At 38.9% G+C, this 66,236-nt stretch overlaps 3 protein-coding genes and 1 long non-coding RNA gene across 11 annotated transcripts; 3 read left to right on the plus strand and 1 right to left on the minus strand.

The window, feature by feature from the left end:
* Positions 1 to 15,728: 15,728 nt before the first annotated feature.
* Positions 15,729 to 20,768, plus strand: LOC133717906 (cyclic nucleotide-gated ion channel 1-like). 4 transcript variants are annotated; one of them, XR_009850027.1, is made up of 8 exons: positions 15,729 to 15,768; positions 17,341 to 17,484; positions 17,633 to 18,137; positions 18,360 to 18,823; positions 19,013 to 19,371; positions 19,511 to 19,625; positions 19,714 to 19,965; positions 20,189 to 20,768. XR_009850027.1 is itself a non-coding variant. In XM_062144659.1 (8 exons), the coding sequence occupies exons 3-7, from the start codon at positions 17,964 to 17,966 to the stop codon at positions 19,852 to 19,854; spliced, it is 984 nt and encodes a 327-aa protein (XP_062000643.1). In that variant the 5' UTR covers positions 15,729 to 15,768; positions 17,341 to 17,484; positions 17,633 to 17,963; the 3' UTR covers positions 19,855 to 19,965; positions 20,189 to 20,768. The 4 variants fall into 4 exon arrangements, 3 of the variants coding, with proteins under 3 accessions (XP_062000643.1, XP_062000644.1, XP_062000645.1); XM_062144659.1 differs by having other exon boundaries at positions 18,629 to 18,823; XM_062144660.1 differs by having other exon boundaries at positions 17,714 to 18,137; positions 18,629 to 18,823.
* A 1,857-nt stretch (positions 20,769 to 22,625) lies between these two features.
* On the plus strand, positions 22,626 to 25,818 carry LOC133718502 (uncharacterized). The gene is made up of 3 exons (XM_062145351.1): positions 22,626 to 22,752; positions 22,835 to 22,925; positions 23,309 to 25,818. Exon 3 carries the CDS (start codon positions 24,127 to 24,129, stop codon positions 25,600 to 25,602), a length of 1,476 nt encoding a protein of 491 aa, XP_062001335.1. The 5' UTR covers positions 22,626 to 22,752; positions 22,835 to 22,925; positions 23,309 to 24,126; the 3' UTR covers positions 25,603 to 25,818.
* Positions 25,819 to 42,766: 16,948 nt separating this feature from the next.
* Positions 42,767 to 45,684, minus strand: LOC133717583 (uncharacterized). Of its 5 annotated transcripts, XR_009849766.1 has the most exons (4): positions 45,261 to 45,684; positions 44,528 to 44,579; positions 43,783 to 44,251; positions 42,767 to 43,411 (listed from the first exon to the last, which is right to left on the minus strand). It is a non-coding gene; the product is annotated as an uncharacterized LOC133717583 (long non-coding RNA). The 5 variants fall into 5 exon arrangements; XR_009849762.1 differs by lacking the exons at positions 43,783 to 44,251; positions 44,528 to 44,579 and having other exon boundaries at positions 42,767 to 43,176; positions 43,274 to 43,411; XR_009849765.1 differs by lacking the exon at positions 44,528 to 44,579.
* Positions 45,685 to 49,270: 3,586 nt separating this feature from the next.
* LOC133717374 (cytochrome P450 736A117-like) lies at positions 49,271 to 53,754 on the plus strand. The gene is made up of 2 exons (XM_062144078.1): positions 49,271 to 50,315; positions 52,971 to 53,754. The coding sequence occupies exons 1-2, from the start codon at positions 49,314 to 49,316 to the stop codon at positions 53,604 to 53,606; spliced, it is 1,638 nt and encodes a 545-aa protein (XP_062000062.1). The 5' UTR covers positions 49,271 to 49,313; the 3' UTR covers positions 53,607 to 53,754.
* The last annotated feature ends 12,482 nt before the right edge of the window (positions 53,755 to 66,236 follow it).

Below are 66,236 nucleotides of genomic sequence, written 5' to 3' on the forward strand. Positions count from 1 at the left end.
CAGCAGCGACTGGGATGGTGGGCTTTGACGGTGGGCTCGAGGTCGACGAAGATTGAGCCTGGGATGTGCTTGCCGGCGCTGGTCTCGGAGAAGAAGGTCTTGTCGATCGGCATCAGGTCTTGTCGACTGGAGAGAGAGAGAGAGAGAGAGAGAGAGTATGAGGGCAATACTGTCAAACACTGTTGGATTGGGTAAATTGGGTTAAAAAATTCATAGTGGAGTAAGTGGGCAATTTTTAGGCTAAAATTGGGTAAGTGGTCACGACCCCTTATTTATTTTTACTAGTGTTTTATGGACTATCACAATTGTGGAACAGTTTTATTTTTATTTTTAGAAAAAAAAAATAGTTATATCTGTAAAATATGAGATTTTTTTTAAGGAGAATTGGGTGTCAGTCCATTAATATCAAAATATAAATAATATTGCAAATAAAATAATTCACCTAAAAGTAGGACTACGACAAGATTGAATCATCAGTAAAGAGCCCTATGCCTAAAACCAAATGAAACAAGATAACTAGGGCAATCTAACATGCAACATTATCCTAAAATTAAGACCAAAGTAACCAGTAACCTGACACTACTAGGGAAAGTTCTGAAACAACTAAAGAGCTAACCCTAATTTATTCATGAAACCCTATAGCCACCCTATGTAGAGGGTTCGTCCCCAGGGCACTTGAATGACCTAGTGGCCCAAGATAAAGCATAACATACCCAGAAAAACTTTGGGCCCCTTCTAGCCAGCCAGCACCGGCCCAATACCAACAACAACCCTAGCAGCACATGTGTCCAAGAATTGGACCCCAAGCCCAGACCCGAAATAGGGTCTAGACCATTTTCGGTCGAAAAGCCACGACCTGAGCGCACCACCACCTCTGTCGTTGATAGTCTCACCTTCCGCAAAACCAGAGGCGCTGGTTACCTACATTCCAACGACAAACATAGAGGTCAACCTACCATTCTCGATCTGTAGCCTTAGCTGAGCCGAAGCAGCACATCCACAGCTGGACCACCATGGAAACAGAAGCACCAAACTTTGCCACGCAAGTCCACTATGCCAGAACCCCAGCCACAAAGCCTCCACACAGCCACCAGATTGCCAGAAAGAAGACCATTCCACCGAGCATCCATTAATGAAGTTGTACATATATAGTATTGCCAAGCACAATCAGTTAGGAATTGAGGCTGCCTCTATATGTCCAAAACATAACAAAGATGTAACCTCTAGGAACACCAGCAGATGGGTTATCGCTTGAGCTCAGGCTCAGGCCGAAAGCAACCATGATGCGCCCTCACGCTCCACATCAAGACAACCTCCCAGAGAGGCCAAAAGGTACAGAGTTGATGGGCATCAGTCCTATATCGGATACCAAATGGAGCTCACTCCCTACTTCACCTATAAAAGGTCTTTCCCTCTCTCTTCATTCATTACGCATTTATTACCTACTTAACGTTACTTTGTTAATATATATACATTGATTGACTTAGGCATCAACAGGTGACGCTGGCACATCCCCTCACTATATCAATCGAGACTTCAGACCCTTGTCCGAGTTAACAAGAGCAGGTTACCTCCCTGTATCTTGAGTATTAACATTGGTACTGTCTGTGGGAACCCTTGATCTGAAGGTTACTCACTCATCACTACCATGACTAATGGAAACGAGGAAGGTGTCGTCGACTAATCAAAGCAGCCTGCCAACCCTCAGCCAGTAAATCCCAAAGCGCCCACAGCGCGCATACTAGAATTCAATATTCCACTTAACCCTGACGGTCAGCGTCAAGTTGTCACCCCCGACAACCCTCTGCTACTCTCCGTGGTGGAGAACAACCCTAGCGGTAGCCGGCAGTAAATCCGAAGCTGGGATCTTGAGGCCAAATTGGAGTTGGCACTGGCAGAACTACATCATGCCAATAGAGAACATGAATAAGAGCGAAAGGAAAAGGTTGTAAGACCTCGGAAATTTGTTATTAATTCCTAAATGTTTCTTGAGATTAATAAAAGTGTTCTTTTGTTCGATTTCGTGGTTCGAGGGTGGAGTGGAATTATTTTCGGGCGAATAATTATTCGAAGTGCACGTTTTAGGGGGTTACGAAGTTTGACTTTTTATATGTTTAGATTCTGTGAGAGCTTCCTCCACGGAAATCGTAGAGCGCGTCGATACGAGTTCGTGGACATGCGGAACGCGGAAATCGGAGTTCGTATGAAGAAGTTATGACCGTCGGAAAAACTTTCCATTTTGGTATATATGGGATTTTTCCGGAAAATATCAGAAAAATCTGACTTTCCATTTTGGGAAAGTTTTATCTTTTCTCTCTCCCCGAGCCCGCGTCGCACCTTCCACTTCGCGGCTTCGTTCTTCCTCCTCCGGCCACCATAGGACTCGATCCAAGGTGGGTTATGTTAGCCTTGCTGCCCTCTACACATCTGTGGAAGCAATCGAAGGTGGGTCGAGCTGTAGCTCGTGCTACGACGTGGAGAAAAGTCCGAGAAGAGGTCAGAATCGCCTCAATTCGCCGACTTCCATTCTCCCAGCTCCGGCCACCTTTGGCCGTGGTTCCAAAAGAGATTTTGCACTCCAAGGGACGTAGATCATTTTCCCCAAGGTGGGTTGCATCGACTTCATCTGTGGAGATCGAATTGGAGCGAATTCAAAACTAGGGTTCATCGGATCCGTCGGCTTCTAAGGTAAAATTCGACCGATTGGTTTATAATTGGACTTTGGTGTAGTTATGAAAGTTTCAATTGGAGTTGAGATGAAGAACTTTGATGTTGGAAGTTTTGTCAAATTTTGACTTTGGTTTGGTGGCGGTGGGTTCCGGCGGCTTCCGGCAACCTCTGGGGCAGTTTCTGCTCCTCAGTGCGATCTACTCGTCGATAGGATTCGGCCATTCGATCTACTTGTAGTTTTGATTTATTGATCATTGAAGTGTTCCGTAGACGTTGGATGGTCTCGGATGAGGATCCGACTGTTGGATCGTCGTATAATTGTGTTTTGTGAATTGTGTGCTTTGTGTTGTATTGAGTGTGGCCTTGATGTGATTAGGTGATTGAAGGAATTGTGTGAGCAGAGTATGGATGATTTTGTGCTTGTCTTGGTTTGTGTGAAGACGCAGCAGGATTTGGAGGTGAGTAAATCTCACGGTGTTTCGGTTGATAAATTAGTTATGTTTAATTTAGTAGATTTAATTGTTAGCATGAAAAATCATTTTCGAAACAAATTATTTGTTTTAAAATATATGAACTTGATCGACAATGGTTCATGGGTAGGTTAAAACAATGTTTTGATATAAAATGATTTTCGAGAGGAATAATTCATAAAATTATAGTTGGAATTAGTGGTCATTCCTGTGTGAATGACTACATATATATATATTTACGTGGAATATATATATGGATGGTGTGGCGTTGTGATATGTATATGTTTGATGGTTATATTGTTGAAAGAGTGAATTGAAAGTGTGATGTGACATTGTGAGTCGTGTGAGATTTCCTTAAAAGGTTTTGTTCTGAGGGCCTAGTGGTCCGAAGTCCGAAGGTTACAAGTGGTAACCTGGGTTTTGTTCTGAGGGCCGAAAGGTCTGAAGTCCGAAGGTTACAGTGGTAAACCTGGGTGTAATGATATCGGATGATGTCTGCAGTTGTACTTCTTGGGGGATAACTTGTGTTATGGCACTCAAGGGTACATCCTGTCTGCAGTTGTACTTCTTGGGGGATAACTTGTGTTATGGCACTCAAGGGTACATGCTGTCTGCAATTGTACTTCTTGGGGGATAACTTTGTGTTATGGCACTCAAGGGTACATGTTTTTAAAAGTGAGTTCGGGTGGATTCTTTCCTTTATTGTCCATTGAGGGACTTGAGTTCTTTCTAGAGTGTGGAGTTGATTTCGATTTTATTTGAATTGTTTGTTTTTATTGAATCTCCTGAACTAAGTTATATGCAGGGATTACTGTCTTTTGAATTGTTTGTTTTATTGTAATCTCCTGAACTAAGTTATACGCAGGGATTACTGCATTTTGTATTGTTTGCTTTATTATAATCTCCTGAACTAAGTTATATGCAGGGATTACTGCTTTATGTATTGTTTTTTGTAATGTAAATTCCTGAACTAAACTCTATGCAGGGATTTATATGATTTCTTTTGTTTGTTTTCATGTGATCTCCTGAACTAAGTTTCTATGCAGGGATTATTGATTTTGCTAAATTCTTATTGTAGGTACAGTTGTGGGTTGTGATCTGTAGTGATTGATAAATGAGTTGGGATGACATGATTTTGGCAACCGCATTATGTTGAGGGAAATGAATATGATTTCCTAGTTGTGCCGTTGAGGCAAAGGAATAGTGATCTAATAGATTGTGGAAAATAAGATAAAATGAATTGAGAGACAGAGCATGTGGGTTTTTAGTTGGGTTGAAATTGTTGAGCATGTTATTGTTTAATTTGAACTTGATGTTCTTGTTGCTTTAATTCTTCTCACGAGTTGAGAAATTATAAGCATGCGTGACGTGAATCACTTTATTTGAGTTTACTCGTACGGGCTTAAAAAGCTTGCCGGGTTTGTTTTGTTCAATCCCGGTGCACTATTCTATGGTGTAGGGTTTATTGTACAGGTTAGAATATCAGGTGATCGTTATCGAAGTTGAGGTGGACTTTCCGTCACGTGGGTGTAGAAGGGCGCTCATACTTGTAGTCTTCCACTCTGTAGTGAGTTGGTGAGAGTGGTTACATGTTGAATTGATATTCAGTTTGATTTGTAAACACTTGGTGATGTGATATTTGACTCTAGAGAACGAGTCGGTGTTGACATAGTGAGTTCAGTTTGTTTGTTGCTTAGTTTTAATGAAAAATTTTCTATGTGTGTTTTCTTGTGTTTGTTCTCGCATTTCGGATTTGAATTTTCTTTATTCAAAATTCGGGGCGTGACAAAGGTAGCAGCTCAAAATCAAGTGGCAGAGTTGTTAGCAAAATTCGATGAGCTAAACAAGGCGTTAGGAAGCAGCAGCCACCCCATAGAAAGAGCTCACTCATAGAGTGCAGGACCTGATGCTGGTATTAGGGTCACGGTGGTACAGTGCCACGAGTCGACGTGATACCAACAAACTAAGTATTGCAAATGGGCATTCTATTCAACTTTTTGGAGCTGGAGGGATTTGGCATGGCTCCGCGCCCAAGACTAGCCAATGAATAAGTAGTAGACTCACACCCGGCCAGCCGACAACTTCTTCAGCGCTGGACAACCTGGGGAGGTGGTTAATCAAGGGTACTGTGCCAACAACAAGCCCTTGTCAACAACTAGGCCCACCCCAAGCTCATCGTTGACGTAACCACCTTGATCCTTGACAAGGTGCGAGAGTTGAAGGAGAGGCTACTATGAAAGGAAGCAGGCACCCCAACGACAACGGCCAATCTGCTATTTGCTGCACACCATGGCCTATTCACTCACAAAATTCTATAGACAATAAGGCCAGCCTACGCCAAGACGCCAAAAATTGCCCAAAATAGTGGGCTGACAGACTTTTTAGTGCACATGGACACCTTCAAGAAGGTCACCAACAACAAAGATTTTGATGACATAACCCTGTGTCACTTGTTTAGTGAAATGCTAGATAGCGAGGCCATGAACTGGTTCTTTGAGTGCCCGCAAAGCTCCATAGACTCGTTTGCTACCTTGTCGAACCCTTTCTTGTCTCATTTCATTCTCATGACAGAAAGGCACCACAACTCCAGTCAATTGTTCAGAATTAAGCAAGGCCTTTAATGAGTCGTTACACACATTTATTACAAGATGAAGAACGGTAACATCAAGGTGTAGAGACTTCGATAAGCTCATAGAGCTGGCTGCTTTCAAGCAATGACTCCTGAAAAGCCACTTCCTCTACCATCTTAACTACAACTGCCCAAACGCAACCTATGACCACATTATGAATGAGGAAATCTTACATGCGCAGGCAGAGTACAACACCTATGGCACCACACTACCACCACCACTACAAACTCCCAATAAAAGTACCTAGCCATACTTTTCCCATCAAACTACCATTAGCAATCAGCCAAACATGATAGGAGCATTTTAATGCGACATTTTAAATGTTATTTCCTCATATTTACTTAGTTATTTCCTTAAATAAATCATTCTTGTTTAGGAAAGTTTCTATTTTTAGTAAGTTTAATAAAAGTTTCTTTTTTTAGGTCCATGGAGCAAACGAAGCTGGAATGAGCTCAAAAAGAGAAAGAAAAGCTAGAGGACGTGATGTTGAGAGAAGAGTCCTGGAGGTACTAGGAGACCACATGGCTTGAAGATGACACATGGAAGCCCAAGATCCTTCTAGATTAAATGTGGATTTCGGCAAAATGGGAAAAAGCCCAATTGATTTAGGGTTTTTGGACGTAAAAGAGATATTTTTGGGGAGAATATATATTTTTCCTTGAAAAATGGATGGAAATCATGGAGTTAATGTCAAAAATCAAGAGAGGATCAAGGATAATGACACCATGGAGAGATTTAAGGGAGAAAATGTCCAAAACAAGTCCAGATTCATTCCTATTTTCACTCAAGAGCAATTTGGCCGAAAATTAAGAGAAAAATCAGATAAAATCTTGGGAAAATCAGCAATAATATATTTGGAAAGATTATGGAGTTATTTTGGAGTTTCCTGATTGGTTGAGTGACATGGCAGAGCTGACGTGGCATTAATTCATTGGTTGGAGCTGTGTGGTGCAACCAGAAAATTCCTTGGAAATTAAATTCATGAAGCCTTGCCTTCCCCTATATAAACCCCCCTATGCTACCCACCAAAAGAACACAATTCACCACAACACACCACCACCCCTCTCCCTCAGAAAATAAACATTAGAAAAATTCTCTCCATTCTCTAGTCTTCAGAAGCTTTGCGTCTCAAGCAAGGAGGAAAAGAAGTCATGCAATACATCAAAATCCTAGCCGCCATCCACCCTTGTGTCGTCCCTAGAAGATTGCTTGCTTTCAAGGATCTTCAAGTTCTTCGTCTCAAGGCTTGTCATCCATCTTTCATGGTGTATTTCAAACTTTCTTTTCTTTTCCTTTGTTTGATCCGTAGAGTTATGAATTCTAGTTAACATGACGTTAAGGGCAAGTTTAAAGCTCGTTTATATGTTTTGAAATAAAGTTGTGATTTTTATATGTTGATTTATATGTTGCTTATGTGAGATTGCTTGATTGATTTTGGATTACAGAAAACTTTTGCATGTTTATGTTCTTTGGTGGCCAACTTAGGATATATGCATGTAATTGGAGCTAGATTTAAGTAGTGAAGGCTTAATTTGGACAAAAGTCGAAATCAATTAAGGAGGATTGCAAATAGATGAGTATTGTCATACTAGGTTGTGCACTTTGGTTGACATCCTTTCTTTGTTCTTTATGCATTGAATGTGTTCTTGAGTAGCTAGCTTTCTAGACTATGATTGCATGTTCAATATGATTGATTTAGGTGCTTTCACTTAGATTAATTATTGAAGGAAAGTACAAAATGGGAAATCGTTTGCTTTCTAACGTTTCACATGGTCAACTTTTTTCTCATGACATAGAAAATCAACTATAGGAATTGTAATTGGATTTCATTCATATGATTGTGGTTTTGATCTTTGTTCCTTGCGTTCCACCCTTGTATATGTGTTTTAGTATTTTCTTTATTTTATTTATTTTAATTTTCAAAACTCTAATTCTAAAACCCCCTTATTTGTGTTTACTTGTATATATTTTTATTCTTTGTTTTATTTTTGTAAATAATACTTTTTACTTTTATTAACTCTTTGTTTGTTTTTGCAATTACAAGTGTACCCTCAATCCCCGGTTAGAACGATCCCTACTTATTCTATACTAACGATGACATTTTACAGGGTTAAATTGCGCGCTTGCTTTTAGTGCTGTCAAAACACAACCCCACTATTTATGTCACATGCGTACAGAGGTGCAAACACCGGAAATACACGGCTCAGTGGCCACTCAAAGAGGCTTAAGTCCTAATTCCACAAGGTAGGCCCATGGCCCAACACATATGCTAGACTCACATTCCCAATGTTGGTAGCCCACATCTGGACCCACATGGCAAGAAAGGGTGACAAGCCTTAACCTATACACTGTAAATACATGCACCTCTTCTCATTCAAGGTAAGCCACGACTCTTCACTTACTCCTACTTTGTTTACATCCTTACATGTATCTGACTTAGGCATTGAAAAGTCAAAGACTGGCAACCCTGGTCTTCCTTCTGACCTATGTTCATGGTTGACAGGTATGGATCGTGAAGATGGTAGCTCTCACAGCCGTGACCAAATCCCACATCAACACCCACAGCCAAATGACAAAAAGAGTGATTGGCCGCAAGGCAATTACCAAGACAAGCGCCAAAGAGACCAACAATATCACGACGTTAAAGGCAACTGTTCCTTTCACAACGATCGTCGCGATAATCGCAACAACAGGCCAGTTGCACCTTAGGCGTGTTATGAGGTCTTCACAGTCCTGACGGCCTCATATGAGTAAATTTACGACGAGTGTAAAGACCAAATTCCTCCACCACTGCCAATAAAGTATCCAAGAGTAGGGGAACCCAGAAACACGGGCAAATGATACAAGTATCATGAAGATAATAGCCACAATACAAATGACTACAATGCGTTAAAAACTGCGATTGAATCACTCTATAGAGAGGGCAAACTACAACAATACAAGGTACACCAACCAGCACCAGTGATAGCTAATATTGAGTCCATTCATCGTATAAACACAATTGACTGTGACGCTCCCATCACCAACATGTCAAATAGAGCGAGAAAGCGCTATGACATTACCAATCACCCAAAAGAAGTCTTTAATATTCGTTGCGAAAGGTCCGCCAAGCTGAGCAAAAATGATTGGGAGCCCATCACATTCTTCGAGGAGGAGGAGCGTGGTGTCCACCTACCTCATGATGACCTATTTCTGATTGACGCAATACTCAACACGTGGTCAGTTGGTCGAGTGCTTGTGGATTGTGGCTCTGCCGTCAATGTCATTTTTAACGGTTGCTACAAACAGTTAGGGGCGCAATAGAAAACTGTTACAAGATCAGGCACCCTTGCTCAACTTCTTCGATGATGTAATTCGGCCCTTGGGTTCCGATTACAAGCACTTATCAATTGGATCTAGCCCCTACACTACAGAGATCCATACTGAGTTCATAGTGGTGGATTGTTGTAGGTACAAGTTTTGATCAACTTGGTGTGTTGGCATTCCCATACAAAACGGGAAAGTATCTTTGCATTTTAATGGGTTTAATATCTTTTATTCATTTAAAGATATTTTTATGTGTGCCAAAGTGTATTATTGATTTCCTAAGTATTTTAGGATTTGGTGTCCTTAATTGTTTATAGGGCTAAATACTAGTTAGTACCATGTGGTTTAGGTCCAAAATCAATTCAGTCCCTGGACTTCTAATTTCATCAAAAACACCCCTGCACTTTCAATTTTGATCTAATAGGTCCAATTCGTTAATATTCTTTCAAATAGTTGGATTATTTGTTGAAAAACTATTTATTTTTAATAGTAAGACTCACTCCTAAATTGACAATGCAGACCACCTTGACGCCACATCATAAAACATAGGCCATATATGATCCACATTAACAAGTTAAATAACTCAATTGTCGGAAAACTAACAAATTGGACCTATTAGATCAAAATTGAAAGTGCAGGGGTGTTTTTGATGAAATTAGAAGTTCAAGGACTGAATTGATTTTGGACCTAAACCACAGGGTAGTAATTTGTATTTAGCCCTTGTTTATATTTCTTTTAACACAAAAAGATTTGTTTTTCCTTGTAGAAGGTGGATTAGGGTAAAAAACTGTTAGATTGTTTTTGTTTTGGCACGGCAACTATTCTTGGAGGGTGGAAAAACAGACGGCCATAAAGAGGACCTGCAACGCAAGAATGTTTGGGAATTCTTGCTTGCTTGCTTAAGTTTGAGTCTTCACAATAGTCAAAACACTTGGTTCATGTATAAGTGTTCTTGATCATCTTTCATATGCATATATTCTCTTGAGGTCAATAGAGAGGCTGTGAAGAAAGTAGAGCAATATTTGGCGATCGTTCAAGTGAAGAAGGAGTTCAAGACGGAAGACAAACTTCGTATTAATTTTGTCTAATCATTGTAGCCGAGCTAGTGCTATTCAAGTTTGTAAAGAACATATCCTTCATCATAAATTAATTCTTATTTTGGGTTCTCAAGAGTAAGAGCCCCGTAGTGTTTTTAATCTCATATTTGAGGTTTTCACTGCATAACCAAAATCTGGTGTTCTGTTTGTTAATTTTGGTTTCTGCTGCCCAGTAAGGATTGATCTGTGCATTGCAATCTCCGTTTTCCAGAAAACACATTCTGTCCTTGTATTTCGCTCGACATCAGAGCAGGTTCTAAAACTTTTTAGTTGATCCGTGATCAAGGATGGAACGTGAATATAACAGAGCCTCCAGTTTGATAAATTGCCCCCCTTTGTTTGATGGTGAAGATTACTCACAATGGAAGATCATGATGAGGGCATTCCTCTACTCTCAGAATTAAAATATGTGGAATATAGTTGAGACTGGATGAGAACACCCCACCAAGGCTGAAGACTCAAAGAAAGTAGAAGGGACATCTGCAAGAGTTCTTAAGCCTAGGAAGGAATGGACAAAAGAGGAGGTTCGGAATAGAAGTTGTGATTTCAAGGCACGAAATTCCTTATAGACAGCTTTATCCAAGAAGGAGAGGGTGAGAATCAGCCATTGTGATACGGCTAAACAAGCATGGGATCTTCTTCAGGTCACTTATGAAGGAAATAAAAAGGTTAGAGGTCAGAAGCTTCAGAGTCTTGTTTTGGAGTTTGAGAACATGCAAATGGGGGAGGATGAATCAATAGATGATTTTCATGCTCGTCTTATGAATGTGACAAGTCAGTGTCACAGTCTTGGTGATCCTTTTGAAGAGCCTCGGATTGTCAAAAAAATACTTAGGTCTCTTTCATCAAAGTTTCAATCCAAACAGACAGCTATAGAGGAGACTCAATACCTAGACACCTATTCTCTTGACAAACTTATAGGTAATGTAATACCCTGAAAATTTGTTATTAATTTCTCAGAATTTCCTGGAATTAATAATATGTTCGTTAGTACGATTTTGTGGTTCGAGGATAAAGCGAAATTGTTTCGGACGATTAATTATTCGAAATACACGTTTTAGAGGGGTTATGAAGTTTGACTTTTTATACGTTATGATTTTGTGAAAACTTCCTTCACAGAAATCGTAGAGAGCGTCGATACGAGTTCGTGCATATGTGGAACGCAAAAATCGGAGTTCGTATGAAGAAGTTATGGCCATTGGAAAACATTTCCATTTTGAGATATATAGGAAAAAACCGAAAAAAATATCAGAAAATCAGAATTTCCAAATCTGGAAACTCCTTCTATCTCTTCCGGATTTCGGATTTGAGCGATTTTGGGTGATTTCGGCCTCTTTCTTTTTGAGGTAAATTTCGGCCTCTAGACTTGAAATTTGACTTTGGTGTAGTTATGAAAGTTGTAATTGGAGTTGAGATGAAGAACTTTTGTGTTGGAAGTTTTGTCAAATTTTGACTTTGGGGCGGTGGCGGCGCCGCTACTGTGGTGGTGGTTTCCAACCACTTCCGACCACCCCTGGAACAGTTTTTGTTCCTCTTTTTATTCTACACATCGATACGATCATTTCGATATATAGTTTGTAATTTTTGGAAATCGTATGAGCAAGTTATGAATTTTCAAAGTTTTAGGGTTTTCGGTTAGATCGGTTTTCGATCCGTTAGGAGTCGGCCGTCCGATTGACTTATAGTTTTGATATGTTGATCGTATAAGTATTTCGAAGACCTCGAGTGGTCTCGGATGAAGTTTCGCCTCAATCGGCATTACTTTTGGAATTTTAGGGCAAATGGGAGTTCGAAATTTAATCGTTTTTGATTCGTGGACTAAGTTAAGATCGTATTGTACTTAGGTGATTGACGGTGCATATTTGATCCCTTATATGCAGTGAGAAGACGCAGCAGGAGTTAGAGGTGAGTAAATCTCACGTGGTTCATTTAGGAACCGAGTTATTTAATTGTCGGAATTGATTGATAATTGTAAATCGTTTTCAAAAATAAAGATTTGTTTGAAATAATATGAACTCGATCGACTACGGTTCATAGGGCTACGGCTCACAGGTAAAAAAATGAATTTATTGGTTTTAATACGTATGAACTATAGTGGATGACTACGTGTGTATATATATATATAGAACCTTGCTCAGGTGCGGATATCCGCACCTAAGCAAAAACGTACGGATTTTGTGTTTTTCCCCACTTTTCGATCACACATTCACATCTTAACCGTTCAGTTTTTAGGTCCTAATGTATAGATCATCTCTGCAAAATTTCAGCCAATTTGGTGATCGTTAAGTCATCCAAAACTGCAGTTTACACGAACGAACCGAATCTGTCGAACCGGAACCGTTCGTATATATTGTTGTAATTTGCAGTTTTGAATGTCTTAATGATCACCAAATGGGCTGAAATTTTGCAGAGGTGATCTATACATTAGGACCTAAAAACTGAACGGATAAGATATGAAAATGTGATCGGAAAGTGGGTACAAACCGGAAATCCGCACCTAAGCAAAAAGTGCGGACGTCCGCAGCCAAGAAGGGCTATATATATATATATATACGTGAAATATATATATCTGGATGATGTGGCATTGTGATATGTAGACTTTTTAATGATTTATATTGTTGAAAGAGTGATTTGGAGTTGTGGTGTGACATTTGTGAGTCATGTGGGATTTTGTTCAAATGTTTTCTGATCTACGGATCTGGTGTCATAGTGGTGACAGTTTCTGATCTATGGATTTAGTGTCACAGTAGTGACAGAGACAATTATTATCGTAAGGCTGAACCTTGGTCGAGATGACAAGTTATGATTCAGTTAGAGGTCTGGTCTGTCTGCAAGGGTACTATCATGGTGGTAACTGTGTGTTATTGCACCATGAGTACGTAAATTTGAAAGAGAGTTTCGGGTGGTTGCTTTCTTTTGTTGTCCAAGAGGGACATGAGTTTCATATTATGTTGTGAGTTGGATTAATATGATTTTATCACTTCGTGATTTATTGGGAGTTGATGGGTGATCATCTACTTTAGTTGAAGCTGATGGGTGATCCTCGACTATCGACTTTAGTTTGGAGTTGATGGGTAATCATTGACTTTAGTGTGAGTTGTTTGACTTCTTCATTGATTGTCATTTTCATTCTAATTGTGTAATCTCCTGAACTAAACTATACGCAGGGATTACTATGGTTTTGGTTGTATACTTTTGGTGATTTCCTGAACTAAAATTCTATGCAGGGGTTGCCAGTTTTCACTTAGTATGATTTGATTTGTCACGGGTGTGATGTGTGTTCCTTAAAAAGAAAAAGAAAAGGATTTGTTGTTAGAATTAATCATTGTGTTGATTTATTGTTCTTGAGTTGACAAGACGTTTTGTGGTTATTTAAGTTTACTCACACGAGCTTGCAAAAGCTTACCAGGTTTGTCGTTTCAACCCGGTGCACTATTCCACGGTGTAGGGTTATTGTGCAGGTCGGAGTAACAGTCATCGAAGCTGAGGGTTGGTTGCTGTTGTAGCTTGGACGTTGAAGTGTACGTTAGTTTTATTCTTCCGTTGTGTAGTGAGTGTGTTTACTTATTGAATTGTCGATCAGTTTATTTGTAAACTCTTTGTATATTAATATGTGGCTCTAAAGAACGAGTCTGTATTTGATGTTGGTGAGCTCGGTTTGTTTTATTGCTTAATTTAAATGAAGAATTTTCTATGTGTTTTCTTGTGCTTGTTAAGTTTCGCGTTTCGGATTCGAAATTTCTTTATTCGAAATTCGGGGCGTGACAGCTAATCTCAACTCCTAGTGTAGAATGAATCGGTTAACTCCTATCCCTAGAATCCAAAGGTAAATGAGAATAGTCTTCCTCCTTATTACTTCCCCCTTGATGTAGATCCCGATGTTCACTAGATGACGGAATAGGCGGTGAACCATTAGAACTCAAATCCGAAAATGTAGTCCGACTAGTAGAGTGATCCCTAGAGGTGTTTTCGGATGAAGAATTAGAAGCTTGAGACTTTGAAGATGTAGAATGAGATAAAGAGGTTTTCCTTCCTTGTGCATCTCCGGGAAGTACATTTTCTTCCTCCCCGGCTTCCTTATCCACCCCTTTATTTCTTCCTTTTGTATACAAAGTCACATCACCCACTCCAATTTTCGGGGGTACATTTTCTTCCCCCTGGTTCCCATCCTCCTTTGAAATAAAAGTATGATGCATATGCACATTATCATTAGCAACATGGCCAAGAGGTACATTTTCTCCCCCCCTGGCCCCATATGAATGCAACACATTATCATCAGCACTAGCAATGTAATCCTCTACTAACACATGATCATCATCATTAGAATATGAAAGTGAAGAATGGAGATCATGTATAGGGGTGGAAACATGTGTATCGTAAGAATGTGATGTGGGGTCAGTGAGAGCATACATGTCATCATGCACATTCAAAGGGGAGTATGAAGATTTAGGCATGCGTACCGTATTGTCATAAACCCTCCCACTTCGAAGTGTAGTAATAGCCTTAACTTGTTCATGTCTCGGATTTTGATCCGGTTGTGTAGGTAATGCACAATGTGGACGTGCTCCAAGCTCTTTAGCTAATTGTCCCATTAGGACTTCTAATTTTCCCACACATTGAGCAAGTGAACTTTGACCTTGAGCAAGAATATTAAGAGTTTGATCGGTCTTCGCTTGGCTTTGTGTAAGAGAAGTATGACTTTGGGCTAGGGCAGCCAATATATCATCCATATGAGACTTCTTTGGTTCCGGTTGTGGTGCTTGCCTAGTTTGAAATCCGGGAGGAGCATTTTGTGTAGGATTAACACCCCCAAATGAATGAGAACTTTGACAAAACCCTTGAGTATCATGTGGGGCTCCTCCATAAGCATGTGTAGCACCAAAAGATGGCTCTTGGCCTTGAGAATTGTAACGAGATGCTTGCTGCCCATAATGATTTTGTCCACCAAATTGTGTGTTTCCATGACCGTGGGGACCAAAAGATGAAGAATTAAGGCCTTGATTCCCTCCATATGAATGAGAACCACCTTGGTGTGCATTAGAGGACCCTCCACTATCTTTCCATGAGAAATTTGGGTGGTTACGCCAACCCGGATCATATGTAGTAGAATAAGGATCATTTCTTGGTGGCCTTTGATAAGAATTAATAGCTCTAACTTGCTTCTTAACAAATTCCAGAAATTGTGAAGCCAAGTGACAATCATGAGTAGAATGATGTGGAGAGAGTGAGAGACCAAGAACGGCCCCCCTCAATGCACACTGGAAATAATATGTGAATGTAGGGTATCTAATGGCCTATATACAGAGAGTTCAGTGTGTGTAGTGTAATGCACTCACACAGAGTGATTCAATTAGTGTGCAATGAGTTATTTTTTAAGGAGAATTCCTGATCGTCAATAATTAAGTGGATGAGATTTTCTACTTTTTGAAAAGCAACAAACTCCAGCCACATAGAGTAAAGGCAAAGCGACATGGTGCCACAAAACCCATTGTGATACAGGCATTCAAAGTTGTATATATGTGTCAGTGTGTGCCTGTGTGTACATAAATTATGCATGCAGCTCTTAAGTTATCCACATATCCCTTATTTCTCTCTGTGAGCTAATTCCCATTTTGTAGTCTTGTGATCATAAATCATCATCATCATCATCATATATATATATATAGAGCCGTTCGAGAGCGGACGTCCGCAAACCCAGAAAAAGTGCGGACGTCGCTCCTCCGGCCTCGATCAAGCTTCGACGGCGCGGCGCGGCTTGCCGGAGGGGGGCTAGGGGTCTGAGAAGCCGGTATGCAGTCGGGTGGAGTCGCCGGCGACGAGGTTGCGGCGTTGCCCAGAAGCTTGCAGTTGCAGGTCCGGCCGCTGCCCAGAACGTGCAACCTCGATCTCCTCCGACCTCGATCGCTGCCCAGAACGGTCCGGGATGCCTCCGACCTCCCTCCTGCAAGCCACGCGCCGCTGTCGCCGCCTGAAAGCTGCTGCTGCGTCGACGTCCGCACTTTAGTGACAGTGCGGACCTCCGCCTGTGATCGGGCCTCTATATATATATAGCGCTTCTCCGGTGCGGACGTCCGCACTTTTTGCTTAGGTGCGGATTTCCGGTTTTGACCCACTTTCCGATCACATTTTCACATCTTAGCCGTTCAGTTTTTAGGTCATAATGTAGATCACCTCTACAAAATTTCAGCCAATTTGGTGATCGTTAAGGCATCCAAAACTACAATTTAGCATTATAAATACGAACGGTTCCGGTTCGACAGATTCGGTCCGTTTGTATAAATTGCAATTTTGGATACCTTAACGATCATCAAATTGGCTGAAATTTTGCAGAGATGATCTATACATTAAGATCTAAAAACTGAACGGCTAAGATGTAAAAATGTGATCGGAAAGTGGGTCAAAACTGGAAATCCGCACCTTTTTCTTCGGTGCGGATATCCGCATCTGAGCAAACTTATATATATATATATATATATATATATATATATATATATATATATATATATATACAGTCCGGCTACACTAAGGATGTCCTTAGTTTTTCTTAGATACGAATTTCCGGTTTTCACCCACTTTTTGATCAAATTTTCACATCTTAACCGTTCAGTTTTTAGGTCCTAATGTATAGATCACCTCTACAAAATTTCAGCCAAATTGGTGATCATTAAGGCATCCAAAACTGCAAATTACAACAATGTAAACGAACGGTTCCGGTTCGACAGATTCGGTTCGTGCGTGTAAATTGCAGTTTTGGACGCGTTAACGATCACCAAATTGGCTGAAATTTTGCAGAGGTGATCCATACATTAGGACCTAAAAACTGAACGGTTAAGATGTGAAAATGTGATCGGAAAGTGGGTGAAAACAGTAAATCCGTTTCATAAGAAAAACTAAGGACATCATTACCTGAGAAAAATCCTATATCAGTCCGGCTACACTAAGGATGTCCTTAGTTTTTCTTTAGTACGAATTTCCGGTTTTCACCCATTTTCCGATCAAATTTTCACATCTTAACCGTTCAGTTTTTAGGTCCTAATGTATAGATCACCTCTGCAAAATTTCAGCCAAATTGGTGATCATTAAGGCATCCAAAACTGCAAATTACAACAATGTATATATATGTCTCTAATAATCAGTCCTCTCCTGACTCTCCGTATTAATTTACAGGAATCGGACATCGATCTTTTGTGGTCTTAATTTGGCTGGGTGTACGTTTATAGTCAGACTCTCTAGAGCTCTATATTTGTCTCATAAAAACCTTGAGATCAATATGAATCCCCAGCAGCCCTCTGATGTATCGATTGAGTTAAGGTTTGATTCTTGACTTTTAGTTTCTAGATAAACGTTATATATCAGATAACAGAAAAGATCAATCTCTTCCAATATTAAACACCAACTGTGAAGTTATATCTTTGATTAACTAATGTAGTGACATGTTATTTGTTTACTTTACGTGCAGAATGTGTGAGCATCTAATTGTATATCTTGTTTACGTGCGGAATGTGTGAGGATCTAATTGTATATCTTGTTTATTAATTAGTAGCCCACATCGAAACTTAAGGGGGCGTTCTGACAATGAAGATGGAGCTGGACATAGACCGAGTATAATGTGACAAATATTATTACAGAGAATACTTGGTCCAAGTGATGATGAACCAACTAGTTATTTTCCGATATGGGAAGACATATTTAGAATATCTTGTGCACTTGCTGTCCTTCTTGATCCACTGTTCTGTTACATTCCTATCATTGATGAGGAACATGTGTGCTACTATTGGCACCAGAAATTGATGTGGACATTTGTTGGTTTACAATCCGTCATACAACTGTTTTATGCAATGGACATTTTTGTTTTCTGGAAACGAGTTCATCGCAGACGTAATGCTAATAGGACAGTACAAGCGTGCATATTTAAGTGGTTACCTATTATACCTCGCATATATATTTCTCTTCCCATTGCACAGGTATATATGTATGTACTAGCTCAATTCAATTTTTGTGTGTCTGTACGAAATGCTTATTTTATTTTTTTATTTAATGTGCACACACAGTACTCTTTAGATCATATCTTCTTGATAATTAGCCCTATTTTTGTAAAAATTCTACTATGGACCAAAGTCCCGGTAGACCATTGGCAAAATGGGGTATTTGGGTGCAAAAAATACTGATTTTTTGCCTTGGTGCAGGTGGACCAAGGTCCACACAAGACTTTTGCTATTTTTGGGGTCGAACAATCGGGGCTCGAGAGGACCGCCTTACTTGGCTCCCATCGCTTAGGTCCCAGACTCCCAGATAGCTCTGAATCAAATCTTGTCGGTGTGGGGCATGTGACAACACCATCCGACATGAGATAGTAGTAGTTGCAAAATATTTTGATCGTTATTATTTTAATTCATGTGTGTTAAAAAAATTTCTTATTTAGCTGAGGTAAAATTGTTGTGTAATGTGACTACAGGCAACAGTACTCATAGGAAGATATGCATATAATTGGGATAACTATATTTTTCTAGTTTTTTTCTATCCGGTGCAATATACACTACGGACTTATGGCACCTTTGGACTGATCAAGCAACCTCCTAATATGGAAACTGGAATAGGAAGATGGCTTCAAGCTATACTGGATTTTCTTCCATTCATCATTGCTTCACATGTAAGTTGAATCTTATCTCCTATATAAGGGGAAAAAAATTCTCATGGTGACTCAAACCTAAGACCTTGATCATAGATAGTGAATACTCTAATCACTGAGCTAATACCACTTCGTCGATATTATTTGTTTTTATACTTCACGTAAAAACTTTTATATGAAATTCATTGTGAATTCTTTGTTGTTCCTCAGTTATTTGGGGCCTTGTGGTACCATTTTGCCGCTGAAAGACATGTAGGTTGTTGGGACAAAGCCTTGAGGGAGATTGAATTTGAAGGATGTGAAGCTCACCATAATTTCTACTGCGGTGGTCCCCCGCTGACTAACATTGAAAACTGCAGCATGAGGACTGATAAACAACGACAGTATCATCCTTATTCCTTCAAGGAAATGGCAACATATCTCAATGCATCATGCCCTATAAATCCAGAAAATACAACAAAGTTCGATTTTGGTATATATCAATATGCTCTTCGATCTGGCTTTACAAGATCACCATATCTTCCACGAAAGTTCCTGCAATCTTTTTGGTGGGGCTTGCGGAATTTGAGGTTTGCACAATATAAGTCCGCTTTAGATTTCATCCTGAGAGGGAAAAAAAAAAAAATTTACACAGCAATTGTGTTCCCTTATCTAATTTGTTAATTAATTCCTTTATTACGTTCTTTATTTTTATTTTTTCGCACGCAGTTCTTTTGGCTCAAACCTCCAGACCAGTTTCTATACGTTGGAAATTAGCTTCTCAATTTTGATATCTATAACGGGGCTAGCTCTGTTTTTAGTATATCTCAATGCAAGAGTGCAGGTTGGTGTTGATTAGTAGTATTCAAATAAATTCATCATACATGAAATGAAGCTGAACTCCGATTCACTTAACTTATGAACATATGCAGGTGTCACAAAAAAGATCTGATCGGATAAAATTACGACGAAAGATGCAAATGATGAATCTAGACATAGATTTGTGGTTAAGTAGAAATTACCTTTCTGGACACAATAAGGAGTTGAAGAAATTGATCATGAAAAACGTATAACAAAAGCTTGAAGAAAACAAAGATGTTGATGTGCAAAATTTCTTCTCTCTTCTTCCTATAGTACAGAAAAGACAGATCATGAGTCTTCCGCGCTTGACCTCTCTAAAGAAAGTAAGTGTAATTGATTAATTATCTATTAAATCCGCAGGAATATATAGATCCAAACCTTGATTACTATTAATTGTTAAAAAATAAATAATAAAAACCTGCAGTCTTGTTGGGATATCTGTCCATAAGAAGATCCTCATTATCGATAGATGTTTCTTATTGGTTTATTTCTGCATTTTAATTTCTTGATGAGTACTAATTGTACATATGCAATCAATTTTTGTAGGTACCGATGTTCAAAAATATGAATATACGAGTGTTGGAAGCAATTGTTAAACATCTTGAGCCAGTGACTATTACTAAAAACTGCTATATTATTCGAGAGGGGGAACCAGTTTGGAACATGCACTTCATCACGAATGGCACCGCAGTGAGCTACAAAACTGGTAATCATACCAATGTTGGTGGATGTATGAATGATTCCTCAATCATTAAGTGCCTTGGGACGAACTTTTAGATTGGGCATTTGTATTTGCCACTATATCTGATTTGCCCTTCTCCACCAAAACTGTCATGTCGCAGACAAGAGTTGAAGCATTATCTATCAGCGCTCCGTTGTCTCAAAATTTCGGTTGCATTTTAGTTTGAACCCGCCTGACCTAGAACATTCTCCATTGGAGCATAAGGCAGCTTCGTCCTTGCGAGCAACGTGGCGCGCAACAGCAAACCGCGGCAGTGGGTGGAGCAGATTGAGGGAATTATTACATGAAGTATGATCGATCTTGGACTTATTATATATGAAGTCAATTTACCAAACACTCAGCTGCTTTGCTTTTCAGCCACTTATTTTCAGAAATAAGCAGAAGCCAGTTTTTCTAAAAAACACAGTCATACCAAACATAGCCATAGTGTTGGTGTGGTGGTCGTCGACCTCCTTTTTTCTTGTCAAAATAATTGCTTGATTACATCTCTTCCTTTAATAAAGGTGATGAATGATAAAACAGCTAGTTGTTTCACCAGATTGAGTGTCTTCCATAAAGCGATTGAACTTTATTATTTTTCTGAAGATAACTCATTGAAAGAGAGAGACGAGCAAGCAGCAAGCATTAACTTGTCAAACTTGTCCGACTTGCCCGGCAATATCTAGATTTGTAAATTGACCGGATTTGGATCGGATCGACCTAAATCCAAATCCGTTTACTTAAAAAAAAATTTGATCCAAACCCGCTCCGTTAACCCGGTGGATCATTGATAGCTCGATCCAAATTCGTATCCGCCGGATTAACGGATACCCGATCCGCTAATCCGACCCGTTTATAATTTCAAATATTTTAAAATTTTAAATAGTAATATTAAATTTATATCATGATACCTCATAAGATATTAATCTATACTATTATTAAGAGAAGAGGTTTTGTTAGCCAAAATCAAAATTTTTGACAGAAATGACCCTAAAATATTAAAATACTTTGAGAATTAATTAAATCACAAGGGCCATATGACAATTGCAAATTATATTTTTATTAACAAAAATAAACAAAATAAATCCCACAAATTCCACTTTTCTCTCTCACTAACCTCTCTCTGCAATAACTGTTTTCATCCATTATTTTTTTTTCTTTTTTTTTTTTTGAAAAGAAAAATACTTACTCACGCAGAGCATGTGTAGAGAAATGCTAGTAAAATAATAAAATAACATGAAAAGCAAGGACTAAAAAATCGAAATTTTCGGCGATATTTCGCCTAAATTTTCGTTTTTTTGACCGGTCAAAATTTTCGTGACCTTCCATGTAGATTTTGACTGATATTTTGGAGGTTTCCAGAAATTTTCGAAAATATCAGAATTTTGGCGATATTTTGGGTTTTTTTACGGAACCTTCCGACTCTTCCACCCTTTCTCCACATGCAAAGTCAACACCACTCTTCCATCATTTCTCACATGTGAGAAGGCTCGAACCTTGGTCACTCTATTGCTCTTTGAGAGCCTTGACCAACTCTGTTGCACATACACTTCTGTTATTTTTGCAACATTCTAATATATATTCATTTAGCTTACGAATCTGAAAACTTAGGTACATGTCCAATCAATAACTAACATAGAACAATCTATTACATTTTGAATTTAATTTACCAAATGTTCAAAAAATTTACAATAACATTTCAATTTTGAACTTCTATAAATAGGGTTTAGGGTTCCACTCATTCCTTGCACCGAGCAATGCATGATCCCTACTATAACTACCAGTACCAAAACCCGCAGCCAATCCCCCCAGACCCATATGGTTGGCATGTAAGTCAATACATGCAAAACTACAGAGGGGAGGTATCATTTAATGACTATTCCTCACAATACACTCAAGACTCTACATATAGAGATGTTGAAGATAGTGAAGATTTTGTACCTCATAGGTCTTCTACGTGGTTCTAAGTTACTCATGTAATTCAAGGTGTAATGTATGATATGCAGGGGCGTAACCAGTCACAAGGCTGGTTGGGCTATAGCCCAAGGGAGAATCAAGGAGAAAAAGCCCCAAGTATAGGTATTGCAGCCCACTTAAAAAAAAAAATATATATATTTATATATGTAAACACATCATATTAAATTATTAATCCTGACTTCCTTTAGTTCCTTTATTCCTTACCAGAGAGTAGCCGATAGCTCCTCTTATTGAATCTTGACTTCCTCAGTTCCTCTTCCTCAGACCTCAGTTCCTTTCCTCTTCCTCAGACCTCAGTTCCTCTCAGTTCCTCTTCCTCCGACCGAGTTCATTAGTTCGTCAGTTCGTAAGTTCCTCTTCCTCAGTTCCTCCAAGGCTCCAACCCGATTAGCTCCAGATCACCCACATAAAGGTAGTTCTAAGTTCTAATTTCATCTCTCCCAAGCCCCATTGATGGGTTTTGCTTGCAATTGACTGTGAGCTTTGAATTTCAGAGGCTTCAATTGAAGTAATCGGAAGACCAGAACTTCGTAAGAGATCATTGAATGGCAAAAGTCTGAAATCTTTCCAAATCGTGTCATTCCTGTGAGTTCTCTCTTTCTAATTCTCTGCTTAATTAATTGCTTGGAGGTCATGAGGTGGATCAGTGGATGTTTGAAATATGTGATAGGGATGGCGGATGGGCTATTGATAAATGATAATCGGTATATTAGTTGCTTTGCGGTGGATTAATTGGTTTGCGGAATTGCGGTGGCTATTGGATAATTGGAAGCTTGCAATATTAAATATGGATGTTTGAAATATGCAATATTATATGTGGTTGCTTTCAGTTGCTTCAGTTGCTTAGTTTTTGTTTTTTGTTGTTTTTGTTTTGGTTATAAGTTATAACCTGGTGCTTGAATCTTGATGTTGGTTTTTGGTTTTTGTATATATATATAATTTTAATAATGATACATATATTATTATAGGTATAGAATTGAGACAGAAGTGAGTTTTGATGTTACTTCTCTTGAACGTGGTCCTGGAATACGACGTCCAATATGCAAGTATCCTTTGAATGAGCGTGACAATATTCGAAGAGCTTATGTGGTCTTAGGACCATATCAACCCCAATTAAGTAGTTATCCATCTTCTTGGGATGGAGGTCAAGGTCGAAAATTTTGTCATAAATGGTTCAAAGATTGGCATTGGCCTGAGTATTCCATAGAGTTGGATAAAGCATATTGCTTCCCTTGTTTTTTATTTGATAGTTATCCATCCCATCATCCAGCATTCACTGAATATGGGCTTCAAGGTTGGAAGAATGTTATGTCCAAACAATCTGGCATTTTGGGTCATGTGGGAGGCGTTAATTCCCCACATAATACTTGCATGCATAAGTGGGATACACTAAGAAACCCATCTAAGCATATTGAAAGAGTGATTAGCACACAATCATCACAAGAAGTAGCAAATAACCGACTTCGGCTTAATTCTACTATAGAGAGTGTAAGGTTGTTAGCAAACCAATTAAGGATGTGCTTTTAGAGGTCATGATGAATCGGCTAATTCATCCAATGGTGGCAATTTCAATGCGGTTTTGCAAGCCTTTGGAAGAGTTAATTCAGAAGTCCACAAAGTCTTACATAATGCTCCTGGGAATGCCAAGTATATTTCTCCAATTATTCAAAGACAAATCCTAAATATTCTTGGTAACAAAGTTAGAACCAAGATTCGTGAGGAAGTGGGAGATGCTAAATTTTGTATCCTTGTTGATGAAGCGGTTGATGTGTCTAATAGAGAACAAATGGCTATCATTCTTCGATTTGTTGATTGTGATGGGTTTATTAGAGAACGATTTTTCAAAGTTATTAGTGTTGCAGACACTTGTTCTCAAACTCTTAAAAATGAGATATCCAAAGTCCTTGCCCAATATGATCTTCAAGTAGAAAATATGCGTGGCCAAGGTTATGATGGTGCTAGCAACATGCGGGGTGAATTTAATGGTTTACAAGCTTTGTTTCGTGAAGAGTGTCCATATGCATATTATGTGCATTGCTTTGCTCATCGCTTACAATTGACTTTAAATGCCGCAACTAAAGGAGTGCATGATATTTGGCAATTCTTTTCAACTCTAAATGTGATTGTTAATTTTGTTGATTCTTCTGCAAAACGGCATTCAGCATTAAGAGTCATCAGAGAAGAAGAAATTGCAGATTTAGTGGCTGCAGGTACCCTTGAGACAGGTACAGGGGCTAATCAAACTTGCACTTTGCAACGAGCAGGAGCTACTTGTTGGGGCTCACATCTTCGCTCTATTTCAAGTTTGATCAAGTTATTTGGAGCTACTCAAAAAACTCTTGCAGATTTGGTTGCAAATGGACCAAATAAATTACAAGGAGAAGCAAGGAGTGTAGGTAGGGCTAAGAAGCGTTTTGATTTTGTGTTTTGCTTGCTTTTGATGCATGATGTCATGAAGATTACTGACTTTCTTTGTCAGTCATTGCAAAAAAAAGCCATAGACATCTTGAATGCTCTAAATTTTCTTTCAATAACAAAATCAAAACTTCAAGATATGAGAGAAGATGGTTGGGATGATTTGATTATGAGGGTTGAATCATTTTGTTGTGAGCATGATATTGTTATGCCAGATATGTCTGCTCCTTACAAGAAAGGTACAGAGCGGGCTTGTGAACAAAATATTACAAATGAGCATTTTTATCGGGTCAATATACTTCATGCTGTAATTCAATTTCAGTTGGCAGCGCTGGATAGTAGATTTACCGATAAGTTATTGGAGCTTCTTGTTCTTAGTGCTACATTTGATCCACGTGATAATTTTCAGTCATTCAGATATGAAGATGTTTGCAATCTTGCTTTGAAGTTTTATCCTACGGATTTTTCATCATCTGATATGCTTGCTCTAGATATGGAGTGTGGATATTTTCTAACAGATATTCAGAGGGATCCAAGATTTGCCAAGACAACTTCTGTGTCTGATTTGTGTCGGCGGTTAGTTGAATCAAGAAAGTCAGCATTCTTTCCTATGATTTATAGATTGATTTGTCTTGTGTTGACTCTGCCAGTTTCTACAGCAACAACAGAGAGAGCATTTTCGGCTATGAACATCATCAAAAATAAACTTAGAAATAAGATGGAAGATGACTTTCTTGATGATTTGATGGTTCTCAACATTGAAAAAGAATTTGCTGATAGTATTGACAATGATTCTGTGATTGCTGAGTTTGAAATGAGTGGGCCTCGGAGGGTACGATTTAGTTAGTTTTTATTATTTTACAACAAGTTTATGCTTGTAACTTTTAATTTAAGGGGTTTTGGTTTTATGCCCCCCCCCCCCTATTTTATGTTTTGAATGATAATATTAAAGGCGTGAGGATGAGCCTCCCACTGGGTTCCAAACCTCAAAAGAAAAAAAAATTACGAGCTTGCAAAATTTGTATGCACTTAAATCCAGCCCAACCCCTATTCCGATCCTGGATACGCCACTGATGATATGTACAAAGAATGTATATAAGGAGTGATGGTTTAGCCTCCCATTGGGTTTCCAGCCATCAAAAAAAAATTAGATGTTTATTTCTAAAAATTTCAGAGTTGTCGGTGATTCAGCATTTACCGTTTCATCTTAAATTATTACAAATTACTATATAACAATGTTTATTCAAGGTTTTCTTTTCATATATAGTAGATAGCTGATAAAACAAACATATCCAAAAGTTTCACTTAAAATTTCCATATTTTTTTTTCAAATTTCCATAATTTTTCATGATTTTTTATCGAAATCGATATTTCCGTCGAAATTTCCATTTCCGGGACCATCGATATTTCCTCAAAACTTGATATTTTAGTCATTGATGAAAAGTATCACTAAAAGTAAAATTACATTATCAAAATTCTTAATGCTTCCTGGAATCTTGGGTGGTGGACTGTCCAAGATTCCAGGAATCTAAGGGACTGTCCCTTAGATTTCTGCAAAAAATTTGTATTATGTTCAAGTAAAACCCTAATTTGTGTTTGGCCCAAACTCTAGGTTACTTGACCTAGTGGTAATAGGGTTTAATTAGAAAAATCTAGAGATTATCTTTCCTTGTATGATTCAGACTCTATGCCTTGTAATCCTCTATATAAAGAGGCCCCTATTATCAATGAGAATACATAGCAAATTTCTCTCAATTTCTGATTCCCTAAAACACGTTATCAGCACAAAGCCCTAACCCTGAAACCCTAAATTAGTAGCCTTCAAATCCCAAAAACCTCCGCCGCCCACCTTGAAGCTCTCACCTCCAGGAGCCCAGAACCAGCCGGAATAGACCTGAACCGACCCCGGGAGTGACCAAACCGGCCTCCCAAGAAGAATCTGAAGATCTCCTACCTGGTTCGCCATCTTCCCGTCCACTCTACACTGCTACCTTTTGTTAGAAGCTGCACCTCGTCCCCAGATTCCGAGAAACGGAAAAATTATCACCGGAACCGGCCTTGAAATACCCGAACCGCCTGCCTGAAGCACCTGCACCCTAAACCGCCGACAACCCTTCCTATTTCAAGCCCCCATTCTTTTCCGAGCCCAATCCAGCCCAAGCCCAGAAGAAAGGAGTCGGACCCACGTGCAGCAGCCCACAGTCGGACCCACGAGCAGCAGCCCACATGCAAGCCCAGAAGAAAAAAAAAAAAAAAAGGAAAAGAAGAAGAAGGCGGACCCAGAAGGAGAAAGAAACAGACGCAGCCCAGCCTAGAAACTCGGCCCAGAGACAGAAGCCCAGTAGCCTTAAGCCCTCTGACGTCAGCACCCGCGTCCGCGTCAGCGTCACCGCCCACGTCAGCATCAGACTGCCACGTCAGCAGCTCGGTCAACCGCCGGTCAGCCTTTTTCCGGCGACTTTCCGGACCCTTTTCTGACCAAATTTTCCGGCGACCTATTTCGAGGTATTTTTTTCTAAAAGTTCCAGTTTTAAATTCAATTTCTCTTCTTTTTATCGGGGACTTGCAACCTCCCTTCTCCTACCCCCCTTTCTTCTTCATAGGGGAGACCAAAAGCCGAACTGTGGGGGTTCGTGCTCATTCCAAGCTTGGAGCTTGTAGAATCCTCCAAACTTAGAGTTTATTAAGAAGAAAACGATCGACAACATACATCATTGTTTCGATCTAATCCAAAACCCCTCTTGGAATCGGATTTTCTTGGAAGCGACTACGCTCAGAAAATCACTAATTTCTTGGAAGCGACTACGCTCAGAAATTTTATAATTTTTCGTGGTAGCCTTTTTCGCTCTGAAACTAACCCTAATCTTGTGTTGTTTTTCAGGATGAGTAACCTGAATAAGTTGAACTTTGTTCCACTGGAGACAACTGGCGCAGGATACCATAGGTGGGTCCGAGATGTGCGCCAACATCTTAAGGCTGATGGACTTCTGGAAACCATCCAAGAGCCTAGTCAAAACGTGCTCTCCATTGAGCAAGCTACTGCTTTTGAAGCAAATCAAACTAAAGCCATAATTCTCATGACAAGGCACATGAATGACGCGCTCCAAAGTGAATACCTCAATGAGGAAGACCCAAGAAAGCTATGGGTGGAACTTGAGCAGCGATTTGGCAACGTTCGTGACTCCCTGCTTCCTGATTTAGAAGTGAGATGGCATAGCCTCCGCTTTTGTGATTTCAAGTCTGTGCTTGATTATAACTCGGAAGCACTTCGTATCAAGTCTTTGATGGAGTTTTGTGGCAAAACCATAACTGATACGATGTTGATCGAGAAGACTCTCTCTACCTTCCCCATCTCTGCCCTGATGATTTCAAAGAATTATCGGATTGATGTGAATGCAGGACGTATCACAAGATTTCATGAGCTCATTGGCGCCATGAACGTAGCTGAGAAGCACGACAATATCCTTGTGAAGAACTATAATGCTAGACTCGTGGGAACCAAGTCTATTCCAGAGTCTAATTATAGTCGCGCCCCTAAGGGAGGGCGCTAGGAGAGAAACCCTAAGGAAAGGGATTATTCTGGACTTTCTAGTCCATATTCTCGCACCAAAGAGGAAGGAAACCGCCAAGATAGGCGTGCACGGAACCGTAGAGGTCAACGTGTGAAGAGAGAAAGAGGCAGAGCCTCCGGCTATGGTGGTGGTGCCACCAAGGATCATAGCCGTCCCCAACGCGCTCTAAGCGCTCCTCGATCAAGGGAGCCTGACCATGATGATGCTTGTCTTCGGTGTGTAGCGTCCGGACATTGGGCTAAAGCATGTACTGCACCCCAAAATGTTGCTAACGCATACAAGACGTATCGTGAAGCAAGGGAAGCAAATTACATGGAGCAAGAAGATCAAGATGACGATCTCGCTCTAAGGGTTGAAGACTTCAAAGGCCAAGATCCAGAGACTGGCGATTTTGATTAAGTCTTTTTATTTTTCAAGAGATGTAATAGGCAATTGCCATATATGTTTGTAGTAGATGCTAATGGTTTAGTATTTCTTCAAAGTAGTCTCACCCAAAGTAAGTGTGATGTCTAGGAAGGTTCTGAGATTAGTGGTACTTAAGTGAGCCTTGCTCCACCGACATCTATCTACTCACCTGGTCACATTTATTTTGGAATTACCGAAAAAAGTTAGACGACTACCATTATTTTGCATTAGCTAGCATTTTGGATTAGATTTTCTTTCTTCAAAGAGACAATGATGTAACTCCGTTGACTTATGAATAAAATTTCGAGTTCTTTTCATTATGACTTCATTTTAATTCTGAGCATATTACTTTGTGACTACGATGGCTGGGCCATCAGTATTAATTCAAGGACATGGAATAGCCCAAGTTCCCCTTGCCAAATGGCACCTTGATTACTGTCACAGAAACTATCTACGCTCCTAGGGCAAATCGCACCTATGGATAGCCAACGGATTCCATGCGAAAACGCATGTAGAGAACATAAATGAGTTCCTTTGCAATACCTCTAATGATTGCGAACAAAGACGCATCTTAGAGAAGTTTATGTGTCTCTCTAGTGGACTCTATGTCACTATTCGAGCTATTAATCCAATAAAAGTTATGAGAGAAGATCTCTTGGATTTAGACACATATTGGCTTTATCATGACAGGATAGGTCATCCTAGTCATGATATGATGATCCGTCTACTAAAGACTTCACACGGACATCTATTTTCTCGAGCGAAATGAAGCATGAATCAACAGTTGATTCTTGGACTAAGTGTGACCGCCGCCGACGTCCACCACCAGCCTAGGGCTGGCATAGTCCTTATCTATGACTCCATGGATAGCATACATTATGGTGATGACGCCCCAGGTGATATTGTAATCACCAACTTTGCTTCAAATAGCGTTTCAGACGCTTAGGCCCAACCAAAATCCTCATTGGTTGATTCCAAGGCCTCTCGCTCATTTTACAAAGCTCGTTCCTTAGGGAAGTTAGGACTGAGACCGTCCTATGCAAAGGATATGAAAATACTCATTCTGTTCTTACATAGAATCTGTGGGGATTCTGTGGACTAGTTAAACCAACTTGCGGACGTTTAAATATCTCATGATGTTGGTTGACACGCAAACACGCTGGTCACGTGTTTTTCCATTGTCCACTTGTAATGCTGCTTATTCTACAATCCTAGGAAATATCATATGACAACGGGCTCACTCCCCAGATCATCCTATTCTGTCAATTGGACTTGACGATGCTAGAGAGTTTACATCGAAGACTTTCAATGGTTATTGCATTGGGACTGATGTTGGACATCACATTCCCATGAACACACCCAAATGGTCTCGCGGAAATGTCTACGATGGTATTCTGAACATTGGTAATGCGCACCAATCTCCTTATATCCGCTTGGGGTGATGCAATATCGCATGCAGCTATGCTAATTCATCTACGACCCACCGCCACTCAATCTACCTCTGCGTTACAGCTAGTGACTGGGTACAAGTATCGTACTTACGCATCTTTCAGTGTGCCATTTATGTGCCAATTGCGCCGCCACAACGCTCTATGATGGGTCCGTACAGACGAATGGGCAACTACGTTGGATTTGAGACTCCAACAATCGTCCGCCACTTAATGCCCTTACAAGGCGATCTCCTTACCGCTAGATTTGCGGGTTGTCACTTTGATGAGACAGTCTTCCCGTCGTTAGGGGGAGATAAGAACATGGATGTTCAGCAGGAACGACAGGAATTGTCATGGCCTGTCCCCACTATGTCTCATCTCGATCCCTACTAAAGTGACGAGATCACACATCTGCTGCAAATATGCCTGCAAGGAAGTACATCCCTACAAGAGGACGTAGCGCCACCCTACACGGAGGTTGGCATGGCGCCAACGCCAAAGATAGTGGCACTCTGGCGTTACAGGCCATGGCCCCGGCTAGGATGCGTGGGAGGCCCGTGGGTTCGAAGGATGCTTTGGCACACTCCAATCCTTTGATCATCGACACTCAAAATCCGTCTCATGAGTATCTTCCGGGTTATGGTTATCGGTTGGGGACGCCTCAACGTCAGAACCTATTCCTGAAAAAATAGAGCTCTATGAAAATTACACTAGTGTACATGAGACGTGGGATAAAAACTCCATCATAATTTATGATGTAGTTGAGCATTTCGTTGCGCATGAGTTTTTTTAGTCCAATGATATCGAACCACGCTCTGTTGATGAATGAATGCCAACGTAGAGAAATTTGGCCTAAATGGAAAAATGCGATCCAGGTTAAGTTGGATTCTCTAACGAAGAGGAAGGTTTTTGAGCCAGTGATGCCAACACCTCCTAACATTAAACCTATTGACTAATAGGTCTTCGTTAGAGAGCGTGATGAGAAAAAAGAGATGGTAATCTCGCCTTATCGCGCAAGGCTTCTCACAAAACGCCGTGGAATCGACTACGATGAGATATATTCTCTCGTAATGGATGTCATTGCACTCCACTACCCTGTCAGTTTGGTAGTTTCCAAATAACTGATCATGCAGCTTACGAATGTGGTCACTACGTATCTCTATGGGGATCTAGATACGGAATATACATGAAGGTTCATGGTGAACTTCATTTACCCAAGTCAAGTGGCTCTAGACCACGGAGCGCGTTTGCAATAAGATTGAAACACTCACTAAAGTGACTACTTGATTAGGAAGGGATATGCCCGCGCGTTTCCATAACAAGTTTTAGATTCTATCGCGGTTCATGTTGGACATGATCTTCATTAGAAGCCCTTAAAGAGTTAAGGGAAACCGCTGAACACTTGAAATCCGATTTTGAGATGAAGGATTTTGGGAGAACACGATTATGTCTCGGTTTGGAACTTGAACATCGTGTTGATAGATGCTTAGGCATTTTGACAAGGTCAAGCCTTCAAGCACCCCCATGATTGTCCGTAGTCTTGATCCTGAAAAGGATTTTCTTCGTTCAAAGGATGATGACGAAGATGTGCTAGAGGCAAGAGTGTCTTACTTGAGTACAATAGGCGCATTATTGTACTTAGCTCAATGTACAAGACCGGACATCTCATTTTCCATGAACTTGTTAGCTAATGTATAGCTCTACGCCAACGCGATGCTATTGGATTGGTGTAAAAGATATCTTTCGATACTAGATGTACGACTGATATGGGCATGCTTTATCCCTACAGAGAGACGATGGATTCGGACCCATCACACACTAGGAACGCCGCCAACTCTGGCCTGCGTCCACTATCCCCATGCCAAAACAACATGTGTTTTGGAAGGTTTTGCTGATGTTGGGTATCTCTCTGACCCACACAAAAGTCCTCCCAAACTGGTTACGTGTTCACCATGGGTAAAGACCATGATATCTTGGAGGTCTACAGAACAGACCCTAGTCGCTATATCTTCAAACAATGCAGATATCATTGCTCTTCACGAAGTGGTTCGTGAATGTATATGGATTGGATCCATGATTACGCATGTTCGAAAATTTGTGGTTTGAAGTCTACCACAGATGAGCCTACACAAATGAAGCAAGGCTACATCAAAAGCGATAACACCAAAGATAATCAGCAATAACAGACTCTCCTCAAGATCAAAGTGAACTAGGTTCAATATGAGGACAGTGTGGCAGGCTTGCTCACTAAGTCATTGCCTAAATTCCACTTTCGAGAAACAAGTTTGGTAGCATCGTTTGTGGAAGTTATCCGAACTCCCATGACCGTTGTCATCAAGGGGAGATGCAGACATCAGGGGGAGATGTTTACATGTATGGTCTCGAAACGTGAAGGGTGTGTTGTGCTCTTTTTCCCCTTCGACCGAGGTTATTTTTGTCCCACTTGGTTTTTGTTACTCGGCAAGGTTTTTAGCGAGGCAACGAGAGAAGCACCGCGTTTGGGCAACACAAAGGGGAGTGTTCAAGTAAAACCTAATTTGTGTTTGGCCCAAACTCTAGGTTACTTGACCTAGTGGTAATAAGGTTTAATTAGAAGAATCTAGAGATTATCTTTACTTGTATGATTCAGACTCTATGCCTTGTAATTCTCTATATAAAGAGGCCCCTATTATCAATGAGAATACAAAGCAAATTTCTCCCAATTTCTGATTCCCTAAAACATATTACAAATTCTTCATATTTTATATTTTATATTTTTTAAAAGTAATAATATATTAATAAAAAATAATATTTTATTATTACGAAAACGGGCCGGATCATTAACGGATCGGATTGACCTAAATCCGTATTTGATCCGTTAAATAAACGAGTTAACGGATTCGGATCATTAACGGATCAATGGATCAAAATTTTCGATCCAAACCCGTCCAATATCCACGGATTTGGAGCGGGTCCGGATTATAATCCGGTCCATTTATAGGTCTTGCAATATCTTTGCCTTTTGAGTGCGCCGTCTTCCTTGCATCCACCCTTATATGTCACACACAGTTATAAATTATGCCCTGCAATATCTTTGTCATTTACATATATACTGTACATAGCGCATATATATATTTACAAACGCGACAATAAATTTGTCATCATAATAGTAAGACAAGTCTCATTTGTCTAATTTTACTTCTGGTAAAGATAACTACTCTATCTACAACCTTCTTAGAAATTTATCACTAAATTTGTTGTCAATGTTATAACTTTAGTTCAAATATATGTAATATAAAATGAATGTGATAAATTTGTTGTCGATGTTTTAATTTTGACTCAATTAAATTGTATTTTTAATTCAATTAAATTTTAATTTTAGTTCAACTACAGTAGATGTAAAATGAATATATGATAAATATCACAGTACCATAAATAATCCAAAAAATTATGATCCTCTTTAAACAGATATTCGATTTTGTTTATAATCCCAGCAATGGTAATGGCATTGGCCTAGCAATTCCAAGAGTAGAGAGTTCCACCTCTCAATAGGTTGACATTTTTTCCATTGGGTAAAACCCGCGGGTAATGTACCCACATAGCAACCAAAATGGGTATTACTCATGATAGCCATACCCGGTCTTATATTTCGCGGGTATTTCCATACCCACCCATCGGGTAAATGGGTACCCAACTACCCATCTGCTTTCTTTAATTTTTTTTCCCTAATAAGAGACAAAAACACCCATCTACTATCTTCCTCTATGAATACTGTATATCTCGACCAGGACGATAACTAGCTCCTTCAATTCTTTAATTCTTCATCTTGAGCCCAATTTCTAACCTCCTTCACCCAAAAAGCTCAAAAAGGCCGAAGTAAGCTTGACCGTCGGAGACGAGAACAAGCACGACAAGCCTCCCATCGCCAGCTTTTGTGACGTTGACGGCGTCGAAGCCGTAGATGACGAAGATCGGGAGCTTGTTGAGTATATATAGATCTCACATGGAAAAAATGGGACCTTACCTATAGGTTTATAAGGGTTTGGGCCACTCCATCCATTGTCAATTGGTTTTGGATGTAAACCCTAGATTACTTTATCATGGTATCAGAGCCAGGTTATCCCACATGTGCATGCCTCGATCATGGCCACACGAGTTCCACGTTACCCTAAGTTGTCCACGTGATTGGCTTAAAAATTCGCCATACGTGCGGGGGCGTGTTGAGTATATATAGATCCCACATGGGAAAAATGGGACCTTACCTATGAGTTTTGTTAATGTTTAAGATTTAGCGGTGGCCAAATCTCGGTTAACGCTGGTTCGGTGGGCGGACCGCTACTTGTGATGTTCTCAGAGTTTCCGCTATCTGTCAAGTAAAATACAAAGGGTGTCAGAGGGAGACCGCGTTGGGCGGTCTTCTCTTCTCCGATGCCTAAGTTAGTCAATGTATTTATGTTGACAGAATAACAGTAGGTAAGTAGTAAATGCGTAATTAATGAGGAGAGATGAGTGGACCTTTTATAGGTGGGGAAGAGACTGATCTCTTCCTTGTTTTCGATGTGGGACTGATATGGTTCAGTTCCCAGCTTCTGATGTTTTAGCGAGGCACTCTTGGCGCGGCGCGTCAGAGCGATCTAGGGGTGAGCCGGGACTCAGGTGATAGCCTGCTTGGCTGTGTTTCCGTAGGTCACACCATTGGTGGTTGTTGGTACCGCTGGCAGTAGCATGAGCGTGGCTCATTATACCTAATTATGTGTACTTACATAAGCATTTGCCAAGCATAATTTGCTATAATGAGTCACACTCATACCACCGCCAGCGGTACCAACAACCGCCAACGGTGTGACCTACGGAAGCACAGCCAAGCAGGCTATCACCTGAGCCCTTGCTCACCCCCAATGCCAAGATCGCCTCGCTGAAGCATCAAAAGCTGAGAACTGAAGCATATTAGTCCTATAAAAGGTTCACTCCTCTCTCCTCATTAATTACGCATTTACTACTTACCTACTGTTATTCTGTCAACACAAATACATTGACTAACTTAGGCATCGGAGAAGAGAAGACCGCCAACCGCAGTCTCCCTCTGACGCCCTTTGTATTTCATTTGACAGATAGCGGAAGCCACAAGAGCATCATAAGTAGCGGTCCGCCCATGTAAGTACAGGTTTATAAGGGTTTGGGCCACTCCATCTATTGCCAATTGGTTTTGGATGTGAATCCTAAATTACTTTATCAGAGCTCAATTCGAAATCAAAGGAGGAAGAAAGAAAGTTGCCCATCAACGACGAAGATCAGGAGCTTAATTCGAAATTAAAGAAGGAAGGAAGAGAGCTGTTGTACTGGTAATCCAATTTGAGAAGATGAAGATCTAGGATTGATAGCCAGAAAAAGTTTCTTCTTTTTCATTTGTTTTCTTTTTTCATCCTTTTTTTTTAAACCATAAACTTAATTCTGATTGAAAATTGAAAAAATAAAATAAAATAAATAAATGAATAAATATTTTTTTCCTGTAAGAAGTTTTGATATATAAAAAATAAAAATAAAAATAAGAAAAGTGTTCAAGTAAATCCAAAATATGTGTCTGGTCCAAACTCTAAGTCACTTGCTCAAATTGTAATTGGGTTAATCTTAGAGATATTCTCGGAGATGTCTTCGTAGATATCCAATCATTGTACCATTATGTTTCCTTGTACAACTCTAATTCTATGCTTGTAATCATTTATATAAAGAGACCCCTATTATCAATGAAAGATACAACAATTTCTCTCCCAAATTTCGATTCCCTTAAACACGTTATCAGCGCGAATCCCTAACCCTGAAACCCTAAAATCTTAGCCTTGAAACCCTAGCAACCACCGCCGCACATATCGAAGCCCTCGATCCCAGAATCCCAAAACCAGCTGCGAAACCACCAGAACTGACCGGAAAGTCACTTAATCGGCCATCGGAAGTTCCTAAACCACCCTGTTAGCCTCGCCTCGTTAGCGTCACGCTGCCCCGCGCGCGCCCATGTACCTGCGTTAGCCTCGCTCACTTAATCAGCCGACGTGGTTAACCTCTCTAGCTACCGACACCTGTCAGCAGCCCTCACCCACGTCTCGCACACACCTGTGCAGCAGCCCCAAGTAACCCAGTGCAAGATGTCGAGCAGATTAGCCTTGCCAGCGACAACCCCTGCACAGCCTTGTGAAGGATTAGCCTCGCTCAGGGGCTGAGGGAGGCTGGGCCCCACTGGGTCCCGTGCCCCACTCAGCTTTTCAGAAGAAAAAAGAACTAATATATATATATATATATATAGTATTAATATTATATTAATATCAGGTTTATATTATATATTTTTATAATATTAATATTATATTAATATCAAGTTTATATTAATACCATATCATCTTCACGTGCTCTTCTTTCTTTTCTTTATTTTTTCTTTTTTGGATGGGCTTTGATGGGATTGTTTGAGGTCCCACGTTTGACTTTCTCTTAATATCACATAATATTTTTTTTATAAGAATCATATAATATTTTTCTTTCCTAAATCCTTTTAACATCAATATCTAATAGAACTTCTTATAGTTATAATTAATGATTTCTATTTCCTTATTACTTACAGATTTCCAAGTCAATAAAAAAAAATGATTAAAAGAATATTATATTACATCAATAACATGTGTGTGTGTGTGTGTGTGTGTGTTGAGGCTCCGATCGCGGTGGTGACAGCGGCAGGTGCGAGTTCGAACGGCTTTGAGAGCGGGTGGTGGTGGTGGTTCTCGGGCTCAGTTGATCGGTTTTTGAAGTAGGCGTTCCGGCCGGACTCTAGGAGGACCCAGTGATGGTGGAGGAGAGATGGAGGCCGCCGGAACGGTGAACGGCATGGCTGCCTTCCTGGAAGGCCGGTCTAGTCCGACTGGTGTGAGGAAGTTGGATTTTGGTAGTGGGCTTGGGCCTCTGCCTTACTGGGTTGTGGTGCAGCCTAGTGATCTGGGCCTTGTTGGCTCAGGTCTCCTTTTTCCTTTTCACTTAGTTTGGGTTGGATTGGGCTTTTAAGGAGGTAGACAGTTTTTCTTCTAGCCCTATTTTGTCTTCTGGATGTTACTGTGCTCTGTGTTATTGTGTTGCGACGTACACCATTTGAGTCTTAGGCGTCAAGATGCTCAAGACAATGGTTCCATCTTTGGATAGGGTAGGGTTAGGGAAGTTTTATTTATTTGCTTTTCTTTTCTGCAGTTCCTTTAGGTTTTCGATTTGTTGGCTAGTAATAATTTAACTGCTTTGGGTAGTTTGGTTAGGAGTTTCTGGCTGCTTTTCGCAGTCTGTATTGTGCTTGTACTTGTGCTATAAGTGGTTTCTTGAAACCCTCTAGCTTGACGCTGTGACGTCGTAATATATTGGAACCTGATTCCATTTCCCTAAAAAAAAAGGGCTAAGTATTGGTTACTACCCTGTGGTTTAGGTCCAAAATCAATTCAGTCCCTGGACTTCTAATTTCATCAAAAACACGCCTGTACTTTCAATTTTAATCTAATAGGTCCAATTCGTTAATCTTCTGTTGTGGGTTCCAGTTATAATTGGGTTATTTGTTTAAAAACTTTTTATTTGATAGATTTCTAATAGTGGGACTCACTCCTAAACTGACTATGCATACTACCTCAACACCACATCATAAAACATAGGCCCCATATGAGCCACGTCAGCTAGTTAACGGACTCAATTAACGGAAAACTAACAGAGTGGACCTATTAGATCAAAATTGAAAGTGTAGGGGTGTTTTTGATGAAATTAGAAGTTCAAGGACTGAATTGATTTTGGACTCAAACTACAGGGTAGTAATCAGTATCAAAATAACAACATGTGTGTGTGTATATATATATCATCAAGTAATGATTCTCAATCAATTCTTTTGTGAAGAGTATTGTTGTAGTCACTTATTTTGGTTCTCACTACTCCTCTATTCTTCATTCAAATATATTAAGATACTTAAAAAAAAAAAACATAAATCCTGGTGTAGAGGAGTCGTCAGGTATAAATGCTAATATAAGATACTAGTATAGATGATGAGACTATCATGCAACGATTTCAAAATATGAAATCTCGTTGAGGAAAATTACTATTATAATATATACAAATTACATTTATTGATTTTGTATGTTTTTATATTTATATTTTTTTTTGTGCCCCAGTAAACCTAAATTTCTGGCTCCACCATTGGCCTCGCTACCAGCAGCCTGCCGGCCACCGCCATTTTCCGACAACTTTTTCCGGCGACTTTCCGACCACTATTTCGAGGTCTTTTTTACTATAAGTTCCCTCGTAGTTGAGTTTTTTCAATTTCTCTTCTTTTCACGGGGACTTGCAATCGCCCTTCTTCTACCCCCCCCCCCCCCTTTCTTCTTCATAAGGGAGACCTAAGCCAAACTGTGGGGGTTCATGCTACCTCCAAGATTGGAGCTTGTTGAGATCTCCAAACTTAGAGTTTGTAGAGAATTTATGATCGACCACTTGCATCATTGTTTCAATCTAATCCAATACCTCTTGGAATCGAATTTCTTGGGAGCAATTACGCTCTTAAATTTCTATTGTTTTATTATTTTTGTGGTACCTTTTTTTCGCTTCGAAACTAACCATTTTTCTTGTTCTCTTTCAGGATAAGTAACCTGAACAAACTGGACTTCGCTCCATTGGGAACAATTGGCTCTGGATATCACAAGTGAGTTCGTGATGTCCACAAGCATCTCAAGGCTTAAGAAATCCTAGATACGATTCTTGAGCCTAGCCAGGACGTGCTAACTATTGAGCAAGCTCAAGCTTTGGAAGCAAATAGAACAGCCTTAGAGGCAAATTAGGCGAAAGCCGTCATCCTAATGACTCGTCATATGGATGATTCGCTCCAGTACGAGTATATGAATGAAGAAGACCCCAAAAGGCTCTGGGTCTCACTTGAAGAAAGATTTGGCAACATCCATAACTCCCTGCTTCCTGACCTAGAAGTGCGATGACATAGTCTCCGCTTCTGTGATTTCAAGTCAGTTCTTGACTACAACATGGAAGCACTTCGCATTAAATCCTTAATGGAATTCTGTGGAAAAGATATCACAGATGCGATGCTGATTGAGATGACTCTCTCTACCTTCCCAGTCTCTGCTTTGATGGTTGCTAAGAACTATCAAATTGATGTTACTGCAGGACGGATCACAAGGATTCATGAGCTCATTGGAGGTATTAAAGTTGCTGAAAAGCATGACAACATCCTTGTGAAGAACTATAATTCATGGCCCTTGGGAACATAGCATATTCCGGAGACCAATTAAACTCGCACCCCTATGGGAGGGCGCCAAGAGCGAAATCCTAAATCTAGGGAAAATTTTGGACGTTCTGGTCCATATTCTTGCTCTAATAAGGAAGGTAACTGCCAAAGTAGGAGGACACGGAACCGAAGAGGTCAAGGTGGAAAGAGAGAGGGAGGCAATGCCTCTGGCCATGTTAGTAGCTCCACCAACACTAAGAGCCATCCTCATGATGCTTTCAAAGCGCCGCAATCAATAGAGTCTGAGCACAGAGATGTATGTTCCCGATATGGAGTATCCGGTCATTGGGCACACATTTGTAGAGCTCGTGATTTGTCACCGCCTATAAAGCATATTGTGAAGCAAGAGAAGCTTACTATGTGGAACAAGAAGATCAAGAAGATGATCTAGAGTGAAGGGTTGAAGACTTCAAATCTGGCTGGGATCAATATATCGTCAATTCTGTTTAAGTCTTTATTTTTCCAAGAGATGTAATAGGCAATTGCCATATATTTTGTACCAAATGCGATTGGTTTAGTTTCTCTTCAAACTAGGCTCATCCAAAGTGAGTATGATGTCTAAGAAGGTTTTGAGATAAGTGGTACTTAAACGAGCTTTACTCCACTGGCATCTCTCTACTCACCTAGTCATATTTATTTTGGAGTTACCGAAAGAAATTAAACGACTACCATTGTTTTGCATTAACTAGTACTTGGATTAGATTATCTTAATGGTTAAGAAACAATGATGTACTCCGTTGGCTTATGAATAAAATTTCAAGTTCTTTTCATTATGACTCCATTTTGATTCTGAGCATATTACTTTGTGACTACGATGTCTAGGCCATCAGGATTAGTTCAAGGACATGGAATAGCCCAAATTCCGCTTGCCAAATGGCACCTTAATTGCTGTCACAAAAACTCTCTACTCTCCTAGGGCAAATCGCACCCTATTGAGCTATACAAGCCAATGGATTCCATGCAGAAATGCATGTAGAGAACGGAAAAGAGTTCCTTTATACTACCTCTAATGATTGCGAATAAAGCCGCATCTTAGAGAAACGTATGTGTCTCTCTAGTGGATTTTATGTCACCACTATTCAAGTTATTAAATCCAATAAAGTTATGAGAGAAAATCTCTTAGATTTAGACACATATTGTCTCTGTCACAACAGAATAGGTCATCCTAGTCATGATATGATAATCCATATACTAAAGACTTCACACGGACATCCATTCTTTCAAGCGAAACAAAGCACGAATCAAAGGTTGATTCCTGGACTAAGTGTGACCGTCGTCGCTGCCTCTAGCGCCGCCATCGTCCACCACCAGCCTAGGGCTATCACAGTCCATATCCATGATGCCATGGATGACCTCCATCATGGTGATGGCGCCTAGGTGATGCTGCAATCACCAACTTTGCTTCAAATAGCGTTTCAGACGCTCAGGCCCAACCAAAATCCTCATTGGTTGCTTCTAAGGCCTCTCGCTCATTTTACAAAGCCTGTTCCTTAGGGAAATTAGGACTGAGACCGTCCTATGCAAAGGATACAAAAATACTTATTCTGTTCTTACATAGAATCCGAGGGGATTCTGTGGACTGATTCAACCAACTTGTGGACGTTTAAATATTTCATGGTGTTGGTTGACACGCAAACACGCTGGTCATGTGTTGTGCCATTGTCTATTTGTAATGATGCTTATACTACACTCATAGTCTTGATCCTGAAAATGACCCTCTTCGTTCGAAGGATGATGACAAAGATGTGCTAGAGGCATAAGTGCCCTACCTAAGTACAATAGGTGCATTATTGTACTTAGCTCAATGCACCAGACCAGACATGTCATTTGTAGTCAACTTATTAGCTAGATATAGCCTTGAGCCAACATGACGCCATTGGACTAGTGTAAAAGATATCTTCCATTACGTGAGATGTACGATTGATATGGGCTTGTTCTATCCCTACATAGAGATGATGGATTCAGACCCATCACACACCAAGAATTCCGCCAACACTGGTCTGCGTCATTTGTCCCCATCCCAAAACAATATTGGTGTTTTGGAAGGTTGTCGCTAATGTTGGGTACCTCTCTGACCCACACAAAAGTCATTCCCAAACTGGTTAAGCGTCCACCATGGGTAAGACCACAATATCTTGGAGGTCTACAGAACAGACCCTAGTCACTATATCTTCGAACCATGCAGAGATTATTTATTTTCACGAAGTGGTTCGTGAATGTATGTGGATTAGATCTATAATTACGCATGTTCGAAGAAATTGTGGTTTGAAGTCTATCATAGATGAGCCTACGAGCATTTATGATGATAATGCTGCTTGCTTTGAACAAATGAAGCAAGGCTACATCAAAAGCGACAACACCAAGCATCATCAGCAACAATAGACTCTCCTCACACTATGCCAAAAAATGCTTCAGACGACAGATCATATCTGTCGTCTGATGAAGTAAAAATCTGTTGTCTAAGTGGCTGCCGTCTCTAAGCCATTCAGACGACAGATATTCCCCGTCGTTTCTAAGCTACTCAGACGACAGATTCAGTTTAAGTTCTGTCGTCTGAAGTACCTAATATTGAAGAATCGGAGTCTATCTGTCGTCTGAAACACCATACCACTACATATTAATGTTGTTGGAAATTCACTTCATCAACAGATTCAATAAATAACTGTCGATGTAGTTAATGTAAGATGACGGAGTTTTTGTTGTTTCTGTCGTTTGATTGAACCAATATTAAGCTTAGTTGATGCTTCTGTCGTCTGATTTGAAGAACAATGACAGTTATATGTTGACTGATTTCGTATGCAACAACATAATTCTGTTGTTTGAAGTTGGTAGAAACAACATATCAATCACCTACTTCTGTTGTCTGAGAGCTCTTTGAACTCTACTTTTCTGTTGTTTGAACGTGGTAGAAACAACATATCAACACATATTTCTGTTGTCTGAGAGCTATTTGAACTCTACTTTTCTGTTGTTTGAACGTGGTAGAAACAACATATCAATCAGCTACTTCTGTTGTCTGAGAGATCTTTGAACTCTACTTTTCTGTTGTTTGAACTTAGTAGAAACAACATATCAACTACCTATTTCTGTTGTCTGAGAGCTCTTTGAACTCTACTTTTCTGTTGTTTGAACTTGGTAGAAACAACAGATGATCATTTGTCATTTGTTTCTGTTGTTTCTATTTTCTTGATACAACATAAACCTGCATATATATGTTGCATATATCTGTTGTTTCCATTTTGTTGATACAACATATTGTGAAACCTGCATATGTTTCTTTTCAACTAGTTCATCATCATTCATTTAACAATCATCAAAGCCATAAAATTAGACTTAAATCAGCCATCAATATTAAGCCAAATATTTCATTGCATCAATATCATCCAAAATACAATCCATCAGTTTCATAATTCTAACCTAACATTGACATTATGATTGAGAGAGGAGCTAAAATTCCAGAGGAGAAAGACCTGCTGAAGCAACGACAAGGAACTCCATCCCCTACTCCTACTCCTACCACCCCCAATGTCATAGCACCTTAACCAATTCGACCTGTGGGCTCGAGCATCAGCGTTGGCTACATCAGCATAGACCCAAGCTTGTATAACAAAGCACAAATCATACAAATATCGCCTGCATAAGGTTTAGAGGAAAATCCACATTTCCATCTTCAAATGTCCAAGTAGTGAACAAGAAAAATTTTGTACCCTTAGAAGTGGTGTTTGATGCTTCCTGACCTGCACAGCAGTTAAAATCGAATCCTTAGCAATGTAATCCACAATAACTATTCAAAATCCAACAAAGATTGTAGATTGATGTAAAACTCTGTTATACATCATCTCACAACAAAACTGGAATGAAAATTATTAGGATATAAAACTGCAGCTTCTTCACTTTTGAAAGTCAGTCCTGCCTCACCCACATTAGCATAGCGATCACCTGTGGATGTCCAACGTCAATGGATTTTCCCACCTATCAAAATGCCAACAAGAAATAGTATTAAATAATTAGCATGCTATTTAACAATAAATATAATTATGTACACCTGACACAAATGTGAATCAAGAAGTATAAAAGCAATGCATAGCCAAATATGAGTTCCCATTGCTAATATTAACAAATAAAGTGAACATTATAACCCAAGTTGCTAACCATGTGTACTGCTTTTATCACTACAAGCAGACGCAAATGTAAGTCATTCAATCAAAGCAATAAGCTTTCTTTGCTGAAGGAAGTGTACAAACAGAATTTGGTAAACTGTAACCCTGAACATGTCCATCTAATGATTATACACAATTGCCAAACATTTAATGAAGCATGTGTACAAACAGAATTTGGTTTACCTTGCCCACTGTCATTTGCTCGACAAACAACAAATACGTACTTGATGAGTGGGATAAGAGTAAGATAAGATATAATCAATGAAAGAGCTCCAACCACGTCCTCAGGATCTGAAATTCCATGAGGAAAGGTATTGTAGAAAACATAAAAGGGGGAAGTGCCTAAATCTCCAAAAACCCCCAAGACTTCGGAATGCAAACCATATAGCCTACCTCTATTACAGTCACTAGTATTACACTTAAATCGTGTCCAACTAAAACCAAATAATTCCCATATTCACTTCAAAAATAACTCCCAATTGCTGCTCTAGCTGTCTCTAGGCTTGCGATTTTCACTCCTCTACCGACTTATCTATTGCATCCACTGACTTCTCCCTTACTTCCATAACTTTCCCAAGTATGGCAAAATGCTCTTTGCCTTTGCTTGCTCTTTACATGTTCTGTTACTGAGCATAAATGTCAAGGCTAGAAGCTGCAAGATCACCATGATCAAATTTTTGAGACATTTCAGAATGGGCCTCGGAATAACAACTATACAACTATCCACAGAAATTTGATCCCAATCCTAAAACATGTTCATTTCAATTCAGTCTTATTAAGGTTCATATGCATCCAAATCAAAGAAGAAGAAAAATGCATCTTGAAAACCTGGAAATGAATAACGAAGTCCTCCTCTTTATATACTTTGTTTTTTGGTCCACATATTCAATATTAGTTTACGATTTCCAACTCAAGGAGATGAACTTACAGATGAATAAATTGAGACACAATAATGAAGGTTGTGAAGAGAGATGTTGTCCCTGGAACCAAAGGTGTACAAAAATTTCTCAAGTAAAGAAAAGAACAGAAGTAAAGAAGAGTTGCTGATAAGTTTGACTTCACTCTATGGTACTTGTTATACACAAACCAATCATAACAACATCAATGCAAAACGTATAATTGATTATGTTCCAAATTAAGCTATCAACCAAATGAATCTCCCATTAAATCATTTCATTCTTTCAAAGTCAAATAACTGCTAAAGATGAGAAAACGTTTACAATACAGCTACATACAATTTTCTCCATGAACAGATCTTTTATTAAACCCTTACATGATTAATTACAATAACAAGCAGTGAAGTCCATATGAAATTGATATTCAGCACTTGAATACTTTTTATATCATTTCAACCAAGTCAGTGCACATAAACTGACCCATGTCTACAGTCTAAACCATAAACAGAAACTTACATCACACATAGGTTTCAACCATTTCAATTTTCAACAAATTGACCATACGGTCCATCCGTCCATACCATCAAAACCAACAAGAATACAAGATCAAATCGAAAGCCACAAATGACAAATCGAACACAATTTACATATCACGAAACCAATCAGAATCAGAAGCTCAGATTAATAAGAAGTCAAGAAGAAGAGAAGAAGAGGAGCTGAGGACTGTCCAGGAGGAGAAGAAGACGGAGAAGGAGAGAGAGATACCTGAAGGCTGGAGGGCTGGAGGCGGAGATCGGAGACCGGAGACGGGTTTGCTAGTTGCAGAGTTGAAAGGAGAGAGGCTGGAGTCTGGAGTCTGGAGGGCTGGAGGTGGAGATCGGAGACCGGGACACGGCCGGGTTTGCTAGTTGCAGAGTGCTGGGCAAGGAGCTCGGCGGTGGGGGCTGGGTGGGGCTTGAAAGACTGAAGAGGCAGAGATGCCTCACGCCGAGACGGGTTGGAAGTTCCAAGGAGAGAGAGAAGCTGGATCGGGAGTGTGGATTTCCGCGGAGCTCCGGCGTCAGAGCCGGAGAAGGAGGATAGGAGCAGAGGCAGAGGATGAGGGTGATGAAAGGAGGTCGCGGCTGTCCTGTGTGGTTAGGGTTGAGAAAGAAACTCGGGTATAGGCCAAGTGTTGAGAAAACTTATGTTTTTTTTACCAAGTGTTGAGAAAACTCTGGTATAGGCTAGCTAGGCATCTGCTGTTTTTTTTTTTTTTTTTTTTGCAAATAGTTCACATTAAGTTTTAGTACGTTCAACCAAAAAAAAATTTTGTCCGGATAAACTTTTCCCTTACTCAGACAACAGAATCTGTTGTCTGAATTCTCTAATTTATAACAAACTTGAAAAAGTTGAATTGGTGTTGATTTTGATACCATTTAGACGACATATATAGTTAAATCTGTTGTCTGAAGACGTTCAAAAAAATCAGACAACAGAAAAAACGTCTTCTGTCGTCTGAGGGGTATGGTATGAAGCATTTTTTGGCATAGTGTCAAGAACAAAGTAAACTAGGTTCGATTTGAAGACAGTGTGGAAGACTTGTTCACTAACTCATTGCCTAAATCCACTTTCGAGAAACATGTTGGTAGCCTCATTTGCGGAAGTTATCCGAACTCCCATCATCGTAGTCATCAGGGGGAGATGTTTACATGTATGGTCTCGAAACATGAAGGGTGTGTTTTACTTTTTTTATCCTTTGACTGAGATTATTTTTGTCCCACTGGATTTTTGTTACTCTGCAAGATTTTTGACAAGGCAATGAGAGGAGCACCATGTTTGGGTGACACAAGGGGGAGTGTTCAAGTAAATCCAGAATATGTGTCTGGCCCAAACACTAGGTTACTTGCTCAAGTTGTAATAGGGTTAATCTTAGAGATATTCTCGGAGATATCTTCGTAGATATTAAATCATTGTACGATTATGTTTGTAATCCTCTATATAAAGAGGCCCCTATTATCAATGAAAGATACATCAATTTCTCTCCCAAATTTCGATTCTCATAAACTAAAAGTTTAATGAGTTATATGGGTATGGGTACCCACGGATATACCCATACCCATTACCCATTTATCCATGGGTAATCTACTGCTACCCATACCCGAATATTTTTACCCAAATGAAATGGGTACCAGTGAGTACCCATACCCATGGATTTTTATGCCATCCCTACGGCGCTCTCATTGTGCTATAGAGGCCGTGAACATCTGCGAGACATACGATAAAAATTTAGGGGATTTTTGTTCTTGGAAACTTGGATGATGCTGCCATACTTCTTGACTTCTTGTTGTTGGATAAAGAGTACCATATTCCAACTTCGAGTGCCTGGATCATAATTACTCGTTAGGGTTTTATGGATCCTGCTCTTTTTCCTTTACACCCCGGTGGAAGTTTTCTTAATTTATTGGTTCTTTTGCAAAGTAGAAGATCTCATCTCACTTAACTATTACTTACTGATCAATAACATCAACAAAATTCTTTTTCAATCCAGCACTCACTGTTTGGCCGCTTGAGGCTTCTTAATTCTTCTTCTTACTTAGTTGTTAGTGATAAAGTAATTTAGGGTTCATATCCAAAATCAATTGGTAATGGATGGAGTAACCCAAATCTTCTTTTTCAATCCAGCACTCATTGTTTGGCCGCTCGAGGCATCTTAATTCTTCTTCATACTAAAACCCGAACCTGAAATGAGGCCCATGAGTCGGTCGTCTCAGGCCCGGTGTCTCGTCGGGGTCTAATTTTTTCCTAGGGATATTTAAAAAAATTGTTAAGTAAATAAAATGTTAAGTCTTTTAGTAAATAATAAAATTGGATTAGTTGGCAAGTTGAATTTCTTTATTTATGTTACTCCTAGTCTAGGTTCGAATCCCCTTTCTTGTGTGTATTTATTTTTCTTTTCAATTTTTTTTGTAAATATTTTTTTGGCTTTTTTTTTTCTTTTCTATAAAAAATGTAGGCCCAATTTTTTTTTTTGCCTCAACCCTCCAAATCTCAAGTCCGGGCCTGTTCTCACGTAACTGTTAGTGATAAAATAATCTGGTGTTCACATCCAAAATTAGTTAGCAATAGATGGAGTGACTCAAATCCTTATGAACCCATATGCAAGGTTTCCATTTTCCCATGTGGGATCTATACTCTTAAACACGCCTCCGCACATATGGCACATTTTCAGGCCATACATGTGGACAACTTTTATATTGAGTGATGTGGAGCCCGTGCGGCCGCGAGGCATGCACACGTGGAATAACCGGCTCTAATACCATGATAAAAGGATCTGGGTTCACATGCAAAACTAATTGGCAATAGATGAAGTGACCAAAATCCTTATAAACTCATATGCAACGTTTCCATTTTCCCATGTAGGATCTATACTCTCAACAGTTAGCTCCTTCCCTTGTCTATTTTTCAGCTTTGCTTAAGGTCTGCGAGAATGTCAAAGTATGTTGTGTGTTGAACTATGATGAAGTTCATCAGATGAACTACGAAGATGCTTTAATCTCCAACTCTGCAGTTGTTAAAGGAGTTCAAGAGGAAAATCTTCTTATGTCTCTCCCAAAATTTTAAAATAAAAAATTGATGACGAAAGGAGGTTCACCAAATCCTTACCCTATTCGCAATCGGACAAGATGCTTAAAAAGTGTTTAGTTTGCTCTGCTTAATCCTGCTTATGTTTTGGTTCTCTTTTGGTTTTGTTGTTTCTTCTAAGGGATCTTGGTTTCAAATCCCTTAAGTGCTATTCTTTTATTTAATAAGTTTCTTCGATTGTCAAGAAAAAAAAATCAAGACCTTACAATCATACCGGCTGTAACTTCTTTTTTCATTTTTCGTAGGCCTCGTTTGGTTTGTGGAAAGGAAATCAATTCCTTTGTATTTCCTATGAGAAAGGAAATCTAGTGGGAAATTTGTTTTCTTTTCCGTTGGGGAAACGTTAGAAAAGCAGCTAAACAATGTATGTGTGTTTCCAGTTTAGTGTTTGGTATGTGCAAGGAAAGTAAGCTAAATTATATTAAGATTCCAATTATGTTCTCATGTATTAAAATATATATCAATGATATAAATGTAACTATATCATGTAAATCATGCTGGGAAAGTAGAAGGAAAAATGAATCATTTGGAGGATGGAATGATTCACTTTCTCCCATTTCACTTCTTAAAGGAAAATATATTGTTCATTTTCTTGTGCACGCCAAACATAGAAAATGAATAAATTTCCTTTTCCAAGTCCTCAATTCCGCAAAGCAAACGAGACTTTAGAGTAATGGACAAACCGGTATCAATAAGTTTGAAGTTTTCACTTATTGATCCATATAATAATCATCAAGAAGTAAAATTCGATCCATAATAGTCATGATAGATTTCAGTGATAAGGATTTCGGACTTTTACGATATATACTTCCAAATACTTGGACTAAAATAGAATAAAGGGTGCATCTTGATGAGACGAGATGAATTATCGAAATACTTAATTAATCATCGGACATACCTCGTCTGATAAAAACATATCACGATCAATGAACACAAAGCGCATTTTGGAGTGACTCATATCCACACTGATGTCACGGATGTGCATACTAATTTTCTTTAGATTTATAGAGGAAAGGAAACTTGAGCAACATAAATTAGTATTAATTAACAATGAATTGTTCTATATGTCAACCACGCGTTCCACGTTGAAACGTAGAAAATGAAACAAGCACGCTTCATCTGATTCTGATCTACTCTGATCTTTATAAATGGACAAGTACGTACATCAACCTAGAGTCACAGAGATCGAGTAAGATGCCAAATCTCCTGCAAATGGTGGAACTGAAACTGAATGAAACCTTCTCGATCTTGCTTCAACCCCTTTCTCTCAAATATATACTACTTCTCCCCATTTTTCTCATTCTCTTGTACAGATGGTCCTCTTATACCAACTCATCATCAATTTCAGTACCACCATCTCCACCGAAGCTACCAGTGATCGGAAACCTCCACCAGCTAGGTTTACTCCCTCATCGCTCTCTTCAAACCTTAGCGCAACGACACGGACCTGATCTGATGCTACTTCATTTCGGAAGCAGGCCTGTCCTTGTGGTCTCGTCGGCCGAGTTTGCCTCCGAGATCTTCAAATCCCATGACATCGCATTCTCTGACAGACCCAAGCTTATCTTCTTCGAGAAGGTTGTCAAGTACAAGGACATTGTATCGGCGCCTTATGGCGAGTACTGGAGGCAGGTGAGAAGTGTTTGTGTCTTAAACCTTTTGAGCAACAGAAGGGTTCGTTCTTTTCGTGCCGTGAGACTAGAGGAAATGAAACTCATGATAAGCAACATAGCACAGTCTTGTACAATGACATCTTCCTCATCCTCATCAACATCGCCGGTTTTGAATTTAAGCGAAATGTTTCTGAAGCTCACTAATGACGTCATTTGTAGAGTTGCTATGGGTAGGAAGTACAGCGATTGTGGGGAAGGTCGTGGGAGGATGTTTATGGAGCTTTCTGTAGAGCTGACAGAGTTCTTCACAAGGTTCAATATTGGTGACTATATCCCATGGCTTGCTTGGTTCACCCGAGTGAATGGTTTTGATGCAAAACTAGATGACCTGGCTAAACGGGTGGATGCCTTTATTGATATGGTTATTCAAGAGCATATGGATAAATCAAACAATGGAAACGATGATGGCATGAATAATGATAATGAGGACGAAAAGGATTTGGTGGATGTTTTGCTTTCAGTTCAAAAAGAAACTGCAGTTGGTTTTCCTATTGATCGAGTTAGCATAAAGGCTATTATCCTGGTACGACCATTTTTAGTAAGACTTGCTATTTTTGAACTAAACTTTAGTCTAAGTAGCTCAAAATTTATTTTGACTGGTCAATTTTAAAATATTTTTTCGGTTTTTCCTCTCTCTTTTTAGTTAGTTTTGATTTTTGATTTTTGATTTTTGATTTTTGATTTTTGATTTTTGATTTTTGATTTTTGATTTTTGATTTTTGATTTTTGATTTTTGATTTTTGATTTTTGATTTTTGATTTTTGATTTTTGATTTTTGATTTTTGATTTTTGATTTTTGATTTTTGATTTTTGATTTTTGATTTTTGATTTTTTTGAAAGAATAAAAAATAGGGAAATTTTATTTGCACATCCCTAAATACTTAATACACACCCCTTACTTAATACACCACCCTTTTGATTTTTTATTCTATCATTTTATTAAATGCACCACTAAAACTACCTGAATTATCCTCAAATCTCAAAATTCTATATGAAATCACATGAAAATCATCATGCCAATCTTTATCATAATCATAACATTCTATATATATCATAATGAATTTAAATGCGTTTAATTATCAAAATCATCATAATAATTTTAATTTTCTTTCAATTATTATCATGACACCCGTACAATCTTAACAATTTTGTTATTCAAAATTGTTGAAAATAATCAAGAACACATGATGAGGATCCCAACTAGGTTTATAACTACATTGTTGTTATTTTCTCTCCATTAGTTATCATGAAACAACATATACAATCATAAGGATTTTGTAATGCAAAATTGCTAGTAGTCAAGCTTGTAGAAGAAGATTCCAATTAGGGTTTATATATATCATACTAGTTTTTATTTTCTTTCTATCTATTAATTACCATGAAACAATATGAACAATCATAAGAATTTTGTAATGAGTAATTTATAACAATATTAAAAGCTATTAAACATACACCAACTATAGTTCCTTTTCTAATATGAATGTCTTTTTAGTCATTTCATATATCCATATAATCTGATTTTAAATGTAGAAAAATTTCAATGTGTATTAAGTATTTAGGGATGTGTTAATAAAATTTCTCTAAAAAATAACTTTAGTATATTCATAAGTTATACAAAAGAGAAGTTTTAAATACACATCCCTAATTACTTAATACACACTCCTTACTCAATACACCTATCATTTAATTTCTCATTCTAACATTTTACTAAATACACAACCCAAATGACCTAAAATATCCTTAAACTTAAAAACCATGAAATACACTATTATTTAACATTTGATTAGTATATATAATTGACCATATTAATTACTTGTGTTAGTTATTGGGAAATCCATAAGGATTCATTATTGTTCCCTTCAAAGTTCAAATAGATGCTTAGAAATAGGTTTTGTATTATTTGAGTTCTCATCCACTAAACATCCTATTGATCAAGTATAAAATTTTGAGTCGAACATTCAACCAAAACTGTATCAGTAGTTTCTCCACAATGGCGGAACTACGTAGTTGTCATTGGATGGTCAAACACATTAACAATTACAAAGTTTTATACCTGTGATATTTTATATTAGATAATAAATTGTCTAATCATCACTTTTAGATAATAAAAAAAACTAAAAAGTGGGAGTAAAGCGATATGTTTTAAAAACATTTAATGTTATTGATTTCGAAATTCTAAATTACATAGTATCTCACCCCATTTAATTACAATTCATTTAAGAAAAATTTAAGTTAGACTGTTAGAAACCACGTGGTGTGGTGTGTTGGTCGAACGGCCTAGTCTGGAACCCCCAGGTTTAGCGTTCGAATCCCAGCTCCATCCCGTGGCGAGCAGATTTGAGGGATCCTTTGGATTCGTGCGTCTGCGGTGCAGTGGATTAGTCTGGCTTTGTCTGGCTTTCGCCGCAATGTCGGTGCAGGTGTCCTGGCGCTGGGATACCACTGCATGGGTGTGTGAGTTACTAACAGTTAACTACCTGATCAAAAAAAAAAATGAGGATGCCATGTATAGAAATTCATTGTGTTTATAATTATAGAATAATATAAGAAACATATGATTATTATTATTATAATTTTTCTTTAATACTTAGATGTCTATTTCGGCCATTTAACCTACCTATAAAATCTGATTTGAAATATAAAATAATAGGAATGTGTATTAAGTAGTTTGAGATGTGTATTTAAAATTTCTCTATACAACAAAAAAAAAAACAAAAAATAATGTATTAACTTAATTTGCAAATATAGTAGAGAGCATCTAGCTAGGAGTCTGCTGAAGTTATTCAAATAGATAAAGAAGTTAGCACATCCTCTATAAAATTGCTAAACAGTTAAAGTTGTGAGTTTGTTAAAGATGCTCTCACAGTCTCACTAATGGTCACTCTTATTTATTCATTATATAACTAGCATTCGTCCTCTCTGATATATATATATATATATAGCTTTTCAAAACATCATCACTGAACTTGTTCATCAAATTAAAAGATGTTATAGGATGTAGATGAATGTGAGTATTTTTTTAGTAGTGTCGGATATTAATCAGACAAAAATATTGAGTTCATTAAAATTAAAAGAAAAAAAAAGACAAGAATAATATTAAGTCGTGTGCGTTAGTTATATAATACATGTATACTTCTTAACCCCTTTGTTTTAACTAATCTAATGTTTTTGTACGTAGGATATATTTACGGGTGGCACTGATACTACGTATACCGCCCTAGAGTGGACAATGTCTGAACTTTTAAAAAATCCAACGGCGATGAAGAAACTACAGAATGAAGTTAGGGGAATGGTTGGAAATAAAAAGGACGTAACAGAGGATGATTTGGCTGGAATGCACTACTTGAACGCAGTCATCACGGAAACTTTTCGCTTACATCCTCCATTTCCATTACTATTGCCTAGGATGTGCAACCAAGATGTGAAAATAAAGGGCTATAACATTAAGGCTAATACACATGTTATGGTTAATGCATGGGCACTCGGAAGAGATCCCAAGTCATACACAAATCCAGAACAGTACAAGCCAGAAAGGTTCTTGGACAGTGTCATAGATTATAAAGGGAATAACTATGAATTAATTCCATTTGGTGCTGGCAGACGAGGTTGCCCTGGAATTCAGTTTGCTATAGTCGTTGAAGAGCTTGTTTTAGCAAATATTGTACACAAGTTTGATTGGGCTCTGCCTCATGGTGCGACAACGGAAGACCTAGACATGACTGAAACCACAGGTTTAACCGCACATAGAAAGTATCCTCTTATGGCAGTTGCTACACAATTCGAGGAGCTTCCCAAGAGGGATTATTCTTATTAGGTAAAACTGCATGTGAAACTACTTCTTACATTGCCTTTGTCTTCCCTTTAAGTTATGTAACCATGTAATATATTATTAGTTGATCTCCTTGGTCAATTTTATCCAATTTCTAAGTTTTTAATATTTATATAATCACTCTCAAAGTTGTAATCTTTCTTGTTGGGTTGAATGAATGAAGTCCTCAAAAAAAAATAAATAAATAAATAAATATAACTTATGAATTGCGCTTGTGTTTGACATTAATTTTCAAAGCGAAGGAGATCCCACACTTGAATTAAAAGCAAAGTTAGGCATCAAAGGCGTTTGTAGGGAGTCCTTGGTGGGCTGATGGCAGACGGACCCAAAGTGCTTTATCCAGTGGGCTTTAGTTTGAAATAAGGAGAGAGAGAGAGAAAAAAAAAAAAGACAGAGGAAAAGTAGTTTCTCAAAAGACATATATAAACTGCAAACAGAATAAGCCCATTTCAGCTTTCAATAATTTTCCGGACCCCTGATCTCAATATCCTGTTGAAAGATACATATTTTACGCAAGCGCACGTATAATTGTCAAGTAAGGGAAGTATTAAAACCTTGATTATCGTACCTCAGAGATTAGGAGTTGGACTTAACCGAGTTAATTGGTGCTAGAATAACTTAAAAGCATACACTAAAATAAAAAAAAAATAATAAAGTAAAGTATTCACAAAGAACCAAGCCTCCGCAATGCTCGCTTAGCTTGCACTAAGCCTAATCAAGCCACTAGCTTGTAGCCCAAATGAGTTATGCACAATTGAAGGTTGAATTTTGTTCGGGAGTTTTGAATTGAGAATTAATTAAATTAAACGCAACCAAAAAGTAAACCAAACAACTAATTATCAAACAGGAAATTAAAATTGGAATTTCAAATTAATGGAAATATGGGAGTGTCGGGTGATTCACACTAACTATCTTGCAAATATCGATGTCAATTTCACAAATGCATGCACTTCCTATATGTGTTAAGTCCTGTATCTAGTACCGGTTAAGGCTACTAACTCAATTATCATTTCAATGTATTGATTATGCCGGTTAGGTCCACAATCAACTCTCTAATTTGGGCATTACACCGGTTAAGGCCGCAATATCTAAAATTAAAGGCCTAAAGAGCAAGGTAATAGAGAGCCAAGCAAGCTTAGCTACAATTAAGCTAGTTAATGGTCACCACACTTAAATCCTAGATGTTACAAGACTAATAAGTTGTCAATTTATCAATATATTTATCACAATTGCTCACAACATAATTTCAAAGGGTGACAAAGCCTAGAAACATATTTCTAAGGACCAATAAATTCGGATTCATAGCATACATAAAGGAAATTGCATTTATATCAATTAAAGCATCAACATTTATACAACATGAGTTAGGGCTTCACAACCCCAACTCCTAAAATTGAACTACTCACTACCCATAATCAAATACATCACCCAATACATAAGAAATTAAGAAAGATGTTAGAGGAGAGAATGAACACAAGCTAGGCTCACAATCTGTTATAGGTAAATATGAACCCAACTTGAAATCAAGCCCCTACTCTTTACCAAAAGTAAAATCTCTTTGTGTTGGTGAACAATTGATGGTGTGGGTAGTAAAAACCCTTTAATTTTCTTTGAAATTTCTTTAGAAAAATGATAGAGAGTGGCATTGGAAAGTGAGAGAAATGAGAGAGAAGAAAATGGACTAGAGGTGTGTTGCGGCTGTGTGTTCGAAGGGTGAGAGCGTCAATAAAAATACGGGTGGCTGTGATTGATCAAAGAAGGAAAAGAGGATCTCAGGCCTCCCTTTTTGCGTGGCAGAAAGAAGGATTAGGTTTGGATGGTTGAACACGTGCAGCCATCTAATTGGCACAATCCAATTAAGCAAACAATGTTCAATTGCTTGCACGTGCATATGGCTTAGGCATGCATAATTAATCAAATTAATAGTTAATTAAGACAATTGTTTCTTCTTTAGTTCTTCCGATCTTCAAGCACATCGCTCGTGTTGATTAATGTTGACTTTTTCGTCTCTTTGTCTAAAATTCCAATTTGCTTTACTTTTACACAATTTTCTATCGATTTCCGCAACTTCATTTATTTCTTTTAAATGAATAAAAATATATTAATTAACTTGAGAATTAGTTTATTTCTAATGTTTAAGATACGATTATACACATAGAAATGTGTGCAATCATCAACTAATATAGAACAAAAGAAATTAAAGAAGTTTGAGTTGAAACAAGAATTTTTGCCTTTTAACAGTGAGCAAAATATGAGTAGCTTAAATTCTGAATATGAGATTGTAGGAGAGCAATACAAGGATCTTGCTGCTACTCGAAGCTGTATAGTGTTGCTACTTGAAGCTGTATAGTGCTGCACACTAAGGAGTTTGTCCTTTTTTTTTATGAGAGACTTTTCACAAATTACAACGATTTATTCTTTCGCGAATTTGCTTCTCTTTTTATTTTGTTTTGTTTTTGGAGGTTTTAATCTATGATTATTTCGTTGACAAATGTGTGTTTGTTTATATTAATTTATTTTTATAGCGGAGGTAAACCAACGGCGTACTCGTCGTCATAACTGTCTCTTTTTATTTTATTTTATTTTATTGAAGAGAACTAAAGGTGTATCTAACATTCTCCATCGTTTATGATATGTTATATCATGTATTGCTGAATTGCATGCCAATATTTGGAATTTTCTCGATGGACCAGGATCTTTCTATCAATAGACCAAATATCCGGTTCAGATTATCAAGATCCACATTCCCTTTTGAGTTTGGGGTTATACCAACTAGGGCTGGGCAAAAAACCAAAAAAAAAAAGAAGATTTGATTAGGTCTATTTTTTTTTTTTTGCCCAAAATATAGGTCTTCAGGTTGATCTGGTTCGAATGATGGTGAATTCAGTCAAGTTCTCAGTTTTGGATACTAATAGCATATTCAAATTAAGAGATCAAGTTATTTTAAATGCACCCTTTCAAGAGTCCGGGGCCTTATGATATGTCCCCTTTCTACTTTCAAAAATATTGACATGTAGTTGGCTTAGATGTATGTGCGGCTATTAGGAATTTTTTGGAGAAAAGTGACATTTGGAAGCAATCCAATTTCACTCACATATGCCTTATTCTAAAAATTAAAACCCCACTACAACTTCTCATTTTCAACCTATAGCTCTATGTAATGTAATCTACATAATGGCTCCAAGGTGATTGCCAATCGTTTGAAAAAAGTGGTTATCTGACATATCTCTCTACTTCAAAGTGCCTATCTACCTGGAAGGTTATATATTATCAGGTGGACATTTTGTACCGAAAATGCGGTTACCAACCCGAACCGCACCGAACTAAAACGGTGTCGTTTTATGATCACACCGCACCGAACCGTATAAAAGTGGTTCGGTTGCGGTTTCGGGTGATAAACCGCCCGATTTAAACCGACCCACACCGAATTTATTTTAATTACATTTTATTTATTTATTATTTCTCTATTGATGGAAATGTTGGTTTTCAATATATAAGAAATTCATTTTTGATTAGGTTTTCAATTTGTAATAAGTTGCTATGTTTGCTTGATCATTGATATATATATATATGTGTGTGTGTGTGTGTGTGTGTGACAGGACCCGCCCCGAATTTCACCCTGAAATCCGAAGTGGACCTGCGGGGCCCACCTTAGAAGAAATTTTGCCAAAAATTAGGCAGAACTTCCCCTAAAGTGGACAACCCAAAACCTGTAGAAAGAGAATTTACACTTCTAAATCACCCATCCTTATTCTCTTGGAGCCACCCTGCTCCCCCAAACAACATCAACCAAATTCACAACACACAAATCTCAACTTAATAACCTTAATTCCGCAGGTAATCAGAGCAATTCTAATAGAAAGGTAAATGAGGAAAACCTAATTCAAGGCAATCGCGGAAGCCATACTATTGACTATGCCTCGACTCCATGTACGCCCGACCTCAACTAATTTCTCCTGCACACTGGGCATTTGAAACCGAAGGGCCCAGGGGAAAGTACATAAAAACGTTAGCGTGAGTGGACAAAAATAAACAATTTAAAACCAAATGTATTTTATACTTTCCCACATTTATTTCTTTAAAAATCCCGATGCATGCAACAATTTAAAGAAACACAACTTTAGTTCAGCTCAAGAAAACCGACTAGCCCCGCTAGCCACAACCAAGCAAAGAGGAAAGAACTCTGATACTCAAGAAAATAAGACCAGCCCCGCTGGTTAAGGGAATCGGACTAGACCCCGCTAGCCCAGCAATAATATAATGAGTAGGGGAAGATGATAGCCATACGAATAAGCCACTCAGGCTTGGGTGATAGCCTCCCAGGCTAAAGAACTCCCATAACTCCCGTAATATACCCTTACGCCACTAAGTGTAGCGATAGGAGACTGGGCTACAGAATTACTGTCACAGAGACAGTAACCTGCGCCACAAAGGCGGAAGGGCTACGGTGATCCCATCACCGCGCCACAAAGGCGGAAAATCAATGCTAGCATGATAAAATCACCCCTCAGTATGGCACAGGGAAACATAACCGAAAACCAAGTAAATCCATAAATACATAAGGCTTCCCCAACTCTCGCAAATGAATTTCCAACGACGTGTCCCACACGCCAAGAGTATCATCATGATTCGAAACAAAACCAATTCCAAAATCATCATCGAGGCATTCCCAATGCCAAAACCGAAAGTCGATAAACAAACAAGAAATAATTCCATCGAAATCTCATTTCGAAAATCTTTCAGAGATCTCAAATCGGTGAATGAAAAATAAATATGAAATTCCGGAAATCACCTCGGAAAAGAATTCATTGAAAATCACAATATCCGAATTTCAAATAATAATTATAATCAATTTCTGAAAATCAATTCATATTCTCAAAAACAACTCATAAATCCAAATCCGAGCATAATAAGTTCATATCCGAAACTCATGAAAAATCAATGTCAAATTATAATCCAAGACAAAATATCATGCTCGATAAATAAAACGATAATTAAATAAACCAATAATTTCAAAATAAATGCATGCATCATTTACTTAAAATAAAAGTCCACTCACAGTACTATTCCGACGATCACGTATACAAGTTCCTTCATCGAGTCAGGGCTCGGTACGACATCATGTACACGATTATATTCCGTGAATAATTATTCAACAATTTAATATAATTCCTAAACTCAATTCCTCATAAATTACATCTCCCATTCTCCTCGGATTCAGCCCAAATTATACCACTAATAACAATTCGTTAATTTAAAGGTTCCAAGGCAGAACCGAGAGATATCCGACGGTCGGATTCTCGTAATTCGGTAATCGAAACCCTAAACTTCAGAAATTCATAATTAGTTCCAAGTTTCTCCAAAAAATTACCAAACTTCACATACAAGCTCTACATAGTTTATAGGATTTAACTAGCTAAAAAAAATAGAATTTAAATTACTGTTTAAAAGTCACCACTGTTCACGCATGACACTGTTCACGCATGGCACTGTTCATGCGCCGGCCAACTCCTCATCCGGCCACCAAATTTCAACCACATAATCATCTCAACATTCTAAGCATTTTTCATAGCTGTGACCAAGTGAGAAAATACCTTGAAGTGCTCCAATTTTGCCGATGAACACAAACCCGAAAATCTCCAAACCCACCAATTTGGAAATCCTTCAAATTCACCTTCCAAACGTGGAAATTTCAGCTAGACGTCTTGAGGGAAGATGATCAGTGACTCGAGGCGCTCCTAATAGAACCAATTTTCCCGCCGGAGATAGCCGAAAACTGGAGAATTTCACCGGAGAAGCAAATTGCTACAGTAACAATGATTGCATAAATTCGGGGTTTTCCGGCCAAATCACCGATACCCACTGATACCATCGTATAGAGGAGGAAGAGACGGTCCAAGGACAACTGGAATCACATCAATCGGACGCCGGACGGTGAATAAATCGGAAAAAGAAAAAGGGAGGGCGACGCGGGGAAGAGGAAGAGGAGAGAGAGAGAGGGTCAGGGTAAGTTCTGAAATGGGAACTTACCTCGGTAACTTTCCTTATATATAGAGAGTTACCATGAACAGTAAATTCACATTTTCACTTATAACTTTCACATACGAACTCCGATTTTTACGCACCACATATGCACGCGCTCGGTTTAACGTCCTCTACGACTTCCATGCAGAACATTTTCCCAAATTTTGACCCGAACAAAAAGTCAACTTTTAGGGCCACTAAAGTTGCTGAAAAAGAGTAAAAGTAAAACAAATTACCGTTTACTGTCCAAATGACTAGTAAACCGGTGAATTTGGGTTCGGGACGTTACAGTGTGTGTGTAATAAGTTGCTATGGTCTTTCTGCAAGTTGCTTAATATTTGGGTGACATTTGCTGATTTGTGTGGACTCTAAATGCATTCAAAATTTATTTATGCCTTATTGAAATTGTTAGGTAAAAATAAGTCTGATTATGGCCCTCTCTTTCTAGTTGAAATTAATAAATCGCTCCAAACCGAAACCGACCCGCACCGCACCGAAAAATGGTGTAACCGAAATAATCGGTTCAGCCCTTTTGTAATGCGGTTGCGATTTGATATATAGGTCAACCGAAAAAACGGTTTGGTTGCGGTTTGAGCCTCAAACCGAACCGAACCGCACCGCGCCCACCCCTACTGATTTGTGGTTACAGAAGCAGCACACTTCATGCATAAATTAAAATCTCATGAAGAAAGTTTCTTCTGTCTCATGCTAGACATTAGTAAAGCATATGATCATCCTAAATGGGTCATTCTATATGCTATGTCAGTACTTTATACCGTATAACATCTGCGTTTATATCGAAACATGCAAGTTGCACAATGAAGAAATTAAGGTTCTTTATACTTGAGTTTTGATAAATCAATTCATAATAATCATGCTTATATGTCATTTTGCACTTGAGATTTACGTGTACATTAGCTATATAATGCATGTATATATTTAGCCCTTCTGATTTAACTAACCTAATTCTTTTGTAGGATATATTTCATAATGGCAGTGCTACCACATTAACCCCCTTGGAGTGGATGGTGTCTGAACTTTTAAGAAATCCAATTGTGATGAAGAAATTACATAATGAAATACGTTAGAACTTAAAGATGGAAATAAAAAAATGTGAGACAAGATGATTTGATTTTAATGCACTGTTTCTGTGTGAGAATACGAGACCTAAAGTAAGAAGCATGATGGAGAGAGAGAGAGAGAGAGATGACACAAGCATGTATAGTGGTTCACCTTGCCCTTGAGGCAAGGCTACGTCCACTTAGAGATTCCACTAGTAGTGAGGCCAAGTAGCCTTTGTAGTGATACAAGTATAGGGATCATGGATCCATCCTCCTCTAAGAAGGGGAGGACTTCCCTTTATAGCTAAAGGAAGTCCCATTCTATTCTATATTTCCGATGTGGGACATAATACACATATTTACTTCTCTTGAAGCCTCTTGAAGATCATGGGAGGGTGGCCTCCCTAGGAGGTACCGGCCGACCTCCACCATAGCTCGGTAGCTCGGGTGTCGGACTACCGGATGCATGTCGTAGGCGGGACTAACCATGTCGCGGGGCCCACCTATGAGGTCGTTGCTTATGCTTGGATGTATGTAATATAAGTGATATCAACAAGTCCCCAAGTAAGAGGCGCTTCTTGGTTGGGGAGTTTAAATATGATGCCGCCAAGTATGAGTGACGACCTTGTTGAATGCCATACCCATACTAGTCCCCCAACTCCGTAAGCAAGAAGGGATTGTTCGGGTCTTGTGAAGTTTCCATGGTAGGTTGGTGCCACAGGGCCCATCATCGAGCTAGTACCTGAAAATAAGATAAGAGTGTGCAAAGAGCATATTGATTGCGCTAGGGCAATCTAAGTGACATTTGAGTCAAATGCATCGAGGTGCATGAATGTTTATGTGAGATGCATGCCACACATGGTGTGGATGCCCGTATGATGTAGTGTGAAATACGACATATAAGTTTAAAATGTATGTGGTTGTGAAAGTATAATGAAGTGCATGTGATGGATAGATGTGTGATGAACGTGATGATGCGTACATAATGATATGTATATGTTGTATGCATATGATGCATACGTGTTAGGATCGGGAGTGTGGTTACTCACCGAGTCCCCCAAGTTATGTAGTTAGTAAAACGGAAGTTTGGTTTTGGGTTATGTTCGACGATGCCGGTAAGGCTGAGAATGAAGCTCCGGTATGGAAGTAACCATTGACAATACAAGCGAGACTATGGCGTGACCATGATAGTCCCCCAAGTATAGGTTAGAGGAAGGAACTCTAACTTACTTAACTCGAACGTATAAGCCATAACCCGATTGTTTGGGTCATGTGTAACAAGAACGTAAGAGATGAGCTCGCTCATGTTGAGCTGGTGTGAGTTTTGTCCTATGGTCTTATTAATGGGATGTAAAAGAAATTTAATTGTTGCGATCAACAATAGGTGAAAATTTTCAATATTTCCATTAATAGACCATAACACGAAACTGACACGTATCGTTTAAGGCATAAGCGTGAAGTCCGGAAAGTATGAGCGTGAAGCTCAATGATAGTCCCAATCGGGTACTACCTCTACTTGTGATAAGTGGTATGAATAAGTCGCCCAAGTGTAGAGAACGCTCGGGAGGTGAGATGACTCAAAAGCAAGGGACTGGACCTTGGCTTAACCCCTGAGGGTACCGCGCTCCGGGCGAGGGTTTTGATGCAAGGGACTGGACCTTGGCTTTATGTAAGGGAGCTACCCTTTAGTTATCCCGTTGGGATACCTCGCTCGAGTAGAGGATTTATGAGGGCTTTGAGCCTCACTGACCCAGTGGAGCCAAAATGGGGGCGTAAGCCTCGTGTACCCGGTGGGTAGAACGAGAGCTTGAGCCTTGTGTACCCGGTGAGGTAGGATGAGGGATTAAGCCTTATGTACCCGGTGGGGTAGGTTGAGGGATTAAGCCTCGTGTACCCGGTGGGGTAGGTTTGAGGGATTTAAGCCTTATGTACCCGGTGGGGTAGGTTGAGGGATTAAGCCTTGTGTACCCGGTGGGGTAGGTTTAAGGGATTTAAGCCTCATGTATCCGGTGGGGTCACATAAGGGCTTGAGCCTTCTTAACCCAATGAGGTTGAATGAGGGCCTGTAGGCCTCCTTTACCCGGTGGCATGACCCTGGGTAGAATGATGGTCTTTAGCCTCGTAACCCCGTTGAGGTACCTGGTGACTTTGGCCTCCGGTACCCGGTGACGTGGCCCCAAGTAGAATGAGGGATTTGTGCCTTCTAACCCCATTGGAGTACCTCACATGATTGGAGGGTTTTATGCAAGGATTTGATCTTGACTTAACCCTTGAGGGTACCGCGCTCCGGGCGAGGATTTTAAGTGCCACATGTATGCATGTAGTAATTTTAATTGGATTGCAATTAAATTAACGTATGACATTAAATACATAGGCACAATGGATATGATATCGAAACTATCGCATTTCTAAGCATGCTTAGATAAGTGATTAACGAAGCATGTAAAACATGGCATTGGCTCCACTTGAAAGAAAGTAAGATAATGACTTATCTGGAGCCAATAGGACGAGGTTGTAATAATGTGAAAAGAATTGAGGTATTGATAGGAGCATAAAGTGCGATGATATTATTGAGTATATGCCCCATTTTAGCCTTGTTTCTCCCTTAAGTTTCGTGTTTTGAGTCATCGAGTCATTTTAAGAGTATTGTAGAGTGTTTGGCGTGAAATAAGCGGAAAAAGATAAATTCATGAAAAATACTAGCTGGATCAGGATTCCTCACTGTCGACTGTTTTTGCGGTCTTTACATTTTAATTCCCTTTATTTTCTCTAGAAAATTCTGATATTCTCCTGCTTGTTGTAGGAAACCTTGGCTGGTGGAACTCTTGGAAACAACAACGATGGAGTCATAAAATAAAGCATTTAAGACATTTGACCAAGCAATGAAGAAGGGAAATAAAGGAGAAAGACGTTTTCAGTTGGAGAATAAAGGAGAAAGTCGTTTTTCAGTTGGGGAATAAAGGAAAAAGATGTTTCAACTGGAAAATAAATAAAGGAGAAAGACGTTTCAGCTTGTTAAAAGACCCCATTATGAGAGGAATTAAGGCCATAAAGGAGATGTTTCAGTTGGAAAATTAAAGGAATTATGATGCAATCCCATCCGTCCAATGATAAAGGGTATGATCGACAAAAGCCAACCAATGCTCCCCTATAAATAGGCAACGTCCAGAATAGAATTTGCATCACTTCCCGGCCTATCACTTCGTGGCCAAAAGCTATTCCAAGACTTTGCCCAATTCACTTCTCAAATCTCCAACACCTACAAGACCGTGACCACCATCCATCCATCAATCTACAAAGCTCTAAAGGCGCTGAGTCAAGGACGCTCCACCACCATAGCAGAGACGAGTTTATCACCTTGTTACCAAGCCGCTGAGGAAAGCTTCAAAGTGTAACTATGACTCTACTTACAATTTTTATTTCGGTTTTGTGTGTTTGGATTTGTGAGTTGTGTAATTGGAGACATGAAATTTTCAGAATATTTTTATTAATATTTTTGAGATTTTCAGTTTATTATTGAGTTAATTTCGAGAATTCTTTTATGATGCATGTTACAATCTTGTGCCCTTTTACGTGTTTAGGTAATTTTCAGAGTTAGATTAATAAGTTTGCATGCTAGAATCACGCTGAGTATTCTTGTGTGTTTGCTTAATTTGCCAAGGGTAATTGTTATTTGTTAAGGCGCTGAGTTAAACAAGTAGCAATTAGTTCTAAAAAGTGGTAAAAATCATGCTTTAATGATTAAACGATTCTGGAAATTACGTGTTAAATTCTATGTGTAATGGTTAATTTGCACGTGTGAGTTGGTTCGAGGGTTAGATAATACTACTAGTTAAGAGAATTACGCTGAGTGTTTTCGAAAATTAGTAGTATTAGGCTTGGTAAAGACTTTTCCGATCCAAGCCTACATTAGAACGAATTAGATAAATAGATTGATCCGCTGAGGCTTTTCATTTGGGCTCTTATCTAGGCATTTAAGATGGGCACAGTTTTGTAGCATGTTGAAATGAATTTCTGAGTGGTATTGGTCTAGGTTAGGGAAGTCGATCATTGTATATAGTTTTATTTGTTTTGTTTTTATTTTAAGTAGATTAGGAACCAAATTTCAAAACCCCCATTTTATTCTTTTATTTGTTAATTGACCTTTTTGTGTAGGTGTACCCTACAATCCCCGGACTGAACGATCCCTGCTTATCCTATACTGACAACTACATTTTGCAGAGTTAAATTGTGAGGCTATTTTAGCCGCATCAGGTATCTGATCGCGAGACTTTATTTGAAGTTTACCAATCGACCATCGAGGCATCCGTTCCATTGTGAGGAAGTTCCCAATAGGGATAATCGAACCTCAAGACAAAGTAAACGATTAGCATATAAGTTTGTTAATAAGTAACATCAATAGTTTACTTTGTAGCTTATGAGGCAGGTGAGGCAATGCACATATAGGATGTGTTTGTATGGATAAGTGCCTTGAAAACTAGAAGTGTATGAGGCAATTTGATTATATAGTACCAATGAATAAACATAGAGTACTCATAGATGCTAGCAATCGTTCATGGCAATTTGACGGACTGAATGTATGTAGCTGAGACTTCATTGAATCATGTAATTATGCACAAATGTATGTTTGAACATTTCACAAAAAATTGGGAGCATTTGATGCCATATAATTTTTGACTGAAACTTGAGAGGCATGAGTGGTGGGCTCATGTACTAGCATGGTAATTAGCAATGGAAGACCATTTGGATTGTAATTAAAATGTGTGAGGCCAAGAATGAAAATTAGGCTAATGTGTGACCTCGTTCTAATGAAGAGCGACAACTAAGAAGCTGAGGATGCAATTGTGACTGAAAATCCTGCTCAAAAAATGAAAATGGAGTATACAATTGTGATCATGGCATGGCAAGGCGCATAATGCGTACTGATCACATAAATTGCATGGTAATAGAGATCATGCAATAGTAGTCATGGGTAGATGTACACTTGACATCTATGAACAGTAATAGAGATGCTAGCCAATGGGATAATGACAATTTTGATGAAATCATGCATAGGTGAGGTATTACATACAGTAGTTGTGCATATGAATCTAAGAGGGTCACATGTATATCCTTAGATGATAGTCATGCCTCAATTATAAAGCCATGTATCATGAGTGTATGTAAACGTGTAGTGTTTGAACTGGATATCATAATATCATGCATATTCATGCAACACATATAATTTGGACGTGGCATCCATGTTATAGCCCTTGAGATTTTGCATGTGCACCACGTGATGGTTTATTTACACGTTATGTGGCATCTACGTTATAGTCCTTAAGACATACATGGCAGATATTTTTGAAGCTTTGAACACTGGTACCTGTTTTTTTAAAACAGATCGATGCGTTCATGCATACAGTAGTAAAGAGTAGGCAGTAATTGCACAAAGAGCAGCAACATGCAGACACATGATCACTGATAAATTTGAGAAATGAAGAGTGCGAAGACTTAGCTTTGCATGGCAGACGTATACTGCCGGGAAACA

The sequence above is a fragment of the Rosa rugosa genome, chromosome 6 (genome assembly GCF_958449725.1).
Source record: "Rosa rugosa chromosome 6, drRosRugo1.1, whole genome shotgun sequence".
Classification (NCBI taxonomy): Eukaryota; Viridiplantae; Streptophyta; class Magnoliopsida; order Rosales; family Rosaceae; genus Rosa; species Rosa rugosa.

What these genes read in the sequence shown, in the direction of transcription:
- LOC133718502 (XM_062145351.1), top strand. Translation starts at nt 24,127, where the DNA reads ATGGCTATCATTCTTCGATTTGTTGATTGTGATGGGTTTATTAGAGAA.
- LOC133717906 (XM_062144659.1), top strand. Translation starts at nt 17,964, where the DNA reads ATGTGGACATTTGTTGGTTTACAATCCGTCATACAACTGTTTTATGCA. An exon ending in TTTCTCTTCCCATTGCACAG is followed by an intron (nt 18,138 to 18,628) that starts GTATATATGTAT and finishes ATGTGACTACAG; the next exon opens with GCAACAGTACTCATAGGAAG. An exon ending in TGGGGCTTGCGGAATTTGAG is followed by an intron (nt 19,372 to 19,510) that starts GTTTGCACAATA and finishes TTTCGCACGCAG; the next exon opens with TTCTTTTGGCTCAAACCTCC.
- LOC133717374 (XM_062144078.1), top strand. Translation starts at nt 49,314, where the DNA reads ATGCCAAATCTCCTGCAAATGGTGGAACTGAAACTGAATGAAACCTTC. An exon ending in GCATAAAGGCTATTATCCTG is followed by an intron (nt 50,316 to 52,970) that starts GTACGACCATTT and finishes TTTTGTACGTAG; the next exon opens with GATATATTTACGGGTGGCAC.